This window comes from Cebidichthys violaceus, unplaced genomic scaffold, assembly GCF_023349555.1.
Source record: "Cebidichthys violaceus isolate CVI_PGR_0920_01 unplaced genomic scaffold, fCebVio1.0.p SCAF_13, whole genome shotgun sequence".
Taxonomy (NCBI): domain Eukaryota; kingdom Metazoa; phylum Chordata; class Actinopteri; order Perciformes; family Stichaeidae; genus Cebidichthys; species Cebidichthys violaceus.
In genome coordinates, this window is record NW_027176296.1 from 3,195,345 (window position 1) to 3,256,292 (window position 60,948).

The window sequence follows — 60,948 nt, forward strand, 5'->3', positions numbered from 1 at the left end:
GAGACTCTGTGTGTGTGTGTAGGGTTGTGTCATGCTCATGTCTAGACAGGAGCGTACACTTCTATGGAGGATCGCATCAGCTCTGATTCAGAAAACCATTTGCCCAGCAGCAGACAGCAACAAGGACCATGAACTTCCCACCACTTCTGAGGGGTGGAAGCTGTGTGTCATCGCCCTGGCATTTGGAGCTGGTCTGAGATTAGCAACAGTGGAAGTCGACCGGGTCTCAGGTTAATGTAAGGAGACGGTGCCAGCTTCCCAAGTGAGCTTCAAACGTCAAATGTCACTCTCTTGCTCACATGTAGGTAAAAAGTCCAATAGTGCTCAACCACAGCCTGGGTTAATTATTTGTACATACTAACTAACATGAAGTCACCGCTGTATGATTGCCACTGAAACTGCAAGTGTCCTGAAGTTGACCCTGACCATGCTGTTGAGGGACGGATGCAGAAAGACAATTTCCTTGCAGAAATATCTTTGTTGCAGTCACACATCTTATCGTACGCCTGCATGTTGAATGAAGTGTTTGTAAAGCTCAAGTTCTACTCTATTCATCTGTCGGAAGTCCAAGATAATCGTCAGCATAAAAGGAGATTGTTAAGTTTTTTTCTTCCACACAAAACATGTAAACAAATACCTGCAGTAATACTAATGAATAGATCAATTCATATCAAGGGGGTTTCCAACTCCTTTTAAGGAGCTTTGAATACAAATATGGGGGCTCTTCATACTACAAAATACAAACTGGTGCGATGGCAAATACTCGCCAGGCACATCAAACTCCTCAGAGACAAATATAGCACAGTCTGAATCAGCAAATTAGACTTTGTTCCCAGCTCTCCTGCTTTATCCGTCTCTTGGATTGTTCCCACGCGTAGTGCTCAACATCGTCGCAGCCAAAAGATGGATCTCATGGGAAAAGCTGCTCTGGAAATTCGTATGATTGTAGAGCGAATGACAAAGATTTTGAAAGTATATCGAGATCGAGGAATGTAAGAATGTAAAAGCACACTGAATATATTATCTGACTGCACTATTAAGTAAATCTTGAGTAAGTCACTCTCATCTAACAAGTGTGATGAAACCTAAAATTGACAAACATTTTGCCCAAAAATAACACTGCTCACAGAGGAGCTTTAAAAACCAAAGCGTGGCTGAAGACATCTGTAGAGTCAACCTGCTGGGCCTTGATCTACCTACAACTAAAACTAATATCAACAACATAGTATTCTGTGACATGTGTGTGATACACGGACGCAGACGCATGTTACATCACACTGCTGCAGGTTACTGCGGACAGGACTGAAAACTGAAATAAAGCTTAAGCTTGTATATTATTTAGAAAGAGTCTGACTGATATGATCAGCAGGCCACTATTATTGGACAGTATTGGCTTATCGATCAGTATATGGCATATGAATACATGGCAGATATGTGGCGCATTCACATTTTTTCTGCATTTTATTGTTTAACTCAATTATTTTTGCTTTAACGTGTACATATTGTTGTTCAACTGTAAAACACCCTGCTGAATAATAGCCAAATTATAGCTATTCTCCTGGAGTTGGCTTTTCATTGTTATTGCACAATATTTAACTCTTAAATATCAATATTGGGACCTGAAAATATATTTGTTTATATGGTTCAACTGCAGTGGAGTTGTAAATACCAAACAACAGGCCTATGTCTATGTCCCCTGTACTATGGTGGTTATATTTAAGGAGTGAGGTACTGGCACATGTGTACATGCCCAAATATTGAAAGTAGAAATACTAGTGGCTACACTACTGAATCCCTTCAGTTGTTTCCTACATGTGTGCAGCAGACCTCCCATCACTCTGCATCACGTTGCTGGGCAGCAGCAACAGCTGATGAAGATTGTAGCAGGTAAAGTGGAGCAAAGCAGCGAGATTAACAATTCCCCACTGAGTGCGCAGCAGTAGTGCTCCGTTGAGTCTGTTACTTCACATGCAGACCCCCTCCCCCCTTACCTTCTGATATGCCAGTTGAAGATAGTTGTAGGGGATCCTCCGATGGAAGTCCTGCACTACATCCTCGCTGACTTTATGCACGGACTGAGCACCAATTGTCTCCTCGATGCACGCGTTCATGCACGCCGCTCTTCGGAGCACCACGTCGGTGAAGCGCAGGTCCGAGAAGGTTTCATCAAAGGGATGCTGGTCCTGGCACCTCAACCGGCACCGGACTTTGGTGCGCCGGACTTCTTTGTAGCTGCTGAGCGCTCCCTCCATGTAGCGCACCACATTAGTATAGTCGCTGTTGTAAAACGCCTGCACCGCGCTGTCATATAACAGGTCGTACGGCTCCAGGAAGGCTGTTGAAGATGACAACGCGACAGTGAGGAGGACTACGGAGAAGATAGCAGCCGGTGAAAAGTTTCCATCCATCCTCTGCTTCGGTTCAGACGGTGAGGAGCGACAGGAGCAGACTGTCAGTCACAACTACGATCAGCTTAGACTCGTTTGTGAGTCCATTTAAAAGCTCCTCGCGGAGATAACGCAGGACGGCACCGGACCAGGGCGGAAATAATGTTGCTTTAGTCGGGGACACACATTTTGGTATGACCCCTCTCTGGCTCCTCTGACTCCTCCCCTCCAAGACGGGAATGGTCCGGAGCACAATCACGGCTTCCCTTTCAGGCTGCTGGAGCAGCCGAGCGGGGGACCCACGAGGGTCCTTCAGGGAGTCCCGTGAGTCGCCACAAACACGAACGCGAAATACTTTGATTCCACGTCATTTCAACACATCATTTTTTTTTGTACTTGTTGAAAAACACTTAAGTTGTTGTTTCCTAGACACACGTTCAGTCTCCAAAGTTTCCGCTGCAGATCTGAGGGAACTTTAAAAATAAAAAGTGCTTGATCAAGTGACTATAAAAATGCCTGAAAAAGAAAATGTCCTTTACTAAACAAACGGGCACCAAAAGCTTAAAACAGAGGTCACTATATAGACCAAGCAAACAGCAATACATACAATTAAATATGTGAATATTTAAAACGATTTAGATTAGATTTAGATTGAGATATTAATTATGAATATAGCTGTGCATTTGCAATGTGTTTTCCAAGAAAATGTCGCAATGATAATAAGTCAACTTTGTAATTAGTCTTATGTTCTTTTATGGGAATTAATTTACAACATCTGCCCAAACTAAGACTACTGATGAAAAATAGCCTCTTGTTTATTGACGTGCATTGTCCCTGTTAAATAAATAGCCTAATACAAGTAAGTTGTTTAAAAATGTCCCACTCGCAATCTTTTATAGTGAGATACGCATGTACAAATACTTGCTGCCTTGTGTTCTGGATATTTTGTTTGTTTAGGGGGTTCAGTGTGAGAGTCGAGACGCAGTCAGACACAATCCATTTAAAGGAGACTGTCTCCCTCTGGAGGTTATTCCAGCTACAAGCAGTTTAATCACTTTTAAAAACCAACCTCTCAACTCTTCATTGAGACAAACAGAAAGTGAATTTTTAATATATAAACAATACATGGGCAACTGTTAATCCATTACTTTTTGAAGACACTACAGAGGTGACAGGTATATAGTCAAGCCGGTTAAAGTACTCCAGGGAACCATAAAGGTATAAAAACTAATTGGACAATCCGTGTTTTTTTATGTTGTATGTTTCAGTGACCAGGTATGATTCAGTGGAAAAGGTGCAGCAGCGTATAATAGGCACAAATAAAACACATTAAAACAAAAGAAACCTCAATATGAGTGTCTCTGTGTCCAAAAGTCCAAGACACCTACAAGGAATGGAAAAAAATAACAGGAATGTCTTAATGCAATGCAATACAACAAGCACAACAGACTGTACCACAGGCGTTTCTGTTAATATGTCCACTCATGTAAGACTACAGAATAAACTGTTGCTGTAATGAAGTTACTACAAGAAACACAGTAATGTATTTTGGATGGAGAGTCTGATTTATAAATCTCAGTGTACTAACTCCGGCTAAGTATAAAAACTATAAAGCAGTGCAGTTTTATCAAAGAGCCACTTGAAAGGTAGATGTGTAGAAGATACAAAATGAAAACAAGTCAAAACTTCAACATATAAAATTATTTTTTTTGAGGTTCACTAAAATGGTGAAATGTCAATGTGTTTTATTGCAAAGAATGATAAATAACAGCAGGTATTTTGCATAGCTTCACTGCTACAAGACACCCATCAGGCAGCTTTCTATTTTCTACCATTTGACTCTCCCTCTGAGGCTTCAGGAAGAATCTGGGCAGCAGTTTGCCAGTCCCATGAGAGATTCCTGATTAGTTTACATCTGCGGAAGACACAACAGTCTCCTGCTGTTAGTTGTGTTTCTACTGAAAAAATGAGGTTGTTTGACCCTGTCCAGGATGACTTCCCCACATTTCAAATCATTCTGCAATTAATATTGTATAATCAAAGAGCCACTGACGCACAATGGGTTTCTGGTTTACACTGGGAAAACAATTAATTGTCCATACAGAATTACGTGTTTCTCACTATTTATTTAACAACAACAAAAACAAGTGAACACATGAGAGAACAAACAAACTCATCTCGCTGCCTCTCCTGCTCTGTTAAAAAAACCATAGGCCCACCCCGGTGCATGCTGGTCCTGTACCTGCCTACTTCTATAACCGCAGGTGCCTACAGTGTTACCCAATTCATTCAACAAACAAACAAACCAAAAAAACTAAGTATACTTAAACAACAACAACAAATAACTAAACAATACTGCATATGAATAAAATAACTAAATATTAACATCAAATAAATAGCTTCAACAAATATCTTTAGAGGAATTCACTTGAATTAAGTAATTCTGTCTAAATGTGACCCCAATTTGAGGTAAAACTCTTACACCAACTCTGCCAGTAAACACAGAATTTATGGGGTGAAACGACAGCAGATATGAGAGGAAGGAAACTGTTTCAGTGTCCGGAAAGCTCATTACTGGAGAACCGTCTGCCAGGCAACAGGATCCGCTTTGTCACAGCAAACAGCAACGTCTTCCTGAACTACACAATGTCAATGAACTAAATCAAATTTGATCAACAAAGTACATTTAACTAATTACGGTACTTATTCTACTATTCAATTTTAGGTACTTGTACTTCATTTTAGTATTTCCATTTATTGCTACTTTATAAATTTGAACTACATTTCAGAAAGATATTGTACTTTTTACTTGATGATATAGAAATTATATTGAATTATAGGTTATATATTATCTTTAAATGGGCCATTCTGCATAAAGAGTAGGCTACTTTTACTTTTTGTACTTTAAGTATATTTTCATGCTAATACTTAATACTGCAGTTTTATGTAAGTAACAGAGTATTTCTACAGTGTGGTACAGTAAATCTTCATCACTATAGTATAAAAAGTAATTTAAGTAAGAAAAAAAATCAACCTTAACACTGTATGCAATAAAATAGAACGTAACGTAAGCCAGAGTGAAGAACACAAAAATATTTTATTTTTATTTTTAAAACGTCTTTCAAACGGCCACAGAATGTGCTACATAACATAACAAAATTACATGAAAATACAGCAAGACAATATAAAAACTAACGAAAAACATTGCACAAACAAATCTATATTAACACCAGTGTGAATCTGAAGTGGAACGAAGTGTAAAAACTTTGGTTCTACACTGCAAACTATTGAAACAAGTGTTCTTCATCGGTGGTTGTGAAGAGGAACTTCGTGAATTTAAATGACACAAACAGACTGACGAAGTTCAGGAATATAGACCTGGAAGTTAGCGTCGCACTGGTTACCTCCACACAAAGCCAATGGGATTTTTCATGGTTTTAGGTCTCATTCCTGCAGCATATTGATTACTTCATATGATAATTGTATTTTTTCAATCAATTAAAAATGTAATCCTTACTTTTAATTCTTTCAATGGAAAAATAAAAAACTGCTGACAGCAGCAGAAACTACTGCAATGACTGACAACATCTAAGTGACAACCAAACAAGTGTTGTGCTGAAACAGAAGAATTCAAGCTACTGTATAAAATGGGATTCAGAGTCAGAACAAACAGCTTGATCCTGTTTGTAATCCTGACCCTGGTTACTAACTTGATGTTCAGCAGGTAGTATTTATAATCCTACAGTTTGTCGTCATCGTAACACAACCTGCTCCTGTTGGTAAATTCAGCGCTGACTGTATCAACGGCTGCTCTCCTCCACTAAACGTAGTTGGACTTCGGGTGGGTGGTGGAGAGGAGGTGGTTGGAGCTGATGGACACGGTGGACTGCGACCGCGAGCATCTCCGACAGCTCAGGAAAGCACCACCAGCCATAGTGAGGAGGCCGCCAGCCCAGCTGACAAACACAGCATTACCGAACTCAAAGCTGCAGAGAAAAACACACGCATTTAGATGCACAATTACTGTATGTACAGAATCAATGTGTGTGTGTGTGTGCGTGTGTGTGTGTGTGTGTGTACCTCTGCAGGAGATTAGATTCATTGAAGATCTGAACAATCATTTTGACGTACCAGGAGGTTATGATGAGGGTTAATAAACCTGAACAAAGAAAACACATCATATTGTTTATTAAAAAAGTTTTAAATGCTGCTAATCTTTTTTTTTTTAAGACTACTTTTACTAAGGTTTTTTTCTATTTTTAGGGACTGATTGAATATTTTTAATGGTGAAAAAACAACTGCAGACATCACAGATGTAAGATAGATGTAAGAGGATCTTCCTTTATGACTGCTCAATATGATCCACTATTTTCCTTTTACTCATATAATTTCATGGTTTGAATTATGAAAAGATGAAGGTAATATCTTTAGACTGACCTAATATATAAGCTCACTGCACTAATGTGCTGATGACATTTCTGTCCATATTGCTGCAGAAACTGGGTGTTCTCTCTGGTCTGGCTGGCGATGCTTAATCGTCTCATCATCGTTATTGTTTTGGACTGGTCTTATGGTTTCAAAAGGCCCTTGGGTTGTTTTTAAATAATCTTAGTTTGCATTACAGTTGTTTATGGGATGTAATCTTTTACATGATTGTATTAGAAATGTTATTCACAATTGTATAATCGCTTAACTGTTTAGTTCTTGTTTTGTGGGGTACGTTTTTGTGTTATCTTATTGTGTTGTTTGCCTGTAACTCTGTTACTGCTGCCTATTTTGGCCAAGAGAAAAACATTTTTAAATCTTAGTGAGGTATTCCTAGTTAAATAAAAGTTGAATAAAAAAAATGGGATGAATTGGAACATTATTAGCACATTATATTTGACAAATTATCCTGAGTGACTTTGAAAGCCTGTAAGGTTCTGCTGCCGCGGAACACACCTGCAACCATGAACATGATTCCTCCAACCATAGCTGTTGTGGATTTGCTCTCAGTTTTGCCGTCCATGAAGCGGGTGCACTTCATTCCCACTGTGGACACCAACAGCGCCACAGTGGAGAGGAAGATGCTGATTAGCATCACAGCTCTGGTAGCCTGGACCTCAGCTAGAGGAGCAGAAGTGGGAATGTAGGTACATTTAAACAGCAAACTTCTCATTGATACAGTCTGATCTCTGCTTTCTATAAGACATTGCATATTACTCATATTGCTTCTTTCTGTAAATAAATGTATTACAGTTGTACTAGGCATAACCTTTAGACTTTGTCAACAACACAAAAGAAAATAAAGCTAAAATAAAGAGAACAATTCCACAGTCCTAACCTCTTCCCTGTATGAATATCTGACATACCATGAAGTTAGATGAGGTCAATCCAAAGAGCTTGTACAACAAAGACGCACTTCTGTCTAATTATAGTAGCTTCTTGACAGTGGAAGGTATCTCAACAAGCAGCGTCTGGTTTTTAGAGGAGATGCAGATGCGATAAAATAACTTACTTGGCAGCTTCAGGAGGTACTGGTGAAATTCACAGGTTGTTCTCACGTTGCCACTGCAGCTCATCCACAAGCCCTCAAAGACGCGGTAAGTCTTGCCCTGGTACTGCTTCTTCCATTCGACCATCAAAGTAGCGCCGACAGTCGCGGCGAGACCGACCAGTGAGAGGAAGAAACCGAGGAGCTGCAGTCCCGAGCTGGCCATCGTATCCAGATAACAGCAGAGAAATTAATTTAAAAAGTCCGAGAACTTGGTTGGAAACTTAGCAGAGACAAAAATCTCTAAGCGATGAGAGGTCTCCAAAAGTTGATTTCCCTCCTGGTGCCTCCTCGCAGCCTTGCAGACCGTTATACGCGCGCTTCTCTGCAACCTCTATTTAAAGTCCAAGGCGCGTGACGCATGTGGGGTCTTTACTCCATCTGCAGTGGATGATGGGAAGAGTTTTTTTCTGCTTCTGTCTTATCAGACCAGTTAATAAATTACGGTAAATACTTATTTTTTAAAGAAGAAGGAAAACAAATCTGGTCTGTAAAATGAAGTTGCTTTACTTTATTTGTCACGATAAGAGATAGAACAGAGGACTCCAGGTCACACATTTGTCAACCATGACACAATTAATTCCAAGACTTATTTCCATTCTGGCCCCTGATGTAAATATAGCATTGATTCAGTCTCTACTACTATCAAATACATACAACACATACAAAATGTAAATTAAAATCACTCCAAATCAGGATTTTAAGGATATGCAAATATATGAATTGCGCACAAATTCACTAAATTGACGAGCTGACACTTCCAAAATTCCCATAAGACACGATTCAACTTCAGTTAAATACAGTTTACTGCAGCCAAGAAGCAACACTTGCGATGCAATGTAATGTTAATCCTCACAATTGTATCAATTGGAGTAAGCTTGGATTGCAAGGCTAGTGTGTGCATTTAAGTGCACAGTACGTTAAGTCAAATAACTCACTTCAGCTTCATGCAACAAGAGTTTATCATTACTTCTTGAGTTTAATGTACATGTCGGTAACAACAACAGAAAAAATGACACGTGACAAAAACATAAGTAAAAGAGCTTGTGTTTATGTCTTCATTTTACCCAAATTACCAAATTATTTGACCATATTTGGTTAAGGGGACGCCAGTTTGTAAACACTGTATTTGTCTGTTAGATTGGATCAGTTTCCACCCTTTCCTGAAAAAAAAAGCCTAAATCAAAACATTGCATACAGCAATTAAAGTCACAGCTCCCCTCTGAATTTACCAAAAGCAAGTCATAATGTAGCCCTCCTTACAGGCACTAGATTCTTTTTTTTTCTTTTGTTCACAGCCATTGTTTATTATCAATTTAAAGGGCCGCTTGGTTCAAACTTTATTTCCAGGGAATTTCTGCTGCATGTTTGAAGACCGCATGGCACAACCGTGACAATATCAGGAAAAGTGTACTAATTTCCCAGTGATATCCATCCATCAACAGTTAAAATTGCTATAATACACCATAAAAATAGTTATTAAACCACTTGGCCTCTGTCTGAGTAGAAATAGGCTTCCTTTTACAGTATGCTCGGCACCAGAGGACTATAGGTCAACTTCAATAAAATATGTGCCCGGCAATCTGTCCTCCTCCATGTGCTCATACAACAGGGTGTTTGTAAATCAGCCGTACCCTTCCCTGCATGTGTAATCACTGACTCACATTCCCGGAGGATTTTGTGATAGTACAATAATGATGGTGGAATGATTTGTAATTTGTATATGTGTAGCAGGTGCTGGTGTGTGCTGTAGTGTTCATTTAACTGAGAGATACTGAAAACAGCCTGTTCATAATATTCTGTCACCAGTCGGTTTCAGTTGAACTTTCTGTATAGTAGCAACAGCTACATATTTCCATGTTTATATAACTGATATCTTTACATTCACCATTTAGTCCAATCTGTGACCAAACAAATGTTAACAGGCATTTTTTCTCTACTCCACAAATATGTGTTGCAGTACTATCTGTAGGTATTATTGTTGTTTTGCTGATTGAGCTTATATTTAACCGACTAGCCATAGTAGCTGTCTAGTACAACCTCTCACTCTTTTTACGTTTACTCTTGGTGACTCTATTTATGTTTGTATCAGGGACGTGCGGTCAGGGGAGGCAGGTGAAGCAGAGCCTCGTCTGTCATCATGAAAAGTAAAAAACAAATAATGATAAAATAAAATAAAAATTAATATGAAAAAGCACAGAGAGGCAAACAGTACCTCTGCCTCACTGAAGGGGGCGTACGAGAGTCCACGGGTCGGGTTTATGCTTGTTCTGTCGTTGCTCTTCTTCTACACTTTTCTTCTTCTTATATTTTGCTTTGACCATAAAAATGTAAGATTCTATATCTAAGCTTAAAAATGTCTCAAAAAACAGGGAAAATTACCAAAATAAACAGTAATTCAACGTCGGACTGGTAAAGTCACCTTTTGTGTGTTTGTTGTTCTCTTTATACATCCGTGGTTGTTACACACATTATCGCGGAATCTCACGATTTTCGCGGGTGGTGCCCGCGAGCGCTCTGCTTCTGAAACGCTCAGGTCGGTGGGGCAGGTAGGTGGAATCAAATATGTACCTTACCTATGTGTGTGTAAAGAATGCTGATGTGAAATATGAAAAACAACCAGTAGTCAATGTGCAAGCTGCCAATTGAATGGTGATTTAAGCTTCTCTATTGGGTTCATATATTTGTAAATCTGACTTGAGTCAGTGCCTCACCAGCCACGAGCCTCACCAGCCACGAACCTCACCGCACGTCACTGGTTTATAACTAGTACTTCCTATCATGACTTTTCACTACTCTGTTTTTTTCCTGCCATAAAATGTAACTAATTTGACAGCTCAGTCTATGCCTTTATTTAGTTTTCTTTGTCAAAATAAAACAATAATCATAATTGTTTTTCATTTGGAATCTCAGCATTTTCTGTGTTTAAGGCCAATCCTTGACATTTGATCTAGTGTTCAAAACTGCTTTCATGTCTTCGCTACTGCTTCCTGTAAAAACGTTGAAGGCAGTGACTCACACTTTCTCAAAACACTTTCTTTTTACAGCCATAGAGTTCCTGCTGACCCCTCACTCACTACTAAGGGCTGCTAGTGATAACACAGCTTATACCAGCTCACATTGGGCAAAGGGTGCCGCCAAACCATCACAGGCCACAAACACTCACACCTACAGGCAATTTAGAGTCATGCCAGTTCACCAAACTTGTTTAGCCAGAAACTCACTTAGGCTCCGGAGGAACACGTAGAACTCAGTTAGGTGCACTAGATTTGAACACCTTCTGGTTACCAATGCACTACTGCTCATGACTGAATATCTTCTTCTTACATTCTGTATGCGTGCAATTATACCATTAATATATACCATGTAATGTCTTTTCTCTAAAATAACTTCATTTCTCCTCAAAGACCAATGTGTTTTCTAATATCTTATGTTGGATATGGCCAATAGTGTTAACTGACCTGTTGATGTGGCATGGGATTTCTGAATGCACTTGTTTGCTACTTGTTTGCTCATTCACACAACTCTGCTAATAGTTTCAGTGAACATGACCAGTTGATAACCGGCTTTGTGAGAACAGTCTCAGATAAATAAAAAAAACTCCTGCTTCGCATCATCTTGCTAGCATAGTCATTATGAACATGTTAGCATGCTGATGTTAGCATTTAGCTCAACGTACTGGTGTACAGCATCACATACTCTTGTTACACGCTCTACTCCCCAAACTGATGTAGGAGGAGAAACTTAAGCCAATGCAAAGAGCTAAGATGACATTATAAACACATTTAAGTGCTTACGTTTTTAAAAAAACAAAAACTGACTCAATGTCACTGAGGGGAAAATGAGAAAAATGTATCACACTTAAACAAAAACATTCCCTGAATTGTATTTAAAACAAAGAAAGAGGCAGTTATACCAGTCTTTATCAACATCAGCAGGCAGAGATTGTTTCCTCTAACAAATACATGTCTGGGCGTTTATGTGGGTATGAAATACGAAATGGCCAGAAGGTGCTAATGTGGTGCCTAAAAAGGCACATTGAGGTTATTTTTCTCAGGAAACTAAAGTCCTCTGAGATCAGTTATAAACTCTTAATGGTTTTCTATTCAAGCTATGTGGCCAGTGGCTGGTTTTATGCTGTGGTACTACCGTGTGTCGGGGGGGGGACGACAACATTATCAATAAGACAGGAGCAAGATTATTAAGCAGCAGACGTAAAACAAAATCTTTTAGGCTTTATTTTTATGCACTGAGCTGTGCAAGTTGTTGTTTACACACAAGTGACCAAACCAGTTATCCCTCTTGAGTTACATATTCTATCATCTTCTATCACATCTATCAGCATAACAGGAAGTAAAGACCACAGACAAAACACACACCTGACACACAGACACACTTGACCTTCTGGGAATTGCAGCATGACTTGTTGCACAGCTTAACTGTCAGTTATGTGTGATGTGCTCCTGTTAACAAATAAAAACAATTTGATTATTTACAGCATGCGAGAATGACTCTGGCCAAAACATAGATAAGCAATGCCCCTTTGAAGAGATCAGTGTAAAGTCAACACCAGTTCAGGAATAAGTCCTAAAACCCGGAAATAAATCAGCACTCTCAGCACAGTCAATGAGTTCTTTTATTAGGGTTTTGGTTAGATGTCAGAAATAAAGTCTGTGGTTAACACAAGCGAAACACAACATGTTAACCTTTTGTTCTACAATATAATATACTTCAGTAAATACCCCTCTTGTGAATTTTTAAGCTTTTAAATGTCTTACAAAAGGCAGTTGCTAACAAGTGGCTAACAAATTGCCATCATGCCAACTAGTCTGCCTTTACAGCCTCGTTGTGTATATGCACGCTCATGCTACCGGGGTGTGGTTAGTGGATAGCCTAATGTTAGATTTTTACTTCTGCTGATTGCATTCATGCTTCCAAAATCTTGAAAGTGGTGTTTATTCTTGAATGAATATCTTGCTGAACAAAACGTGTAAGTATCAGAAATTTGTGTTTACCACAGAGTTTATTTTCAGCAATAATCCAAAATCCAATGGAAAAATGCTTTTGGCTTTCTGTCAAGGGAACCAGTGTGATGATGACTTCAAGGGTTGGCCTACAAAAATATGTCATCCATGCAGCACTATGAGGTTATCGTCATAGTTCACTGTTAAAATGACTTTTCCCGTGACGGGGGTAAAGGTTGGAGATTCATTCCTTCTTACTGTCTGACTTTTTGGGGATTTCTGTTGACAGTAGCATGGCTTCCTGTAGGTGCTGGCTAATGCTCCGTATCACCACACAAAAGAAGGAAGCAGGCATTGAGGAGGAGTTACAGTATAATCTCAGTTCTGGGAATAGCAGTGAGCCACTGGAGTTAATTACACACAAATATGTATTATGTTGAGTTCCTAAGTCGAGAGTACAGAATCGAAAGTAGGGTAAAGTCATGTGCCTTCCTATAATGTTTAAAAGCTATTTCTCAAGGGGCCTACAGCCAAAAACTACTGATGCTACAACATTATAAGGAAATCAACAAGCTGATCGAACGCTGATAAAGCAAAGCCCATGAGTAGAGACATGCACTGTTTCCCAGCTTGCAAAGTGCTGGTGAAGAGGCATCATATACCGGGAAATATGTGAGGAAGATGCCATCTACTGGTCCCTCTGAGCACGAGAACCGCCAGGAGCAGGTGACACTGAGGACACCTGACACACCTGATACAGTCATGTTGCTGACTTCAGAGTCAATAGTAGCGTATAGTTTTGATCCGTCATTCCTGTACACCTATAAAATGCTTCACACAAATAATATATGCATGTAATATATGTGATATATTTGTAATACTGCAATACTAAACTGTTGTACAGACAAAGTCAATGAATCAGTGTTTAACCAAGTGAGTCAAACAAGAGGTCTTAGAGAGGCTTTGACTCATTCTTACTTCAGGATTTTGTATTCAAGTTGACTACAAAGGACACATATGTTGCTCATTTTCATTTCAACAGAATTGCATTGCTAAGCAATAACTTGGGTCCATGTTTACTTTCTATCAGCTGATGTCATTCACATGCACTGCAAGTGGAAATAGAATGGGACACATTTAGATTGTTTGCATTTAAAACTGTGAAATGGTCTTTATCTTGTATAGTTGTGACATCAGAACCGTACATCCTGAGGGCTAGTTTAAAAGGCCCAGTTTCTGAATACGGGCTGTGGGTATGTCTCTATGGATTGAGCATTTTGATACTTTCACAGTATTTATATGGCATATAAACCTGCTTAATAATGAGAAAAGACAGGAAAATCACACTTTTACAATATGGGAAGGTAAAATACTGTAGTTGCATTATATCATTCTCACTTGTCAAACACAGGTGTAACTAATGAGGATAATGGTGGCTGGAGTCCATTCTGTGTTTCAATGCCTAAGCTCTGGTACTGTATATACAGTACTGCAAAATCACATTGCCTGCTGTGAGGACGGTCTGTAAGAGTGTGTCTGGTTTGCACAAATACCAACCAGGTAAGTGGTGTTATTGTGCTTTTTGACATTCTGTGAGTAGTTTTGAGTTATATTTACTGTCTAGAAGAACTGCGCCCTTGTTAACTTAATCAGGGAGTGATTGTGACATGCAGAAAGCTAAACATAGTCATCAACTGAAGTTGGCCTTGCCTCATTCTCTCCATGTTTGTCCATGTGTCATTGACATTCTACTGTATATCTGTTGTTTATGCTTGTTGGTGAAGATTTTATTCAATCAGTGCAGGCATTCATACAATTTGAAACCAGAAGAATATTGAAAATACAAACTCACCAAAGGCTCGGCAATTTCCTCAGTGAAGTTCAACAGAAAAAGATGGTTTGAGGTGCATAAGGCTGAAGATGTTTTCCAAAAGTCTGAGCGCAACATGTAAAATCAAAGATGGTGCAGAATTTCTTCTTCTTCTCCCCCCAACTGGAGTGCTACTCGGCAGCAGTAGTGCACTAAGGGCCGCCTCTAGTGGATGGAAGATGTATAAGAGACAACGTGTATATAAACAGTGATATTGCTCCAGTAGAGCCGGACTCATTGGGGTCCTCTAAAATCAGGGAAGCAATGCCTTCGAACTCAAGAGAGATTTTTTATTTCACAGCACTTATTCCACCGAACAGGAGGGTTCGGGACTGAGGTCCTCATTTGGCACTCTATGAACAACATGCCATTTTTCAAATCCTTCTGAAAGTTATTTGTGTCAAACCTGTGAGGTACGTAAAAACTGCTCAGCCAGAACCCTGAAACATGCCGCCTATTGTAAAGTCATTCAGAAGATTAACAGGCTGATTCTTCCCAACAGGCCTTTTTCAGAGCAGACATTGTGACTTGACATAGTACGAAAAGCACAGGTGTTAATACAATGGCTCTGTCCTATTCAAGTGTTCCAGTAAGTCTTGACAGTGAGCCAACATGCACAATACCAGGATCCTGAAACTGAAGCAGCTTAATGGAATTCTTATTTTATTATTTAGACCTGTGCTTTTTCCTACTGTGACCATGTCCAAATGTCTTGTGAAAAAGGCCTACGTGCAATTTGTAGTCGACTGAAAGCCAAACAAACTGCTGTCCCCAAGCTGTCTGAAATACAGTTGTACACCTTTAATGTGATTAGAATTAAACGCTGTAATTAAAAGTCAATGTAACATGTATATGTCAGTGCTTTATCTAGAAGCAAAAACAAATATGTTCTATTGTATTTCTAATACTCAGTCTGTTAAGATTTTTCTAAGGGATTTTGCTCTTAAGCACAACTCTACAAGTGGATCAATATCTTAAAATAAATCCTGTCCTTTTGTGCAAGCTAAAACAAAGCACCGGAGAATTACCTTGGCATGCATTCAAGGGTGACTCCCTGCAAAGATGGGCCGTGGTGCTGCTCCAAACCAGTCCGGTGTCATTCCTGCATCGGGCACAGCACAGAGCGCCTCAGGCCCAACGGCCTGCCTAATTTTTTACACCCCACGATGAGAACGTGTGCTTTTGTTCACATGCCAGCATGCAGGAGATGTCATCTGCAGCTCCATTTTAACCTTTAAAATATGGCAGACTCTTCTCAAGGGCTGTGAGAGTACCATTCTTAAAATGGAAGTTTTTAGCCAGGGTGAATTAATTAAAGAAAACGTGAATAGATGAGATGACCTTATGCATATGGCCACATAGTCATATCTCACATTAGTTTGATACAGGGCTACCTCATATCAAGTGATCTGAATTAAATGCATTATGTACAGAGTCATGTTTGACTATGATCCAAGTGTATATTTGTGGATAGATGTATTTATTTAGGAGCAGTCTGGCTGAAGGTTTGGCACAACTCTTCTGTCTGTGTAGGATTAATACTTAAGAGTATTAGTGTATAAAGTGCAATGTGGTGTTTAAACTACTTAATGTCTTTTATTTTCTTTGATTTACATTTTGTATTTTTATCTATAACTGCTGTAATGATTCCCCTCCCATGAAAAAGACAGAGTTTAGCTTTTCTCTGTTGAGGGGTGGATCACTTGAGTGTCTGACAAACTACTTCTGTAACTCCCTCCACCGGTTTTTCCTGAAGGTGCGCCCTAAGGCCCTCAGGCTTCAAGAGACAGAGAGAAGAGAAAAAGAAACATGCAATGCTTTGGATTTAAATGACTGGCACTTTTTCCTTTTACAGAATCATATCAAAGAGTGTGGAGCACATGCTTTTAGTTTCCTCTCTGTGTAGGATTCCCATTTTGATACACACTGAACCTGGATGGACAGAAACATCCAGTAAGTAGAGAGTGATTGGGTCTCTCTCTCTCTCTCTCTCTCTCTCTATCTCTCTCTCTCTCTCTCTCTCTCTCTCTCTCTCTCTCTCAATATAAGTGGGCGTGTCTTCGTGTCTCAACACGGCGTGCGGCAGTTGATAGACAGCTGCAGTCAACTTTTTTACCTGCAAGGTGAGACACGGAAAACACATTCGGTCCTCAGAGTCAATTTCACTGACTCGGTGAATACCTGCAGCAGCAATCGATCATCCCTCTCGTGCCACTTGAATGAATGGAGGACAGGTGAGTTCAGTTATCTGTGAATACATAGGTTACTGTTCTGTTTTGCAGTTATGCAACACTGTTAACAAGCAGTGCTGTTCGTTCGGATGCGTGTTCTTTTGACACCTGTTGCGTCTGCTGACTGATACCGAGACACACTGGCAATGAGTCAAATTAATACACTACCATATCAAACGAGTTTGAGCTCATTAATCAATATTTGCTTGCAGTTGTGAGCTAAAGGATCGTTGTGTGTATTTGTAATGAGCACGCTCAAACGTATAAGGCCTACTAATGACGCACACCTACAGGCCCGTGTTGTTGACATACAAAACAATAACTTGTCGTTTCTCTTCACAGGACTGTTTTATTTTTATTTTTTTTGTACAGCTTTTCTGTTATCCGCACTGCTGGAAACTTTGCCTGCGAATTTATGTGCTCAAAAATTTCAGTCATTGTTTCTGGTCGTGTGTGTAATGTGCATCCAAGACCAAAGAGAGCCGCCTGCCACAATGGAGGTTTGGATGGATTTTTTATTTTTTTTGAAAGCGACTGTAGTTTTCAAGTTGAAGTGCAAAATTGATCTCTACTTAAAAGAAAAAAAAGAAATGTCATGCTTGTCTAAAAAAATAAATAAATAAATACTGCTGAGCTCAGCAGTTTGTCTAGAGTGTATAGCCCAAATCGGCATCATTAGAATTCGCCAATATAGTAAGTTTAATACATCAGATATCTCATTTGAAAAGCATTTTATTATATTATTCACCAGATAGGCCTCAGGAACGAAACAGATATTGTGTTATATTTCGAAACTTTTTAATCTTCCAACAGCAGCAGCAGCCACATTTCTGGTTATGGAGGTGTAGCTTCCAGTAGTTTAGTTGTGACATATCCCACTGAGGGCATGGCAGTGGTGTTACCACATGCAGACGAGGCATCAGTATGTCAGGTATGTTGGTGAACCAGATCCACTCAGCCGTTCTAAGATAAAGGGTGTAACTCTGTACTTTCCTTTAGAGTGGCATGATGTATTAAAAATACTGGCAATGAAAGACTACCTGACATATGTACAAGGAAATGATTGCACCGTGAATACACTGAGCACATGACAAAGAGATGAAAGAATGAATCCCAGATCAAAGCATGTTTTTTATATGTTTTAGAAATGACAAATGGTGAGAATGAGTCTGTTCCTTCAGAAATAAAGATGAGAAACAAATTAATTATTGTAGTTAATATTTGTATGAGCAAACCGCTGATGGAGGTCCACACAGATATCTTCAGATTGTGATTCGTTTGGTATTGGGGAGTGAGACATTATGTAACATTTAAATGACCCTGGGTGTCAGCCAACACGGGAACAATTTAAATAGTAAATGCCAAAAGTTTCAGCAGATCAGAGAGGGAGAGCATGCGGCTGAAGATGAACACTTAAATGTCTTTGGTTGCTATGGTCGGTTTGTCTTTCTTGGGAATCTAAAAACTGTACTACAGGTAAACGTGCCATCTTTGTGTTTGGGTCACTGTCTGGTGTGTGTGTGTATACAAATGACTCAAAGAAACCTTAAGATATTTCTGTCTCATTTGAGGCCTGATCTTTTACTGGTTCAGCTCACTGAGCAGCGTTGTGTGTTTGTGACCTAATGAAAGAGTCATGTTCATAAACAGTGGAACTGCTGATAGTTTATTACATTTGGAGATGCTATAAGTAAAAGCAACTTGTTAATTCGTTTTACTTAAAAAAAGTTCTGTTACAGCAAGTTTCAACACAATGTGTTGATTCACAATTGGCAGATTGCATACAAGCCCTGGAGTAAAGAAAATTAAAAACGTAGCACTCTGATGTAGACAACACTCTATCCCAAAGTAATGTCTGATGCACAACATCCACAAATACAGACACCTCCCAATCAGATCACTTGTCAACACGTCCACATGGTGGTGCTCTCACCAAAGAATAAATAAGGAGTCCCACCTTGGTGGTTGTGGTAGCTCTGCTACATCCACAATAACTTTTAAGCTTTTCCCATTTTAAAGTCCCTGGAAAAAATAAACATACGGCAAGAATCTCAATCTGTCTACAGCAATTAGCACAGAACTCAAACACCTGCATGTTTGTCCTCGGCAATGTAAACATCTCGCAATCCTCTGAACAGGGAGGGAATCATTTCGGAAGCCGATTTACAATTTCAGCAACATTTATTATGTGAGAACCTGGAAGCAGCACTAAATGTTCAAAGACTGAATCACTTTGTGGCCATCACAAACACCTCGGTTAACTCAAAGGCTGTACTGTGCTCTTCATTTACCTTATCCTTATTATTCAATATGAACAGAAAATAATGGATCCTGGAGTAGTTAAAACACAAAAATAGGTCCCTTTAAGCAGTAATATGTACTTCTGGAGACTGATTTCCCTCCATCCAGATGTACTTCTATTGTGGGAATGTTTGTCTTTACTGGAGACAGGAAGTAATGTCTGCCTTTGAGCTTGAGACAAAGAATAAAACCAAAAGTGAGCTAGAGGGAATGGAAATTAAGGGAACAATCTGAGGAAAGACCAACAAAATATTGTATAAAAAATAAAATATAAAGTTCCCTTTTCAGAACAAAGATAAGTAGAAGGACGCAAGATAATAGGAAACAAAATACAGAAGCACAAGTAAAAAAAAAAAAAAGGATATGTACATTTAAATAAAACAAGCAAATATTCAAGCGCACAACATCTGTGCTGTAAGCACAAGCATGAATTCAGGTTTGACACAGACAAGCAATGTACATGCATTTCGTTTTGGTACTGGTTCTTTTATGGGCCAGTTTTGGATTGTAAAAGGTGAGTCGATATGAAATAGTGGCAGAAAATAGATATATTGTACAGCAGTATATGAGCTAACAGTTTGTTCATTTACAAAGAGAAAAAGATTAATGTTTTTTTGTGGCTTTAGCCCTTTCAGACAAACAGGGAGCCAGATCATTTGATATAGAGCTGAAATGCATGTACACAGTTGTACACTTTCAGTAAGCATGCACATAGAAACAGTGAGCCATACACAGAATGTCATCCATCCACAGTTTTAAGGGTGATGGGGTTACAAAGTTCCCCTCACAAGCAGAAGAAGACGCAGCCTACAACCAATTAAATGTCCATGGATGATCACAAAGCTCCACCTCCTCTGCACTGGTACAAGGTGGTAAAACACGTCAAAGCCAAAACTACCAGCATCATGATAAAATACAGTCGTTTGAATACAGCAACAGAAGCGTATTCCTCAGGAGTCGTACGCTGTTTGGCACGTGGACCGGGCCCGCGTAGCCTCGGTGAACAGCATGACAAGAGAACAGGACCGCAGCACGGGGTGCAAAGCAGCTGCCATGTTGGTATCTTAAGACACTGTGGCAGCCGTGATTGACCAGACAGGCACGTCCCATGAAGAGTCATGAGGAATTTTGAGATTGCATGGTTATATCCAGAAGAGGCCTTGAGCCCTTGTGATGGAATGGTCCACAGATAGGATGAACATCAGCACACGATGACCATAAAAGGTCAGGTTCCTTTATTTCAACAGCTAAGAATCGGGGGGAGTTTATGTCACAAGGCTGCTATTTTGGCTTGTCTTGATGTTGAGTCAGTTAAAAGAAATAATAATCACAATTTTACAAATTTAAAAAATAATGTGTGGTTCCAGCACCCACAGACCCCACTTCCTTAACTCTGGGCCAACTTTGGAGGGTATTAAAGAAGAAATCCCATTGCCCACTCAATAGATTGTCCCAAGGCTTTTGATCAAAAGAGTGCGCATGGTTGAAAACAAAGATAAATACATGAAACAAAAATAATAAAACGAGGATGAAGGAGGACTGACAGCATGTCGGTAGAGAGCCTGAGTCACCGCCTGTGACAGGCACCTGGAAGAGATGGAGCAGACAGAGAGATCCATCAGCAGCTTGATACATCGCATCGATGGATAGTAGTTGTAGTGTTTTTGCACTGCACTTTCTAGACATCAGTCTTCTTTGAGATGTGGAATTTATTTCTGCTTGTTTCTGATTATGTTAACTATTTTGGTAATGTGAAACAAGCACTGTTTCTGCTTCAATGACATGCATTGTTTAAGCCAACATTTGCTGTTTTCAGCTTGTCAAATGAGAGGATTTGCTGCTTTTCTTTGTCACATATTATAGTAAGCTTGGGCGGCTGTATACGACTGTAGAGAAGACCAAACTCTCAGTTGCCATCTTTCTGAGCTCAGCTGTCTGTTACAGCATAGAGACTGACCTCTGGTGGCGAGTGCTGTGTACTACAATACAGCACATCAATACAGCATCATGTATTTATGACGATATTGAAAATCACACCGTCAAGATTTCTAAATTCCCTCGTATACCATAACACCACTAAAGTCTATGTGATAGTTTTGGGGAAGTTTTTCCTGTTCTGATGTGAGAATCCCGAGACTGAGGATGTTGCATGTGTACAGATTGTAAAGCCCCCTGAGCAAATTTGTGATCTGTTATTTTGGGCTGTACAAAATAAATTGAATTATATTGCATTGAATAGTCTAAAAAATATGTTTGGGTTTTTGGACTGATGGTCGCTGTCGGACAAAATGAGCAATTTTGGGCTCACTGAGCTCTTGGAAGATGTGATGGTCATTTTTCCCAATTTTATTGACTGATAAATTGATTTATTGAGAAAATATTCAGAATGAATATGAAAATCATAGTTTGTTGCACCCCTAATTTTTATGTATATCAAAGGAATGAGGATTTTCTTTTTAAAACCTACATCCTCAATGATGACATTATCTGAAAGCCACAACTTACTCATTGAGATAGTATAGTCAATTTATTTTGGGATTGATACATTCTAGGAGGGGAAGAGTACCAAGTGAAAGAATCTCAACCTATAAGCTGCTACATATGCCTCTGTCAACCAGTCAAGTTACCTCTTATATCCATATCTGTCGAAAATGTCATCACTTCATTATTTTATCTTAGACATTTTTGTGTCTAAAATAAAAGTAAGCGGTAATGTCTACCGTATGCAGTTTGTAGTGAAAATGCAATGATGAACACCAGTGCGGTCCTCAAACACAGAAACACGGTACCTTTGTAAGCAGCCTCAGGTCTGGTGGGAGCGCGAGGGGCAGCAGGGAGGTCCGAGTAGCCGTAGACAGAGTTCACATTCTCATAGTCGTGAGCATGAGGCTGAGAAGGCCTGAGACGGAAACAGAGACGGAGACAGAAAATGTATTAAATAACTGAGTTTCTACTTCTTGACTAACTGGAAGTATTTCGTCGTGTATAGTGCGTCATGTACCTGGCAGGCTTGTGGTTCCTCTGCCTCTGGTGTTCATACTCATCTCGTGTTCTGGGCCGAACTACTTCCTCAGAGTTTGGCTGCAAACCAACACAAATGATTATGGTTCTAGAACCGCAGTGGAAATACACTTTTATATAAAACAAAGTCAGACGCTGCAAAAACATTTCATCCCAAAGCACGCATTTAAAAGAGAGTATGGTTAAGGCAAATTACCCTGTAGTCTCCCTCTTGTCGCCTCCTTTCCATTGCCTTCTTCTCCCTCTCCCTCTCCTTCTCCTTCTCCCGCTCTCTCTCATTCTCCCGTTCTCGATTCTTCCTGTACTCCTTCTTCTCTTGTTCCATCAGCAGTCGGGCGATTTCCTGCCACAGCGAGACATCACAAACATCACAAGTCAACTGGATAATAAACAGAACCACAGACAAAGCTCCACATCCTACATGATGTTTGGAATATTCATTGTCATGTCACTACTGTATTTTACATACTGTATATATGAGATCTGTTTTCTGAAAACACCCTGCTCACAGCTATATATGTTTTTAAAAAGGGCATTAAATAATTTGTACAATAGTAGATTATTTCTTTTACATAATCTTGGGCCAGAAACAGTCTGGTTCAGACATGGCTTAATAAACTCAGGGTTATAAACTGATTCCATTGGCTCAGCTCAGGAAATTAAAGGATTTAAAAAGACAAGTTTCCAGACTTCATAGCCACTCACCTCATCCTGCGCCACTTGGGCTGTACGCACATGCATCTTGCTGGCCTGAAACCAGAGAACAATCAAGAAGTCACATTTTTTCCCTCTAAGTGGAACACATTGTTCCAGCGTTATATAACAAAGGAAATGACTGAGATTGAGGCCTTTCAGTATGTTATTTCAGGCTTCCAGTCATTTACAGAATAGAATATGTGGCTTTCATCACATCGTGCCATTCAAGTGCCTCTTTTATACAGCATTTGCTCCGGATATTGAAGCTGTTTGATGTTTATTCAAGCACGCCGAATGAGAACTAGACTTACGTATCATTTGAATAATCTAAACCAAAACCTCGTACATTATTTTAAATGATTTGCTCTTTAGTTGCTCTTTTTAGCCTTCAGTAATACCAAGTTTAAGTGCTTGAGGTTGGTTTTCATTTACAGTATTTAAGTATTAATATCTGCACTTTTAAAATACACAGTAAAAAATGTTGGGATCTTTCAGCAGAACATAGCAGCTTAACGGGGGAAGAGTGGATAAATAAACACTAACAAAATTAGATGTATAAACCTTATGAACAATCACATATCTTTAACATATTATCCAATTTCTCTGCATTTTAGGTTGTTTTATTTTACTCTCTCTTTATTTGCATAAATAAACTAAATCCAATTCCTCTCCCGTTTCCTTTCCTCACCTTGATTTCCTCCTCTTGCATTTTTCTGGCCACCTCCATGTCCTTCAGCTCCTGCTCACGGATATCCAGCTTTGTCAAACCCTTGGTGGCGTCGCTCACTCCGTACGCAGCTTCTGTTATTACTGCTCCACTCACTCGGTGCACAATACGACCTGTGGATGTCGGCACATTATATCAGATAATGATAACAGATTAGGCCTGCAACTATAGATTACTTTCCTTATCAAATCATTTGTTGATTTGCTTTTATTTATTCCGCAAGACATCAGAAAATTAGGACATAAAATGAAAAATCACAATTTATATGTCTTAAAATGTCTTGTTTTGCCTGATTGTTTAGGGCCTTTTTCTTGATAAATGACAAAATTAATGATTTTATTGAATTTTCTGAATGATTGATTCATCGTTTCAGCACTACAATAGATTCATTTGTAGGTGGCTTAAAGCTATAAGGCACCTAAAAGGGCTGCAGTGCATCTCTGCTGGTGTTTATCACTGTGTTTAGTCAAACGCCTTTAACAGCTTCGGAATAAGAAAACAACCAGCTAACCAGCCCTGAAACCATTTGTGAATACCAGATTATAGCTCACGAAAATCCATGAAGGTATTCCACTACAAAAATCAGTGTCATCTTTTCATGCTCAATGCAACAACCCAGCAGACAATACAAAAATGAGCATACCCCACAGCACAACAGCAACAAATCCAATCATTTCAAACAATCAAAATCTAAATCAGTCATCAGAAATTACTCTGGAATCGTCATCCTCATGAGAACGAGAAATGAGTGTGTTCATTAGTGATTGCAATGTTAGATCGACCCACCACCTGAGATTGCCAAAGCAGAAAAGAAACTCCAGCACACCACACAAACACCCCCCCCAGAGCACAGAAGGGGGCTCAGGGCGGTACCTGTCTCTCCGTTGGAGTGAGAATGACCCCCGCCCTGCAATTCCAGCTCGTCAAACACCTCATCGGGGCCGGAGTGGACACGTTGCCGGCCCAGGGCCTTCCCTTCCCTCTCGACATCACCCCCTCCCTCCTCCCAAGAAGCCCGGCCCTCCCTCGGACCGTCCCTGCTGCGCCCCGGCTCCTCTTCGAGTCCTCTGTCCCTGCTCCTGGTTCTCGCTCGTTGTCTGTCTTTGTCTCTCTGTTTCTGCCTGTCTCTCTCTCTCTGTCCGTCCCCACTCAGTCCTCTATCTCTGGGTCCTTCCCCGTCTCTTCCTCTCACCCCCCTGAGGTCCTGCTCCCTGTCTCTCCTCTGCTCTTTTTCCATATGCCTCTCCCACTCCAGGTCTCTGCCCCTGTCTCGGTCATGTTTTCTATCCCAGGCCTTGTCTCTCTCTGTGGGGCTCTGTGGTGGAGGTGGTCTCGCTGGTCTGTCCTTCCTCCTCACTGCTCTGTCTGTGTCCTCCCCCCCAGGACCCCTGGCTTTGCCGGTCTCTGTGGACTCATGATCTGGGTATCTGTCCCCATGCTTGCCTCTAGAGGGCAACAGGTGTTCTGGGTATGGATCTGCATGCCTGCTTCGCCCTCCATCTGCCACTAGGTGGTGCTCGGGATATCTGGAGCGGCTGTTTGGCGCAGCCGTGTCCTGCTTTGGGTACCTGCTCCTTTTGGGCTCTATCGAGTTATAATCTGGGGAGTAATCCCGATGTGGGCTCAGTGGAGCGTAAGCATTGTGTCGGCCTGGGGAGGTTGATTTGTGACGGGTGTGTTCGTCCAAGTCTAGGGGTCTTCTTGTGGCTGAACAGGGCAGAGAAGGAGGGAGGCCGGCATGAAGAGAATGATGATGATGATGATGATGATGGTTGATGAGAACATGGAAACGTGAACAAAAACAACACAGAGACAGGAATGATATAAGCTAAGATGGTTAGTAAGCACTGAGTTAGACGCAGTACCTGTGAGGGTCAAAAGACACATTGTGTGCTAAAGATGTAAAGAGCACCCAAAATGTCCAGAGTTGTCGACACTACCCTGGGATTATTTGGACAGTGGCAACAAGATGGTAATATTAATCTTTTGATGTGACATAGTAAACAAACAACAAACTATGTCAACAAAACAAAAGCTGTATTATACCCATTGCACGAAACAGAACTTGAGATTGAGAACAACATGTTCATCTCTTATGAAAACCATGCTGCTGGGAGTTGGCCTGTGACCAACAAAAGTTTCAACGAAAACAAATGAGTGGAAAAGCACAATGAGGGAGCACACAGCAGAGGCTCATTACTCAGTCATCTCAATGGAATTCAAGTCATCTAACCGGCTGTTTGACGTCTAATCGATGAGACTTTGTGTTCAAACATTTGAAAAGCAGGTTCAAAGACAGCCTGACGGGTACCTGCTCAGAGCGACTGGGCTAGTTGAAGTCTTTGCTCTTCTGTACCACCTAACTTTTATTCCAGTAGTGTATCTGTCAAGCGGAGATAGGTATTGCCGCCACACTGGTTTGTGTGTAACTGTGATCCATTAGGACAAACACAGGAGCAGCCAACTACACAGCCGGAGGAAAAGCACCATGATTTCACATACAGTAAGTGTGATATAAAAACTAGTAGGGTGGAGATTTAAAATGAAACAATCACGAGCACAAGATGGTGAAGTTGCTCAGAGATTGAGCACCTTTGTGCGTGCACAGTAACAATCTCCTAAACTGCATAAAACACTGTGACGTCAGGCCCTTTCAGCATTGATGCAGGGCAAAGAAAAGACCTCAATCTTTGTTTTACTGTGTGTACATTCACACAGCCATGGTAGTACACACACACACACACACACACACACACACACACACACACAAACACACAAACACACAAACACACACACACACACACACACACACACACACACACACACACACACACACACAACAGGTGAGTGGTTATATAACTTGCAAGGCAATACCACAAGCATAGTGAGCCTGGCAATGACTCAAACATTGTGGTCTAAATAGAGCAGGGCACAGTGGCACAGTCAGCAAGGACGTACTGTGGCTTCATTCTGACCACCTGCCAGGTGTGACATCTTGAGAAAGAGGTACAGCACCTGGACAGCTGGTGATCTCTACTGACACAACAGGACAGCTGAGGACATACGCTCAGTCCTGTTTCTGAGACTGGACTCTGTAAACCACGCCTCTCTGTTGACAACTGTCGTCCTCCCTCTGTATTGTTTTGCATCTCATGTTTGACCTAAACACACATCCTGAAACAGTGTTTCCCCACGGGATTTGTGAGGCAGTGGTGAGTGGACCTCAGACCCTTTAGGGGGGTCCGTTGACAAGTGTAAAAACGTTTTTGCTTCATTATAAAGAAGTGTCAGGCCTCCACAGTCTAGGCAATTTACGGGAAACACTGCCTGAAAGCCTTAGGAATGGAAAAACCTAAAATACCTCTTGTTAGCAGACAATAATAACCCTTGTGGTCAATACAACAGCGCCCTGACAGCGAAAGTAAATACCACTAGCTATTCATCTAATATCCGAGGTCAAATCTGCTATTGAAGCACATTTAAGATGCATTTTAAAACTGGAGCTCTATTAAACCCTTTTACAGCTGCGTTTGTTCTTAAACGGGAGCAAAACGACACATTATTTCTTTGTAGGAATACGTAAGCCTCCCTTCAAGGTTAATAATGTGCTTTTAAATGCATTCCAAAATCTTTGCCTCGAGTCAGCGACAATCTCCAGCGCCGTGCAGCATCAAAAGCACACCCTCACACATCCTGTCCCACAGAAGAGGTGCATCTCCTCTCCTGTCCTTACAGACAGGAGATACGCATTAACATGAGTCAGTGGTGCTCCCCCTACCTCCGTGATCCTCAAAGTACTCCTCCTCAAAGTTAGCTTCCAGCTGCTTCTGTCTCTTCTTCTCCTCTTTCATCTCCTTCTCCTGCAGCTTACGAGCTATGGCCTGTAAACAAACAAAACATGACGTCCCACATGAAATATGAAAATGTCGATCTGTAACAAATATGTCAATTAGTTTTGGGTTGATGTTTTTTTTTCTATTTTGCCAGTCAGTTTAGCTTCGAACTGGGGGGAGATGCATCGTTCCCTGATGTTTGTGCCATACCCGGGCAGAGTAGTCCATTTTTGGAGCAATGAGAGCCATCACTCCCTCAACTAACAGGCAAGAAATATACAGTGGCCTAAGACAATAAGTGTGAAACCTAAAACATCAAAATATAAACAGTGGCAGCTCATGATGGACGGACCACAACTGAACCGTAGCCCTTCATCTATTTCTATAGAAAATAGTGTGAGGGAAAACACGCCCATCTCAACAATATCTGACAAAAACACCCCGATACTGTAGCATCAGCATATACTTAAAACTTTGTGAAAAATAACAGGTCAGGTCACTATGGCCGTTATTACATTCATAAAATTGGGAGGCATAAACAAAGTGATGATTCACGTGGAATGACTCGCACCAGTACATTGAGACTACAAGTCAAGCCACCGACGGGTGGATGCAACAAACTTTGAGCTTGAATGGGCAGAAATCTCAGGATGTGTGTGTGTGTGAGAGTGTGTGTGTGTGTGTGTGTGTGTGTGTGTGTGTGTGTGTGTGTGTGTGTGTGTGTGCATTTCTTACCGCATCCTTCTCTTCCTGTTGCTGCTGTTGCTCTGCCTGTCGGACCAGTTGATCCTGAATCTCCTGTGCGATCTCATTGTCTTGACGCTCACTGAGGTTCCCGAGGGTTCATGTGCATATGAGGAGGGGTTTGGAGAACATTAAAACATATATTCAACCCTAACAAACATGTTTCTTTATCAGCAATATATGTAATAATACAAGTTAGGATGATGATAACAAGATGTTACCAAGAACTAGTGTTTAGACTTTTTATACAAATGCACATCATGTACAATTACATGCTTTAACTATACATACTTATTCTATATGTCTCTCCTCTGTATTGGTTTAGTTCCTCAATATCTCAAATTGAAATGAACAGAGAGCTGCACAACAGCAATCAAGTTACACCAGAGAAACACAGAGAAGTGAACACAGTACACAGTGAAGTTATCTAATATGATGTGAGAGGCACATCCTGCTCCTGCTTCAGGCAGGAGCAGGAATACCTTTTGCTCACTTGCTTTTTTTTTTTAAAAAAGATTTTGACAACACCACCATGTGCCTGGAGGGCAGTTTGTGTGTGTGTGTGTAGACAAACAGGAGTGCAATGCTTTACTTAAAAAGAACAGTTACAGCTTAACTACCTTGCACTGCATCTGTATTTGACCCTGGCAGCCGACAGCTCAGGAGAACTTCAATTTGCAAAAGCAAACAAAACTGTGGCATCTTAATATTCCTTTGTGGGTACGTACCAATAATAATAATAATAATGGATGTTGGCAAACGTCTGAGAGTGGGTGTGTATGAAGTGGCATTAGCATGTGCAGGTTGGATGGCAGTGTGAGCTCCTGCCTGCATCGATGGTGGAGCATCTGGCTTCTCCTTGGGGTGCCCACTAATATATGCCTGTGTGTGTTTGTGAAACAGTGATCTCACTATGCTGGGAGTCAGCAATAATATTTCAAACTGCAAAGCAGAAAGGGGGTCCAGACTGAAAGCAGAGGCAACAATCATCTTTGTGTGGAGGCTGCATAGCTTTGGACGTGCAGCTGGAGTTGACCCAAACCCCTTAGAGAATATAATTATACTTCAGGGATATAAAGAATGGACACCACAACAACTTTGAATGATCTACTTGGGTTGCAAAGCCTTTCTAAGCACAAACCTCCACACAGTTGGTCTTCATAACAGATAGAGTGTAAAAAAAAGTAGATTACATTGCATGGACGCTGAATGTATGACTCAGTAATCTCTAGCACAAACTAAATGATAGAGCCAAACACACTGATAGTGAATGCAAGACATCCCCTCCTAACGCACGACAGTTTGGAGTCATCTATGGTGGGAGTGATGGAGCACTTTGCTGGTGAATCATACATCTGTCTATGCACAGGGTTAGGGAGTAATTACACTAGATTACACTAATCTGAAACAAATGCTCTCAACCACAGCTTTTTCTGAAAAGCATTCTGATCACTTCTTGTTGAGGGTCATTTCACATCAGCAATTAAACCAATAAAGATACATAATTCTGCACTTACAAGGATGACATATATGAGTGTGTGTGTGTGTGTGTGTGTGTGTGAGAGACACCCACATGTCAATGTGCTGTTTCTGTTTCTGGCCCTTGGCCCTCTGATCCTCTTCCTCCTGCAGCTTCTTGGCCACCTGCAGGTCCTTCTGCACCAGACGGCTCTTGTTGACGTTGGATGCCAAGTGGCTTTCAACTGTTAAGACACAAACACACGAGCGTTGCTCTTAACACTTGTGTACACACACACACAAACCAGGAGTAGGTCAGCTGGCTGGACTGCCCGAGTGATGAGGAATTAAGAGGAGCGATGAGCAGCGGAGCACTGGGGAGTTTGTTTACAGATCCACACGTTCTTGATGTTTCCTCTGTGTTGTTTAGATGGTCTGAAGAGAACAAGATAACTGCGAGGACACAGATGCTTCGGTCTCTGGTAATAAACAAGGAGCGGCCTTAGTCACTGAGAAATTCATTTTCGCAGCTGAGGTGCCAAGGTTGTGTGACGGCACATTGCGGGCCATAACAGATGATAAATCCTGCTTGCTGACGCACTCTGAGAACACGGAGAGCATCACTCACTCACTCAGCTCTGTTTCACCTGGCTATCGACCTGCTCCCAGCCTTCATGTGAAAAGGACCAAATTACCTTTGGCAATTTCCCCGTGAGAGGCTCCATAAAGTTTCTGCTCTCTGACTGGTGGGATTGAAAGAGGAAACTGTGAGTCACCGCTGTGGGGACTTGATAAAAGTCAAGGGGTTGACATTGATTTTTTTTTTTTTTTTGGATGACACTGATTAATTGTTTACGTTCATGATACCTTACAAAAAATATATTTAGAGGTGAAAACTGATGTCACAACGATCATTTATCCACTGCCACATTTCTCAACAGGAAAATTGATCTTTCAAGGCAGCAAAAAAAAAAAAACCAACAAAAAAAACATGACCAGACATTGTGACATTTGTTCATTCAACAAACTCAACCTTGAAGAGGTCTCACATCACTCAGAACCAAAGGGGATTTAGGGTGAGAAAGTTGGACCGTTTAAACCTCAGACATAGCAGCGCAGAGCTGATAGAGGAAAAAAACATTCCAGAAAAGAAACTGCTGACACAGCCATAAAGAAATATTTTCCATGTGTAATGTGGATGCTTCATGCTCAACATTTTGCATTGAAATAAAAGCCAGCTTTAACTCTGAGTTGAACTTGTAGCGTTTGTGCTAAAAAGCCCCTTTTGGGATGGCCATCTGTTGATGCGATCGAGGGGCGGGGGGGGGGGGGGGGGGGGGCCGCATATTTAGAAGATCGTCGAGTTACGTCAGCCAGCATTCTCCTCAGTGACATCCAGGGTCAGAGGTGAAACAAAGATTTTCCAGCTGAAAGCAGATCAGTTAGTGTGTCAACAAAGGGATACAAGCCTTGCTCATCGGATCAATAAAGCTTTTAAAAGGGTTAGTGACAAACACAAGGCCAGCCAAAACCAAATTAATCACAGCTAAAACTGAGCCTAATCTGCACTTAGGGTATGGCTGGGTGACATCTGGCCTTCTTTCTTGCTGAGCTTGTTGCATAATTTATTCTTTTCAGGCAACATATGGAAACAGAAAAACGATAGATACGTAAAAGCACTCAAGTTTTCACTGTCTAAATGTATCCGTCCCTTCAAATCAAAAGCTCACCAAAGATATCTGAACAGTAGCCAACTCATTTCCTGCAGCCTCTTCCAATTAAGTCATGTTCTTTATAAATGAGTGCAGGTGAAGGACATGAGGAAGTGCAGCGGCCATTAGCCATCTGCAGGTATTCATGTGTGTGTGATAAAAGGAAGGCCTTGTTATGTCTGGGTCAGAAAATGGCCTTCCAACCGAACTCAGCAGGAGATAATGTTCAGTGAGCGGCCAGCAGCAAAGCAAGCCTTTGATAGAGACAAAAAGTTTTAAAGATATAATCATAATGAGACTTCAGCAATTCACCTTATTAATGCACATACTGAAGAAAAAAAAAAAAAAATCTGCCCCAAGGGAACAAACCCTCTTTGGTCAGTCTCCAAAGTGCCTTTATTAAATCATGTGAAAAAAGATGAGCTCACATAAAAGTACCAGCTAATCTAATGAGTCATGCGGGGACAAACACTTGCACAGCATGTACATATAAAATGATCCTTTATAGAAACACACCCAAAACAATGCTATCTCACGGTGTGTTCCAGATAAAAGCCCTCGCTAAGCCGACTGTGCCGTCTAACTTCAGATCCAGCTTCTCCCTGCAGCGGCACACAGACATTATTGTGATCCGAACACATCGCATGCACCCGTCCCCTGTAGTCGGCCCGGCCCGGCCCTGATACAGTATTGTTGTGGCATCCTGCACCATTCACGCAGCTAACCGTGTGGCTGAAGCAGGGTTTATGTTGGCTTAATCAGGCTGCAGCCACTGACTCTGCAGTTTGTTAGACGTGACAAATGTTTCCAGAAGGAAAAAAGAGGAGCATTGTGGACTGCATTCATTTTTCTTTCTGCTACGCTCTGAAAACATCTTTCACAGTTTGTTCTTTTGCAAAGAAAGCATTAAGTGACCTACAGGAGCAATGCAGCTCGACAAAAATAAGTCTTCAGTGACGCAACGGGGTCTGATGCAGAAAACATGACAGCAATAAATGACCTAAGTGTTTAAACAGACTGTCCAGAAAGAGGGAATGAACCTACAGTATCGGTATGAGTTCTCCAAATGTTTTCCGTCTTAAAAAAACAAAGCAGCCAAGCTTTTCACTGGCTGAAGTTGACCACAGATCAGTGATCAGAAGAAGTCCCCTGTTTGAAATGAGTCAAAGTTACCCGTCTCTTAAGGGGGAAACATGGGGGCTGGAAAAAAAACATGGCTAACTTGTAGTTTCTTACTTTCTTGCTCCTGGAGGTTGTAGGCCAGGCAGTGGTCCTCCAGCACAGCAAAGTCTTTGCACACTGAAAAAAAAGAAAGAAAGAGAGGAGACTGAAATTGAAAAAAGAATACTGAGAAAGGCAAAGTTTAAAATGACTTTCAACTACTGCATGCTTGTTCATTCAGACTGGAAGGTATGTAGCTGGTACGAGTCAAGCTTGAGGCGGTTGAGATGCTCAGATCTCTATCTAACATTCACAGTTTCAGGCGTTTCACATCCGGCTCATCTGCCAACACGCATTCTTAGGTAGAAAAATTACCTAATATCTAGATGGTCCAATCAGAACACACAAGCAGCGGATCACATTTTAATTAAATTGTTCATTTATTTTGTGTTCAGTGACTAATGCATGATACTGAATCCGAACATCTGTTCAGCATACACCGTTCCTCAGTCTGATCAAGTGTTGTGTGGTTTGGTTATCTTCTATTTGCAAAGACATGAAGTGAAACTGTGAATGAGGAACTTTCAGTTGCCCTCAGACTGTGAAAGTCTAAATAAAAACTGATGTTGAGGGAGCTTTTTTCTGCAAAGTTATTTAGAGGTGCATGGGGCCTTAAGAATGAAGGAGTAAGCTTACTTACTACTGACAAGCTGCCGGTTTAAATCCCTGAACTGTCTGATAAAATGTGTGTGTGTCCATCAGCACAGACGGAGATGAACGTATTTTAAATGAGGTGATGAATCCTAAATGTTATGCATGTACAATACATTAATCAGCCACAAAGAATGGGCCGTCCTGTTAAAGCTCTGACCTAAAATATTACAGACCGCATGAGATCTGAACAAACCATTCCACTAGTGATGTCACATCTACTGAAGCCCAGTTTTTGACAGCAGCATATGGTTTTTATTGGCTTATTCTCTCAGCTCTAGGACTTGAACGGCACATGTATAGCTAAAGTCATGATCTTAATTATCTGTATACAGAGTGCGAGATATTTTACTGCTAGTTTTTCCATCTCCACAACAAATCTAACCGGCACAGACTTTCCGTTCGTGGCATCAGTATTACACATACTGCCAAAATGCTGTGAACATTCATTCTGGAAACAATTGAGCGGACGGTTGGAGGAGGGGAGTCTTCCTCATAAAAACCCGATACCAACAGCACACATCCATCTGAAGTGTTCTGAAATGAGGCAGCTTTTCTCCCTTTGAGTACTGGGGGACCCACCAGTCTTCAAATACGGACAGTTTCCTGTGTAGGAAACAGTAGAATCTAAAGGGGGCATTTAAGACCTTTCTCACCGCCTCAGCTAATTATAGAGCTTATAGCATAGGGCGTTCTGTAGCTTAAAGCATCTGCATCTACGGTTCACTCAACATGGATGTAAAATAAACCTATGTTTAGCATATCCTAAAATACTGCAGTAAGAAACTTGTATTCAGCTGCAAAACTGTGCAACCACCACGGCGTCAAATATAGAAGAACAAAATGAAGCCATGATTTCATCGTGCCAGCAGCCTCACACCACGCTGCAGCTGCTGCTGGCAGTGGTTCTGCTCAGTGAAGACCAAACTAGAGAACAACTCAACTTACCCGGAGTATTTCTTTCATATGATGATAATTATTAATATCAGATATATACTCAGTCATATCAATGCTTTTTGTGTGACACTAATCTTGTATGTACAGCTCTCCTCCTCACCTTTAATAACCAAACACTGCCAGGCTCACAACCCATCATCTGCTCTCACAAAGATGACTTCATCCACATCAAAAAATAATAACCAGCAACAGTGTGTGACTATGTGTGAGCACGCGTTACTGACAAGCACAAAAAAGGCTTGAATTCCATCAAACCACAGATGAGTGGTCCAGATTGTCTGTTTGAATACGGTGGGAGGACACTTGGGTTCAAACAGATGCTGTGAAGAGGAGGGCAAGCCCCCCCACAAAGCCCCCCCCCCCCCGCCACTGACCAGTGTGGGATTTGATGAACACAACACAGACCATTTTTTTCAACCATATGCTTAATCTTCTTAGCCAGGAAATTAGATTTATTCTGGCTGGTATAGCTCTAAACACTGCTTTTGAGTACTATAAAAAAAATTGGGTTTGAGTGACAATTCCCTTAAAAGCCTGTGCAAGTTAACATTTTGGAAAAAAGCATTTCACAACGCAAAGCAACAAGTGACAGAAGTGTTTCAGCTGCTATGGTTAAAGTCTTCACAGCATCACTTTGTGCTGGAAACAGAAAATCAGCCCGACACCAAGACGCACAAAGACCACAAGACTTGAGTCTCTGTGCTTCGCATGCAGAGAGGAAATGGCAAATTAGAAGACCAGTTCATTTGTGAGTTACAGTACATCAGTACAACTAGAAGGCTCACAATATTTATTATCCTCCTGACACACGAGGGGTGAAATTGAAACTCTCCAGCAGCTTTTCTCAGTCTTTCCCTCGGCAGACCAGCCATGCAGTGAGAACGCACGTTCCTCCGCTTATCTGACCAGAATAACAAGCATCCTGCTGGGCAGCTGCTGCTCACTGCAACAGGACGGGTCCTTCCCACTATAGCACACCGTCCCATCCTAAACCTCCACTCTACCTGCTCTCCACCTTCACATCAGCAACAGGAGCAGACAAAGTTGTGGATGTTTATACAAAGTTATGAGGAATGGGGGTGATATTGGTTATTTATTACTGGCAATAAAGCCTCTCAAGATAATGTTTCAAAGCAGTAACTTTACAGCTAAAAGCTGAATTTAACCGGAAATTATCTGAAATTTAAAAAAAAGGAAGAGGCCAGTATCCATGCAGCTATCATCACATCCAACAAAGCATATTGTCATGCCTTACAACATGAAAACACCTCCATGTGATCAGTGCTAAGGCAATTAATGACCTGACTTTAATACTGCACTTACACACATTAGTGTCGTGCCAGATTGTGTATGCCCATTATAGTGGATGTGTCCATTTGCCCACAAACCATTTAACCATAATAGAACATTATGTGAAATAAGAGGTGGGGATACAATATGACAACCTGATTTCCTCCCTGCTAAAACAATGCTGACTGGAAACAGATTTTGACAGGGACATTAAATCTGGCACGACCCCGTTCTATCTCTAATCAGTGCTTGGCTACCTGAACCCGGCATTAAGTCCACTGATCTAGCATTTCACTAGCAAGCTGTGCTAACAACCACCACAACCATAACACCCATCACAAACAGCTGTGTTCACTCAGTTAACGTTAGCCTCGTGTCACCTATAGCTAGATACGTGTGATGCTACACAGCTAGCTTAATTCACAAAATGTGTTGTGGACGTTACCCTCTTTCACTCCAGGTAGTTTATTCTTGTCGATGCTAACGTCACATTCAGCCATGTTGTCACCGATAATAAGTCAAAAACACCGTTGACGTTGAATTATACTTCCGCGTTTCAAACGAAGGTTAACCGCAGGCTGATTGATCGCCTTTACTTATAAAATCGATTGGTGGTTGAGGTGCTGGACGGCCCTTTTGATTAGTTTCGGTGGCCACCCTCTCCCGATACGTCGCCTCTGTAATTGCCTAGCTGCTGCTCTGCTTGAAGCTAGCCTGTCAGGTTTTCTACGAGCGTCCCTCCCTCCGTGAACCTCTTCACAACAAAGCCCGAGAAGTTACGTTGATTTAACACGCGACTTCCGCTTAGGAATGTCAGAATAAAAGACTTGGACTGTATCGTTAAAGCCTCCTAAGACGTGGTTTCTGTTGTTTCTTTATAACATGAGAAATCCATCACCATAAGTGACAATGCGAGTAAAATAAACATACTAGGTGTTAGTTAGTTGTGTCAGAGCACATATAAACAAAAGTGTAACGTTACAATAATAATAATTAAATGCAGTCATACACTAACTGCAAGAAAATGTATTACACTAGATTCAAATCGGAGGCTACTAATTCAACTTGTTATAGAAGGGCCATGCTCTAATTTGAGATTCAATTTGGAAGATATATTATCACACTTCCGGTATAATTCCAGCTCCCGCTGTTTAACTTGACGCAGTTTCCTTCTCAAGGTTCAACGTCTACCTCTGCACGTACGAAGCCTATGAGCTAAAGGGAGAACACCTCCTTGGGCTATGTCTACGGCCCAACATGGATAAAAATGTCTGGAGGCGCTGCACGCCGCTTATGTGGAAAAAAAGAAGGATAAAGTAGAATGACTAAACACGTGTTTGTCTGAATGAAGATGACACACATAACGTCTACTATATGTGCTCCTCCTGTTCACTCTCTCTCTCTTTCTCTCTCTTTCCCTCTTAATGCCACGATCAAATACATACGCACGCACACACACACACACACACACACACACACACGTGATCTGACAGCAGCTGGTGTTATGATTGTGTTAATGTAATTGCTCCCTCTAGTGTTCAACTTCAACATTTCAAGTAGACGGTGTCCGCCACACCTGCACCAATTAATGTTCCTTACTGATCATCGTGTAGTGAATTGGTATTTGTGGTCCATTTACTGGCCAGTCAATAACACCATTAGTAGACACCACGTGACTGTGTCCATACTTAATGCTGAATTAGTTAGGTTAAGGTCTTGGTGCATGCAGCTGACATTTACTTGACATGAACAATAAGCTCCCCTGTTATTTGTTTCCCTTGCTAATAATGTCTAGTTCGTCTTTGTATTTGTAACATAACTGTTTCAGGTGCCCCATTAATCCATTTCATTTTACTGTGTATGACTAATACAACAAATTGGTGATTCAATCAAAGACTCTTTCGGGTTGTTCCTCATTGCTAGTTTTAGTTTTGATCAAGCCCTTGAGCTGCTGCCTCTTCAAAAGCTGAGTGACTCAAGTGATGGATTCATGAAAGGATCTTGGATGTGAGACACTTCACCAGGCTCCTGAGTCATTTCTGAAGAGGTACATGGCAGCTTTTATGAGACTTTACCAGCCAAATTTAAGAGGTGAATTTCAGCAAGTTAATTTTCCCAAATACTGTACAAGCACAATGTCTGTTCTGCTGGCCGAGGTATGAGATGTGATTTCCTTGACGCACAATATAGACTACAGTGACTTAGGAGGTGTTGGCCAGTTGGCTCGGCTGCAGTGATTGATGTGCCTTCAGCTCCAAATCAGTCCTGAAGACAAGAATAAGGAGCTCATATCTGGCTATGATCCACTTAGAGACTGAACCAATTTACTTGTTCCCCAGACCAACACACACTCATGTATCTATTTAAAGAAGCAATTCATGTAAGAGAAAAACACTTGCAAGTGCCAAAACCATGTGATTCTGGTCTCTCATAACCAACAGGCTGATTGATAACTTCTTCACTTGGTTTGATTTGCCCGTGTCAGAGTGATGTAGGGTTACTGGCCTCGCCTACGTCAGATCACAGTATTTCACTCAGACGCTCCATGGTCTATGTGAAAAGGTGGCCTGTTGACGAAACCAACAATGACTAGCAATTGATTTAGTACGTAAGGAGCTGACTGGCCCCTCCTCCTGGCCTCTGAGAGGATAAATATATTGATGTGATGGACTCAAGGCAGTGGATTGCTTGTCTTACTTGAGGCAGTGGTCATAGTGCAGCATAGTTTGGGACAATGAGCACTATGTATAGGGTTACAGTTATGAACTACTGCTTAGGACTCCTGGGTTTGTTACTACTGCAGGGAGTTCTGAATGCTGAGGGACGGAGCATATTCAACCAAGGTAAGAGTGAACAACTGTCATTGTTTCAGGTCTCTATATATACTGGAAGAAGTTGCTGAGGATGCAACTACTGCTCCCTTTACGTCGGTGCCATTGTTGGGTCAATGGTTCCGGTTAAGAGATGATGAAATGGGATGGATGTGACATTGTCTGTTTGTTTTGTGATATTCAGAGTGCTGAAAGTTGCATTTTTATTTGCTTTATATGTGCAGGAAACCATGTTTATAATCCAAAAGAAGACACAGATCCTCAGAGCAAGATTCTGGCACTGCTACTACACAAGAGCTTAGTTCCTGTTGAAAAGGATGATCCTCTAGGTGAGAGATAAAAGAAAATGTTGAATATAGATAACGCAAATGCATTCCTTGCTTTGATGATGACCGGTTTTCCTTTCGGCAGGTCTCGAGCTGGCCAATAAATTAGCTGAATTAGAGGAGGTAAGAAAATTCACAGATTCACCTTGAGGTAACTTTGGAAAAAAATGTGGCCTAGGCAGAAAGCCTTGAATAACCACAGTGTAAATAGATGTTTCCGTATTCTTATTTAAAAAAAAAAAAGTGTATTAATTCTAGACAAGAGGCTTTGAATGAACACCTGTACTACTTCCTTACTAAACGTTGTTGAATAGGAGTGTTGATACTGAGATGACATCTACCTGTCGTGGTGCGTTTAATCCCTCTGATCTCTGCTTGCAGCTGCGGGCGCTGAGGGAGGACCTGGAGATGGAGAGGGAGATCACAGCCAATTTGGCAGAAGGCAAATCCATATCTAGGAAGAGGGGCGAACGTGAGTTAAATTTAGTGCTTCTGGATTAAAATGCATCATGCAAACTGATTCATATTTGCAGTTTAATTCTAACCGTCGCAGTATTAATATTCTGCGTGCTTCTTTCGCCTGCAGCTTGCTTCTGGAAGTACTGTGTCTGACACAGATGCAAGAGGAGGAGGAACACTGTGAAATCTTGCTGCAAAGCCCAACATAGCCTTAAGACTGAAAACACCTGTAATATGATCACACTGTATTCATCCCAGCAATATAGAGTTGTACCATAATCAAAGTCATCAATAAACATTTCCGCCGCACTGAGGTGCTCTCATGGGAGATCGAAGGACTGCAGCTGTACATCTTTAATCTGTAAATAATCAGCTACACACTGGAAATACTTGAGGGTCAGATATGACAAAATGTACTTGACAGCAAAGACATACTAGTATTTTAGCGGGGATTTTATTTGCCTACTGCTTGTGTTTATGTTGCTCTCTTGTGGCCGAATTGGGCGAAACATTTTTTGTACCGCTGCCAAGACGTCAGTCACTGCTTTTAGAATGCACTCCTGTTCATTTTACAAAATAAATACAATTATAACGTGAATCTGCACTTTTTTTATCTTAAGAGAAAATGATTGACGGTGACTTGGTCACTGAATGGACTCTTTTTAGAGGTTTAAAAAGGAGACAATTATTTGCATAACTTTCCGATCAAAAAAAGGACATGTTATTGAACTCTGAATACATCTCTACTCATACCTACTTTTTATTCTTATTTACTTAAATCATCAAATATTTGAATCAGTGGAAATAAACGTGTAAGGAAAGGAATGTGGCACATGTTGCACATCGGCAGTGCGGGTGAAATACTACACAGTGAAGTTTGTCTTTTGGAGGAGGGTGACAAAGATGAGTCTCATGCTTTGTCTGAATAGTGCTGCTGCTGCTGCTGCTGCTGTTCACTCAGAGAATGATGTGATGCTGAATGTGATGCTCAGCTGCATCACAGCAGCATCAAAGAAAGTGTTGACTCTTGCTTTGAGCCAGTGAGTCTTTTGCAGTTATGAAAACATGGACACTATGGTATAACACATAAATAAATAGAAAATAAATCAAATAGAGGACTACATTTTAATTCTATCCCAGTTTTATTGCATTGGTTCAGCAGCCAACAGCAACACACACTCACTCATTGTTACTACCAGCTCTCTTTAAAGACTTTAAGTGACAGCCAACAGTGTGTGTTGCTGTTGGCTGCTGAACCAATGCAATAAAACTGGGATAGAGTTAAAATGTCGTACATAAATGAATTACAATAAATGTTTGAAAAATAGAAAAAGCAAAATAGAAAATATTATTATTACTATATATAACATACAACACTCTGTAAGGAACCACCATAGAGCAGTCTATTATTTTATGTTACGTTTATTAACAGTTAATAAACTTTTTTTAAATTTTTGCACATTGCTGACTTGATTGCCCCTAAATTCAAAGGGGTGTACGCTAACTGACTCAACATGCATCCACAACTTTTGGACAAACTCAGCTAACATGGGATGCTTTTGTAAACCTGTTGGTATCTTCATCATTACTGCCTGGCACTCACTTTAACTGTGACTGTCAGTGAGAGGTCTAACTACAAACACTAGCAGAAGAACTTCCTTTCTCTCCCTAAGGACACACGTGACATGTTGGGAGAAGACACACTGAAGAAGCGATACTGTTGTTGTCAAACATCCAAACTGACTCAATGCAGAAATGGGTGTTATCTGTTTCAGTTTGGTCCATTAACTGGAGCGCAGGCATCCTGTTGAGATAAGTCTACAGGAACTGAGAACTGAGTCAGCATCCTCTGTGTCACTCCACAACAGTAAATATAAGTATGTACCAAAGGCTTAACTGTTTCCGACAGCCCAAGACAAGAAATGAAAACTCCCCAAAAACGTACAATGAAAAAACGAAAGAAATCGTTGGAAAGGCAATTCAAAGAACTTCATCGTGGGGCGGCAGTGGAAACTGACAATTATATATATTATTATGCTGTAACAGTTAGTAAAAACACACATAAAATAAAAACAGAACAATTCAATATTATAAGTAAAGTGTTTAGTGAAAGTGCTTTCAAGCTACAGAGACATTTTAAACTACATAATTAAAACATTTGAAGATTTGAAAAACAGGATTAAGGATCACTTGAGCACTGAATTAACTTGTCCTGACATTGAATTACAATTCTCTGGTTGATATCATTTGCTGATTTGTTTAAAGTTTGTTGTCTCTTTTATCAGAATTATTTTAATGTTTTTGCTGTTTGTTTTCTAAGTCTGTTATTTGTTTGTATGTTGTGCTTGAGTGAAAATGTTACGCTGCCATGACGACCTTGTAAAGAATCAAAATCTAGGATAATCTTGGCTAAATAAAAGTATAAATAAAAATTAAAATACATTCAGTAAAATATGGGTCTATTGAAAGAAGCTTGATGAAATTAGTCATTGCATTCATCCAGTATTATCATATTATTCCAGGTCCACAGCAGGCAAGGTAGGGGGTTAAGGTTGGGCAGCATGACGGATGTGTAGTGTGATGGCTGACTTTTGGGCGGGCATTTTATTGGAGCAGAGGGCAGGGTAACTTTATAGACAGGGTGCTCAGCTCTTTAAGACAGCCCTGAAGAGAAGAGCAGCACAGATCCCAGCAACATAATCATAATATCAAACAGACAATGATGGATTCTCACTTCAGAGGTTGGTAGAATACTTGTTTTGGTTTTAACCCTAACTCAGGTTTGGTCTTTTTGTTATCATTTAAGAGAAAAAAATATCAAAATGTATTGTTATTCTTTTCTATATTCGATGTCAATAATTAAAGTCCAGTTTTGCATTAAAAACTGATACAAATTTAGTTGAAGAAATATGGTGTTGTTTTGGTTAAACATGAAAAGATCATTACTATGCTCTTCTATTTAGGGGGAGACACGTGAGACATACTTAATTTCAGATTTGATTTTGTGCGTCAAAATGTGTCTTTATTTCAACTTTGCAGGCACCTTGTGGGCGGCACTCATCCTCTTCACACTGCCACACCTCACCTGCAACATGCTCTGCCCTGGCAGCTGCCTGTGCATTTCAAATGAAGTCAAGTGTGTCGGCAACACCATCACAGATATACCAAAGCAGCTGCCTGTCCACACATACGTACTGCGGCTTGATCGAACAAACATGAACATCATAAATGAGCAGAGCTTGGCAAACAAGAAGCTCCTGTTGCGTTTCAGTCTGACTCGCAGCCAGCTACACACTATCCATCCCAGAGCCTTTCACGTTGCTCCACAGCTCAAGTCTGTCCAGCTGTCGTCCAATGATCTCTCTGCCCTCCCTGTTCGAGTCTTCAGTCCATTGACCACTCTGGAGGAGCTGCATTTAAATAAAAACCAGTTGGAGAGCATAGCTCCGGATATGTTTAAAGGACTTGAATGGTTGAAGCAACTGGACTTGAGCCATAACAGACTGAGCAGTCTTGCTTCACATGTTTTCTATGGATTGACAAACCTCACCTTCCTGAACCTGGGCTGGAACTCCATCAAGAAACTTCCACCAACCATTTTTCATGATTTGACTAATCTTCGCAACCTCATGATCTATAACAACGAACTAGAGGTGCTAGAAGCTGGGATTTTTGATGAACTTGTCAACCTTGTGGTGCTAAAAATCCATTATAACCAGATAAGCAGCCTCCCACCTCAGGTGTTCTGGTCACTGAGGAACCTGGAGAACCTGACCCTGTCCTCCAACCGACTTCAGGCGATCCCAGAAAAGAGTTTCTACAACATGCCCAAGCTGATCCAGCTTACCATTTACAATAATCCGCTTTTATCTCTACCAGACCAGCTAATGGGTCACATGCCTGACATGACGGTCTTTTATCTGTATAACACCAACCTCACCACTGTTCCTGGAAACTTGTTCGCCAACATGTCTGGACTCCAGAAGCTTAGCGTCCATCTTAATATCAAGCTGAGGGAGTTGCCCTCAGACCTCTTCTGCTGTGTTCCCAATCTTGAGCATCTCTCATTGAAATACAATGACCTCCATTATCTACATCCTCAGCTGTTCTCCAGACTTACCACACTGGGCATGCTGTTTCTTAATGATAATAAGCTGCAGAGCCTTTCAGATAACGTTTTTCAGGGCCTTGAACAGGTTTTGACGGTTCATTTGAAGAATAACACCCTCAAGAATCTTCCAGGAGATATTTTCTTGTCAAACACAGTTTTGAGTGATCTCACGCTGAGTGGCAACCCCTGGAACTGTGTTTGCAGTATCAGAGGTATTGCCAAATGGATAAGACATAATGAGCATGTGGTTCTTGACAAAGATGATGTGATATGTCATAGTCCAACGTACCAAATGCTCCGAACCGTTGGCTCCCTGCGTGATGAGGACTTCTTTTGCGATGGTACAACGTTCAGGACATATCTTTCTACACATGAGCCGATGAAACCATTTCACACCATTTCAACCAGCGGACAAACATCAGCTGTAGCTTCAACAACAGCAATGCCCACAACAAGATCAACCACCATTCAACTAGCTACCCAACAAGTCACCATCCAAACAAACACTCCAACTGCAAAACCTTCTGCCATACATACTACGATCCCACCAACAATTCTCCAATCTCCCACCACCACTCTGCCTAAAGAAGAGTTTCTTCTCATCACCGAGACTCCCATGTCACCTACTTTCCATGACACATTGGTGGTTGAACAGGGGCCCGAGTTTGTTCACCACAACCTTCTCAAGGGCTCGGTGTACGTGTGGTTTCTGCCCTCGGATGCAGCCTTGACCGGGCTCCTCACGTTCTGTCAAATCCTTCTTGTGGCCACAGGCTTCTTCGTCATTCTTGCTGCCATGTTTTGCATGTATCTCCTCAACAAGACAATGGATAAGCTGAAGGCTGAGTTTGAACATCCTCCAGGGTAACAAAACATGTTATCAGGCCTGGTGCACAAGAGACCATCCTGTCCTTTTTCAAAGGCTGCATTTTATAAAAGATCCCTCTTAGGTGTAGGTTTTCTAGATGTTGTGTTAAGTTGTATCTTCAAGTGTTACTTTAAAACAGTCAGACTTGAAATTTTAGATTTATGGGAGTTATTTTAAGATAGCAAAGAATTACGGTAACATAATACAGTATTTAATATCATATAATACAGTGCAGTACATAATACAGTATGTTAGCCTCTAACCAGCTATACCGATTTTACCACCTGTTTGTTCATAATTTTATATAATTTATATAGAGCTGTAATTTATATAGAGCTGAATCAGTCAATAAAAAGAAAAATAATCCGCAACTATTTTGAGAATTGATCAATTGGTTTCAGTCATTTCATTATTAACTTTTCAAATGTGATGATGTGCTGTTTTTCTTTGAAATAAATGTAAATCAAATAGCTTTGTGTTTGGGACTGTTGGTCTGACAAATAAAGCCAAATTAAAGGTAATTTATGGGGGTTGTCATGAGCCTTTTTTTTCTACTTTTTAATATTTTCTTCACCAAACAGTTAATGGATTAATCAGGAAAATATGTGGCATATTAATTCAATTGTTGGATTTAAAATAAACATAAAGTTAAACTTTCTTTCTATCATCTTGTCTTTGCTAAGGTGCCATGTGCATACGGGAGAAGTTTGCCTTCAAGGGTTTCTGCCAGAAATATCAAAATGTGATGCATACTAATGTGTAAGCTACCCACATTTAATGTATCTGTTTTTCTTATGTAGAGTGCAATGTTAAGCTTCATAAAGCAAACTCAAGCTTATGTGGTCAAAATTGATCACAAGTGGTTTGTTTCCCTCTAGCGGTGAAAGCTTCAAACTGCGTTAAGAGGCATCACAACTCAAACACATTGTTTGCTGTACTTTTGAGTAAACAGTCTGAATTAATTGCATTATGGTCAAATGTTTGACGCTTCTCAAATATTTTAAGTTCTTTCATAAACTTGTGCCAGGGCACCAGTCGTACTTGAGAGAGTTACTGGAACCATACCTCTTATCTGAGTTTCTCATCTTTTTGGAATGTGGGAGGAATGTGCATTTCCAAAATGAATCATGTCTTGAATACTGGGAAGTATAACACCATTATTTTCGTAACAACCTTCAAAACAGGAAGCTCTGATTACTCTTCCTATTGTAAGACAGCACACAAGCCTCCATTACGAAACAATATGCACACAGTTATGATTCCCTTTTTTTGGAGCAGTCCAAGATCACTAACAACATAAGATAACTTATATAGCCATAAAATGATTGAAAATAGTTATTTTTCATTTTATCCTTAAGTTTTCATACAATAGAAATAATACTTTTTAAAATGATTCTTTCGTGGGCAAAACAACAGAGACGTTTCAACTGCTGGTCAAAAAAGCTTTCAAATATTTTAAAACCGCAGAAAAAGACAGCGGATGCCACGAATTCCATGAGAAGTGATTGGACTTTAAAACAAACAGCAAACAAAAGAGGATGAATTGGTGAACAGCGCCCAAGTTCATTGCTATGGCAACGGGTGATTAGGCCTTTCCAGTACGCTGAGCTCACACAACAGTGGGCATACACACACACACACACACACACACACACACACACACACACACACACACACACACACACACAGACAGTGAGAGAGGTGGAGAGGAAATCATACTGCAGCGTTCACAGGAAATATCTGACCACAGTGGATAATAAGAGGATTTTTCTTTTAATCCAGCCTTTATTTGTCTGCGATGTATTTACTTTAACCTGGTATTCAGTGGGATTTTCCACAGCACATTTGTAACTCTGGTCATAGCAGACTCTCTACTGTAAAGTAGAGCGGTAATCCTCTTAAGTCCAATAATTAACTGTTAGAAAGAATTTTGACATCAACTAAATACAAATGGAGCAAAACATTTTGCCCAAGACAGCTTCAACATTATTTTAAGGGTTCTGTTTTATCATAAAATCAAGTTCTCTGAGTTCTTAATTCAACTATGGAATTATTCCTTTTGAAATATTTAGGGGAACAAATAAAGTCATTATATTACTACATAGGGTTGTTAATGGAAACCTCATTAACGAATCAATTTAGTGCCATTCCTACCGTGACTCTTGCTCAACTAGTTGCAACGCTCCTAAAGCTTTTTTCTTTCAGCTACTGAACAGCACCTCAAAATGTGAAAGGATGTTGAAAGAGAAGACTAGTGTCAAAGGGGAGAAATAAAGTAAAGTATACTGACATATTATAACTTTTCTTCATCTGTCTGCTCACTGCTGACCTTTTGACCTCACTCAGAGGGGAACATGAACTTCTGTAAGACTGTGAGACATTGCCTGGTTTCACTGGAAATGTACTAGCTTATAGTTCACAGGCTAATGTGGGCTGTGGTCAATGCAAAAACAACAAGAGAGACTCTCATATGATTGATTGACATACATCATGTGTCATAGCTGACTTGACTGGCAGGCTTGCCAACCTCTGAGCTGACAGCATGTTTACTGGAAATGAAGGTAGCAGCGCTTAAACAGTACTCTTTATCCTTAACTCTCGAAATAAACTATGTTAGAACAACTCATGACACAACAGTAACTCCTAACTTGTCACCCAGTCTGATACAGTATATGCCCAGTTTATGAGTACGAGCTGTTGCAGCAGTCTTCCAGTATCTTTACAGTAAACCAAAAAACTGTCTGTACGTTAACTCCACCCTCTTTATCTGATTCTTTTTTGTCATGTTATAACACAGATGGATTTACTTATGGCAACTCAGACGCAGCAGAACACTTGCTGCTCAGCCTTTTTTGTTTCATTGATTTATTGAAGAACATGTTGTTCCAAATTTTAGCACCAAAGCTAAATCCAATTTAATTTACATGAACAGCTTGGGGAAAAAGCAAACACACTATTTTCTGAACAGGGATAATTTTTAAAGGCAGTGTAATGTTTTTACTTTAAATTTTTTGGGGTACAATCCAGATATCCAGATATCCATGGTCTCATACACCCACATACTTGATATGCACACAAACAGAAGTCCTCCGTAACAGCAGGAAATCATTTTATCCAGAATTATACGATACACAAAGCATTTCATTCATTTTCCCAAACATGATTGCACAAGGGTTCATTATAGATTAATAATTTCTGCAACACAAGTCAGACTGAACAGACATTTGCAGGTTGTGTGGTTGTTTTTTGGATCAACTTGTAATCTGTAATTCCCTAACTGTTGGATTTCTGAATGTCCAAAACTGCCAAATGCCCAAACTCTCGGCTTACAAGTATACCGGGGACGTCATACCAAAGATATGTGCAGCTGGTACTTAAATGTGCGCACCCAAGGGGGCATGTACACACAAAACAATGTCATGAATAAAAACCTAAAAAACAACTTCATTGTTTTTAACTAAACCACATTCTCACCCTTGTTGTAACCCTAAGCTCCAACACAAAAATACTTTTTTCCTGGAGGGAAAAACATCTAGTTATATTATTGAAAACATATGGCTCCCCTAAGAGGAAGCACAGCTCACACATACCCAGCATTCAAACTAGCACAGACACTCTTACAGTAAACCCAAATCACCAGAGGGTGGGGCCTCCGCTTGCTAACTTGATCCCCCACACACATTGATCCCCCACCACATTTAGCAAAAAATGTGAGCTTGAGTGTGAGAGAGGAAAAGAGGGGGCAGGGGGTACAGCTGGGTCGCTGAACAGTGCCACTGAAGCCTCAGAAAGGACCTGCAGATTTCATGAGCTCAGGGCAAAACCAAAAAACTGGTTGGTGAGGGGAATCCAGTGATGACGAAGAGCATGAAAATGTGATGTGTGAGAGTTCAGATGGTGCTGGAAACTTTCATCAGAGGATTTGTGAGGTTGAGAAGGAAGGGAGGACGTACATAAAAGATAACCACACCAACCCTCTCTCTGTTCACTCAATCGTCAGCCACTGCGAGAGGTAAGTTCTGCAAAACGGCATGCTGTCTTGATAAACAGAGTGCTGATTGCACTTATACTTGGGACATACTTGTCAAGGATAATGATGCAGGAAGATGAAAATAATCTGAACCTAAATAAGATAAGAATAACAATCAATAAGCTATAACAGCAATATGTCTGTGTGTACTTCTGTGCATAATTCAACCCTTGATTTTGCAAAATAATGTATGTATTTATGTGTAAACTACAATACTGCCTATAGGTTTGCACTGAATTAAGTGAATCTTTTTATTTGAAAATGTGCTTTAGTTTGGATAACTTGAGTCCTAACACTATGTTAGAGAAAGTGGTAATCAAAAACCTTATATGTCAAACATGAATTAACTTGACTGGCTTGACTGATGGTCACTTTCCTAGAAGTGCTGATCCTTCAGCTATGGCAAGGGGTAAAAAAAACTATTATAATTAATGGTGAACTGGAAATGCTTTAGCCATAACACTGTACAGCAGAGCTCTCCAGGCTGTGCCAGTCAGGAGCAGACAGTGGTTTTGGTTGAATGTTGCATTATATATCAGAGAGGAAATGTGGTTTAGCTGTCAGGTTCTGCTGATTTTGTTTCTAGAAGCAGCGTTGCTAGAATGTGTCATGTGTCGGAAAGCTACTAAAGCTGCTTAAATCCATTGTTACAAACAGGATTTTTTCCACACATTCAAGGGAAGGGGAACTGTATACAGATGACACATTAAATAATGGACATCTGACTTTCTGGTAGTTGCGTAATCAAGTACACATACTTGACTTAAATGTGACCTTTGACTTTCTGCATTCACAGAAGTAAAGACGAGGGAATTGGTGATAGTGATGAGACTAATGGTAGTTGCCCCCCGAAAAACTAATTATTAATAGTAAGGAAAGAGTACTGGTAAAGTAGGAGTACCGGTAGGATGGGGAATACAGAAAAAAACATATTCAAAAATAGTTTAACTAACAATGAAAACATAATTTTCCATCTCACAGCAGGGACCCAGCACCCCACCTCTTGAATGAAAGCAGATAAGTAATAAATATATTGGAAATGGACACAACTTTGATGCACAATTTTATGACCCTCTATCTTTGATGTGAAAAAAACAAACAAAGAAAAGAATGAATGAAAGAAAGAAAGAAAAATAAATCTGGTTCTTCTGATGCAATTGAGGGACATTGGTCTCTTTAGAAAGTTACTTCCTCAGAAAGACTCTCTCTGCACCCTAATACATCTCAGCCACTGAGCAACAACTCATGCTTGCCAACCTTAAGTTGCAGAACTTTAAATGGATTTGTATGGAGAAGCAGGTCTTTATATTGGCACAGCTTTGCCGTTGGAGCCTCCTGAGCCATAACAAACAGCAAGCACAGCCTCCGCCACAGCCTCAAACATGTGCAGGCAGTCCGTCATGTTTAGATGCACTGTAGACACAACACAGAGATAATTGCAAACCAAACACTGTGTCCATATTCAATGAGAATATACTTTGAGGTTTGGGGATTTATTTCAAAAACATTCTGCAGCAAACTTTACATGTGAGCTCCAAACACACTGATGAATAAATAAATGGTTTTAATGCCAAAAGGTTGCTAAGCAAGCTTGTTTACCAGCCAACCCTGTTGGCAATGTTGATGAAGCCACAGGCAACAAAGTACAACACTGAATCAGATTATGCAAATGTCTCATTTTAAGTTTAAACAGGAATGCTGATGCTGCATGTAAGAACTGTTACTAATTAGAGTTGCCTTCAGTATAACTGCCTTATTATGGTGATGATTTAAATTGCAGAATATCTCCTTTGTGGCTGTTCTGTCGTTCCTCTTTTACTGCCCTGGAAACTAACAACTGAGGAACATCAAGTCTCAAAAAGTAGTGCGGTGAAAACAACAAATGCAAAAATGCTCCCTGTGGCTTAGGCTTAAGTTTAGAGTAAAGCAGTTCATGACCAAGAATAGACCCTATTATCGTTAAACACAGCCAACAACTTGAAATTTTAATTACTTTTCAGAGCTGCAAACATTTATCTTTTGTAGTAGATTTCAGTGCTTTATCTCTTTTGTTTTGTGTTCCAAGCATTTTTGGCGAATCCTACAATCAGTGAGCTTTCAGACAAAGATACTGGCATGCACATGTGCAAAGCTCAGCACATGTACTCCTCCACTTGAGTATTGCCCTTACATAATGTTGGGGGACTTAAAAAAGACAGATTTGTAAAAAGAATGAAAGCAGCAGAGGCCAACATGACTTTGACCTGACTTTTAGACGCTAGTTTGGGTCAAGCTCGAAAGACATGGTTAATGCATGGTCTGTCAAACACCACACTACCATTGTACTGGCGTTCTTTAAAAAAAATTGGAATGATGTAATTTGAGTATCTTTCTTAGACTTGACTCCGGTCCTCCAGTGCTACAAAGGGAATTGAAAAACTTTCACAGGAGTGAAATGCTCCCAGTGACGAGTTAATTGTGAAGTGCACCTTAGAGGACAAAATAAGGCGTATTTATTATGTGATGACCATGACACAAAGCCCTTTGCCATCCATGTAATTGTGATTCATCATAACTAACCTTGACTGTAACATAACCATTTCTTTTGTTCTAGGTTAAATAATGGACCTGCCCCTGACACTTCATGTGCTCCTACTTCTCTGTTCTATCAATGCTGTTGTTTGGGCGTGTCCGGATGAATGCGAATGTCAAGAAACCAAAATCCTCTGCCGTGGCCTCTCAGATTTCCCCACATCTGTGCCGTCATCTACCACAGCCCTCTACTTTTCCAATTGCACCATCTATTTCTTGAAACCAGAACACTTAACTGATTTTTCTAATGCCCTTAGCATCCTTGTGATTAAAGACACTGTTTTGAGGGAAGTGCACACTGGCACATTTAATTCCACTCCGAACATAGGTGCCATAGGGTTTATTACCACTGAACTGCAAGATCTTCCTGAGGCTGTGTTCCAAAATCTACAGAAACTTAAGACTTTGAATCTAAACGGCAACAAGCTCCTCGTACTTCGCCCTAGCTGGTTTTCCCGGTTGGCAGAGCTGAAAAACCTTGACCTCAGTAAGAATCTTTTCACTTCTGTACCTGTGGACACTTTTCACCCTCTTACTGAGCTGCAATACCTTTTTCTTTCGGGAAACAATATCAGTCAATTACCTAGAGAGACATTCAATGGGCTTTCTAAGCTGAAAGTCTTACGGGTTAATAAAAATTTGCTACAGGAACTCCCTCTTGGCAGTTTGGATGGCCTTGGCAACCTGGAGGAACTATCCCTACATGACAATTTTATCACTCATCTCCACCATGACCTGTTCTCCAAGACTTTCAAACTCCAGAAGCTGTTCCTCTCCAACAATAGGCTCACATCTCTTACACAAGGGATCTTCTTAAACCTGCCCCTTCTTTCCCAGATCTCCCTGTATGAAAACCAGCTGGAGAGTCTGGGACCAGGAGTGTTTGGCCCCATGGCCCTGCAAGAGTTGTGGCTGTATGACAACAAGCTGAGCCATGTGGAGGATGACACATTCAGGAACTTGACTCAGTTGCGTCTCCTGGTGCTCAGTCGCAACCAGATCAGGTCTGTATCCACCAGGGCCTTTGGAGGTTTGGAGCAGCTGGGAGAGATATCACTTCACACCAATCTGCTCACAACCCTGCAACCTGGGATTTTCCAAGGTTTGCCAAGTCTAGTCAATATTTCCCTCGAGCACAACGCCATCAGCTCCCTACCGTCGGGCTTTCTACAAGGCCTGAGCAACCTGGGACAGATAGACCTGCGAAATAACTCCCTTCCCAACCTGCCACAGAAGAATCTAGATGCCCTCACTGTAGCAAAGGAAGTTCTCTTGCAGCAGAACCCCTGGAGGTGTGACAAGGATATCCTGCCGCTAAGAGACTGGCTGAGAAAGCACCAATTCAAGGTCAACCAAACGCTTGTAGTCTGTGAAACACCTTTCAGTCTGAACGGTGAGATCATTGTTTTACTGGCAGATGAGAACTTCTTGCCTCTTAACTCTACAGAGGAGCCTGTGTTGACCTCGACAGAGTGGAAGAGGAAACCCCACACTCCTCCAACTAGACAAAGCACTTCCTCACCTGCGGTCAAGACCACCCCCACATCAGAGCATGAAGAGGTCACCAGTGGAGGCCAAGGAGAGACGGGAACAACTTCTAATGATACTTCAATCATCCTCATCCTCATTGCTGTAGTGGCCACTGTCATCATCAGCACTGTCATCATCAGCTGTGTGTGTTGGAGGAGGAATAAGAGAGGCAGCGGCAATATAGGCCGCAGTAATAAGAACTCTGTGCTGTAGCTTAGACCACCCAATGTTAGCAACCCAAGAACTTTTAAAGCCAAGGGAAAGTACTCACTGATTACTGTGGTTTACTTGGAAAATGTGAAGCCCTTAGAGTCTCTTCAGATGTACCAGCTAAAACAAACAGGTCAACTTTTGAATTTATTAGCTTTCCATTTTCAATGATCAAATGTACCAGCCAGCATCCCTCTTCATGTGTGCTGTAAAAATAGAACAGACATTGCATGTACTAATGGTAAAAACAGCTATGGTGCCATCTTGTGGGCAACCTGGATATTTTGGTGAATGTAAACTCAGATGCACTGAAAAAGTGTACTTCTTACAGTAGAATTAAGACTGCATGCAGTATTAGTATTCCATTTTTCAGAATTAGTAATTTTGCAGTTTGAAAATGTGTGTTTGTGCTAACAACTATACATTAAGGAGACAGTTTTACTTTTATGCAAAATGGCTATCCATGAAAAATCAAAACATGTCATTTTGACTCCACTGTAATACAATTCATCTAATGGTTTCGACACTTACAATGCAAAATGCTACTATACATTGAATAAATGCACTACTTTTAGTGAAAGCAATCTTACCTTGTGTTAATCATTTACTGAACTAAGCAGTACTACATGCAAGTTTGACCTCCTGAATCTGATGGCAAATCCACTGTTATCTACACATTATTCAGTGAGAAAAGGAAGATAAAATTCCCCTTAAATGAGGGTTAAGTTATATGAATAGGAAGTAGTATTATGCTGGCATACTGTATACATTGCATGAAAATGAAGAAAGACAATAACACATCTAAAAGTATTGAGATTATGTTTTTACACAGTATGTGGTCTACTTTTTGCAGTATGATGGTCTTATTGTGATCACTACATTGCCATTAGACAAACATTTAATCATTTACTGGCTTTGTTGATTGTACTTAGTTTGCCGGATGTCCAGAAGAACACAAGGAAGTTTAGACTGAGTAGACACAGCATTGCATTCACAGAATTCTGTATTTTTTTGTAATGGAGTGATGGTGTACATTTATCCCTGGTGATAACTACAGTCACTTATCTTACTTATGTCTATATTCCTCTCCATTGCATTAATCATAAACAAAAGACTGCCATCTAACTAAATGGATTCAGGAAAGTGTTTGAAACATTTAGATAAAATCCAAACATTCCACCCTTTGCTTTTCCTGCAATTACCGATGCCAGCCAAAACAACTGAGTCAGTCGCTGTAATGTATGTCTAATTATTGCCTGACAATAACAATGTTCTAAGAAGGAATTTAAAATAAAACACAATCAACAAACTGGATATAAAGGCTTGTGAAATGGAGGTTCCTGCTTTTCCTGATGTGGAAACAGATGCATATGTTAAAAATGACTAATGTTTGTATACCATAGAGTATGTTCAAGGGACAGTGTGTACGTTTTTAGAGGGATCTGATGGTTTGTGGCAGGTTGTAATTAACCAAATACCTCTCAGCTCAGCCCTTCTCTTTCCAAGCGTCTCAGAGAACTATGGTGGCCTAGGTAGGGAAAGGGTATCGTTACGATTTTAGTACAAGGGGCTAGCTACTCTTATCAATACTTGGCTCTACATGACCAAAAAATTGTTTTAAAAAAGATGTACAAGATTTTTAAAAACTTAAAGTTATTTATAATTTAGATATTGCTATGTATTGTTTCTAGAGCAGCAACAGTTTTAAACAGCAAAGTAACGACATAAAGTAATTAATGTGTCACTGGAAGTGTAAAATGTCAATAAAATAAATGACATTTCTGAGTGAAGTTTTTGAAGAATGAAGAACACAGACATCTGTCAATATCAATCATTCCTCCTGTCTTCTGTCCTTCTGGCTGCTATGTCTCAGCTAGCAGAGAAGTAAGTGAAAACATAGTGGTGGTGGCTGAATGAATTAGGTTTCACTTTCATTTTAATGTTCACAGATGTATTGATAACGTATTGGCTTTTCACTGGCAAATATTTTATTGCACGTACAGTAACAAGCATAGTTTCCGTCAATTCGAGTCTCCTTCACTTCACCACAGCGGCATGTCTGCACGTGCTTTGTGTGTTTGTCTATGTGTGTGTGTCGTTAAAGGAGCTCAGCCCAACAGAGAGCAGAGCAGATACACGCTGCTGCGTGATGATAAATTACATGATAACATTTAAAAGTACTAATGAAAAGAACCAGTAACGTTGGGGTTTATCAATACCACAGTCTTTGCTTATTTAGCACTAAGGCCCATTTAATACCGGGTTTCAGAATGCATCCCTACCTTCAGACAACTGAAAACAGAAAAGTCTCTCACTGGAGCCAGTGTCCGTTCTAGGCTGCAGTCGAAACATGGCGGTGCAAGATAGCAGACTCCTTGGAAGATGACCTGCTCCCTACGTAGATATAAATGGCTTTTTCTAAGCTAAGGAAAACATAACAATTCATTATACTCTGATTATATCACAGTCATGAATATTATATTCAATATCTGCCAATAAACACTGTCCCTTTAATGTTTAGAGTGTGTATGAATTATAAATACTTAAGCTTTTATCTGTAGTTTACGCTGCTATCCTAGGTGAATAACCTAACACATCAGATGATAGATACTGCACTAAAATCAGTGGTGAAAGCTTAATCATACATCAATTCCAAAACTATTGGAGCTTTGCTGCAGAGAAGGGAAGTACATTTTCATAAACCTTCCACTCTTCCTCTTATCTCGAGCAGCAGAAGTGTGTTACACCACGCCTCACATAGAAAGCTACACTCTCCAGTCCTGCTGGCCTTCATCGATACAGGAGAGAGCTAATGATATGTGGCTTGTTTGTGACTCCTCACTGCTCTAACAACCGGTTTCATGGGACAGAAAATAAAAAGGTAAGTTTTGGCATTTGACTGTGACAGCTCGTTGAGTTATTGATAACTTGGCATAGCAATGTTTTTTATGACATTAGTGATATTTGAGCACACATATGCTATCACAAGGAAGAGAAAATGAACACTTTCTTTCTAAACTGTACACAAGGTCCAGGTAAATCTACTCAATTCTAAAAGTTCTACATTTTTTCTTTTTCTTTCCTTTTTTTAGTGAATAACCATGTCAAGAGGAGAAATCATTGTTCTTTTTCTGTCTTTACTGTTTGAGCCTTCATTGTGCCAAAACAAATGTGAAAAGGAAACAGACTGCCCCAAAGAAAACCAGGATGTGTACAGTTCAACGACAACAGAAATCCCACGCTTGCTGAGACCAGCTGTGACGGAAGTTTTCTTCGTGGCTAGCCAGATTAAAACAATCCCTAAAGCAGCCTTTGTTGAAAACCAGCAGCTTGAAAAGGTGGAGTTCATGAACACCAACACGACATCTATTGAGCCTGGAGCTTTTGATGGTTTGTCAGACCTCAAGCATATCGAGATCTCCAGCACTCCATTAACGTCGATCCCAGTGGGAGTCTTTAAAGACCTCAGCAACCTGGAGAGGATAATACTAAAGCTAAACAAGCTTCGTAGTCTGGAGAAAGGCTTATTTGACGGTCTTGAAAAAGTGATAGAGTTGCAGTTACATGGGAACGAGATAGAATCGATTGAAGACGGGACTTTTGATAGTCTTGAGAACCTAATAATACTCCATTTAGCTAAAAACAATCTCTCTGCTGTATCTGCCAACTGGTTCTCAAACCTAAACAAACTGCAGACTCTACGGCTTTACGAGAATCAGCTGACCACTATTCCTGATGAGATTTTTCAGAATTTGACAAATTTGAAGGAAATTGGCCTGCAAGGAAACAAAATAGCAGACTTGTCACCTAATCTTTTTCCACATAAAGACAAACTAAGTAAACTGCTTTTGGATAGCAATCATCTGACTAGCTTACCTGAAGAATTCTTTGTTGGTTTCCCTCAAATTAAAACACTCACTCTACAGAAGAATAAACTGACAAGTCTACCACCTGTGCTTTTTGGAGAAATGCCTAAATTGACAGACTTAAGTCTCAGTCAAAATAATCTCAGCATTCTTCCTAAAGGAATATTCAGCTCTCTGAAGAAACTCAAGAAGTTAGATCTGTCTAAGAATACCTTGGTCACCGTGTATCCCGAGTACTTTGAAGGTCCTGAGAATCTCACAGAGCTAAATCTACAGAACAACAGGATACAATCGCTGGACACAGATGTGTTTGAAAAGCTACAATCAATTATCACACTCAAGCTAGCTCACAACAACCTCCAGACGCTTCCTGAGGATATTTTTGAGTCTTTAATTAAACTGAAAAACCTTTACCTCAATGACAATCCGTGGCACTGTGACTGCAATCTGATAAATCTTCACCGCTGGATGAAAGTCAACTCTGAGAAGATCATGTCTCCTGTTATCTGTGAGTATCCAGAAAATCTGAAAGGGCAGGAAATCAAATTATTACAAGAGGATCAATTTATTTGCCCCACTCTTCCCCCAACAACACCCACGACAACTACTACGGCACTCCCAACCACAGAACCAACAACCACCATCCTTACTACCACAACACCACTTCCTACAACACCAACCACAAGTACACCACCCACAACCACCACTACACTCCCAACCACAGAAACAACCACTACCCTAACCACTACAACATCAACAACCACTTTCCCTACTACAACAACCACCCCCGTCACACAGCCAGCCACAACCACCTTAACAATACTAACAGCTACTGTTCTGCCAACAACCATCACAATTGCATCCACCACCACTTTGACAACAATTCCACCCACAACCACCATAACTACTCCCACAACCATTTTGACCACAACTACACCCTCGACAACTACACCCACAACCACTATCGCCACAACTACCCCTTCAACAACTACACCCATAACCACTATGACCACAACTACACCTTCAACAATTACACCCATAACCACTATGACCACAACTACACCTTCAACAACCATGCCCACAACTACTAGAACCACAACAACACCTTCAACCACTAAGCCCACCACCACTATGACCACAACTACACCTTCAACAACCATGCCCACAACTACTAGAACCACAACAACACCTTCAACCACTAAGCCCACCACCACTATGACCACAACTACACCTTCAACAACCATGCCCACAACTACTAGAACCACAACAACACCTTCAACAACTATGCCCACAACCACTATGACCACAACCACCGCCCTCACGACGACCCAACCAACCACCACCCAAACAACGACCTCTCCTCCACAAACCACTTCAGAGATCTTCACCTGTCCTATGGAGCCGGTCACTCAAGAGCCATCGCCTTCCTTCACATATCAGTACAGAAAGAAAGTTGAGGGGTGCAAATCTCAGATGATGATCTATACAGCGCTGCTGCTGGTGATGATTGTTTGCACACTGGCCCTGGCTAAGTTCACCCTGTCTCTTTACTGCCTGCTGCAGCCCAGGGAGAGGACAAACCACAGGGTCAAACTCACCCGTTTCTCCCACAGGAGAGAGGTCATCTTCAGGCCTCTGCAAGAGGTAGAGACTGTAGGACTTTAAACAACTGAACTTTAGAGAAAGCTCACTTTGTTGCCATTGACAGTAAATGAGCACATTAGCAGCCATACGACTTCCCAAAGCATCTTTGGGTAAGATGTTGAACACGATAATAATGTAAGCTATAAATTTCCTAATAGTATATTTTTGCTGATTGCATTCTTTAGCAGGTTGTACATATCGTGTGGCAATTTCACATCTGGAATTTTTTGTGCTGTAAAGTATTTCTGAAAAAAAAGAGATATATTTGTAAGCATAATAATGTGTTATATGCATAATACCTTGTACAACTATTAAAAAACATCTTCCTGGAAATCTGTTTGTCATGTTATGGCTGAAATCCAGGCACAACAAACACTGTCTTGCAGCAGGGGGAGACAGAGATCCACAAGACTTCAAATTATCATTCACAAAAAACAAGAGGAGCTTAGGAAACTATCAATGCCATCTAGAATTGGTGAACAGTGTCTGCAATTTAGATGACATAGTAGGTTAAATAAAATGTATGGGCTTGTTTCTTCTGCTCAAGTTAAGCATTACAGCTTTATTTTTTCTTCATCACTGGTATTCTATAAAAGGTGCAATCTTATGATGTTACTTACTAAAAACTGAAATGATTGCATTCTTCTCAAAAAGTCAAAATGGATACTGCTAAACAAATAAATCACACAGGTGAATTCATAAAGAACACTGAGCATCGGTCTGGGATTTGTGTTTAGTAGGGTGGCCTGTCTGAAAAAAATTGGCCAGATTCATTAACCCAGTCTGTGTGAACATATGTGTGAGTTTGTGCGTGAGAGATAACAACATAATCAAAAACTAAAACTTATCCTAATAGAAACTGTTCACTTGCTGTTGTATGCCTTTAAAAGATGGTATAGCAGAATAATGACTGTGACAATGAACAGTAACTAAGAAGGGTCAGCTTTCATTTCAGGATTTTTACATATATGTTCAATAAACATTTTTCAAAAGCCCTTTTTATATAAACTAAAAGATACTTAAAAGGTTTAAGGGGCTATGAGTCTCTACAATGTCCAAACCCCAAACAGCCTTAAAACTCAAAGTCAACACTTTAACTTAGCTACTGAATAAAGTCTAAACAATGGAAAACCACATCACTCTACATTATATGACCGAAAAACTACAAACACTGCAAATTGAACTTAGTTCAAAATGCCACCTTTTCTAAGATCTCCATTAGCAATTTAGTTAATATATAACTATTCATATTTCAGTAATATTGTTATATATTGTATATAACACCTTTCCTTTCCTTTATTTTAGTATTTTATCCTCTTGATTTTATTGTATTGTTGTCTCTGTGTGGAGTTTGCATGTTCTCTCCGTGGCAGCATGGGTTCTCTTCGGGTTCTCCAGCTTCCTTCCGCAGTCTATAAACATGCCAACAAGCAACTTAGGTTAATTGATGACTCTAAATTGCTCGTAGGTGTTAATGTAAGCGTGAATGATAGTCTGTCACTATGTGTATGCCCTGCAATAGTCTGGCAACCTGTCCAGGGTGTACTCTGCCTTCGCCCACTGTCAGCTGATCAGCTCCAGCCGCCCCCCGCGACTACGGAAAATGGATGGATAGATGTTTATTTATATTGTAGCCAACTGTGTTATTAGCCTCTGTGGCCAAAGCAACTGGACAGTAATAGATTATATTTATATGTTCACCAAACATACAGACAATAACTCAAAGTCTAAACAATTTTGCTCACAAAACTGAAATAACAACAGATGAAATTTAGGAACAGTTGAAAAATTTCAAAAACAATAAAGCAGCAGGAACACACAAACGGATACGACTGTCCATGAATCTGGTGCCCTTGTGCATGTTGGGAGCCTTCCCTCTACATCTACCCTCCTGGGACGAGAGAAGATTAATTATGTAATTATTTTGCAAACAAAAATGTGTGAAAGAAACAGCCTAACCTTCACATTTATGTCCGTCATACAGCGAGCACATACAAGAACGTATCAACATCTGCTCTCAACATGTCTTTCACTATTTTGTTTTAATGGAACATTTTAAGTATTAACGATATCATGTGTTTGCCGACGGATCCATTAATAAACTGCCATGTTTTAATCTTCTGTGGACATTTAGTTTCTCTTTCTCAGATGTGCCTTTCACTCATTTTTGTTTTCTAACTTCTTTGTGCAAAGAAGAAACTCAGCAATGTGGAGATGCACAGATATGAATCTCTTCCACTAGATGGCATTTCTGAATTGGATAAAACAGCAACTTTCAAACATGAAGACTACAGAAAAATATTCATTTAACGGTTTCACTTCTTAAAATGCTCCCAGTGGTGTTTCTGCCCTCGGTGAAACTGTACTGCATTACAGAGTAGGTTTCAGTTGAAAACAAGTCATACAGACAACAGAATCTAGTTTCAAGTGAAATAAAATGTGTTCATATTTAATCAGATGGGATCCAATCTGAAACTACTCCAGACATGGCAATTTACATAAGTCCCTTTAGAGGAGTCTTTTGTGAAGGAAAAACATATGAAGTTGTGCCAGACAACATGGCTTGTGAATGAAGAGACTGAATGAGGGTAACATAACTTTGCTTTATCAGATTTACCTCGAGGCTATATGGAGAAACACACACACACACACACACACACACACACACACACACACACACACACACACACACACACACACACACACACACATCAGAGTGGGATAACTCAATTACATCAGATATGGGTGTTCTGATGTCAGTGGACAATTATTAATATGTTATTAGTATACAGAATGTAAACCAAAATTATTTGTTAATCATATGACAAGTCTTGACCAAGAGATGTCTTGCACAGATGAACACCAACATACTACATAACTCAACTGAAGAGTTATGTTGCTAAATA

The 60,948-nt window shown here is 40.5% G+C and overlaps 5 protein-coding genes across 6 annotated transcripts in view; 2 read left to right on the forward strand and 3 right to left on the reverse strand.

Moving 5' to 3' along the window:
• Positions 1-2,569, reverse strand: part of p3h2 (prolyl 3-hydroxylase 2) — a 59,456-nt gene extending 56,887 nt beyond the window's left edge. The window contains exon 1 of the mRNA XM_068707390.1: positions 1,992-2,569. Within this exon, the coding sequence (XP_068563491.1) occupies positions 1,992-2,408 (417 nt within the window). The 5' untranslated portion in view covers positions 2,409-2,569. The remainder of the gene's footprint in view (positions 1-1,991) is intronic.
• Positions 2,570-6,036: 3,467 nt separating this feature from the next.
• On the reverse strand, positions 6,037-8,234 carry LOC137870294 (claudin-19-like). The gene is made up of 4 exons (XM_068707395.1): positions 7,885-8,234; positions 7,329-7,493; positions 6,468-6,546; positions 6,037-6,373 (listed from the first exon to the last, which is right to left on the reverse strand). The coding sequence occupies exons 1-4, from the start codon at positions 8,084-8,086 to the stop codon at positions 6,208-6,210; spliced, it is 612 nt and encodes a 203-aa protein (XP_068563496.1). The 5' UTR covers positions 8,087-8,234; the 3' UTR covers positions 6,037-6,207.
• A 10,396-nt stretch (positions 8,235-18,630) lies between these two features.
• On the reverse strand, positions 18,631-36,345 carry ccdc50a (coiled-coil domain containing 50a). 2 transcript variants are annotated; one of them, XM_068707393.1, is made up of 12 exons: positions 36,042-36,345; positions 32,714-32,776; positions 29,881-30,010; positions 28,299-28,389; positions 27,509-27,611; positions 24,604-25,437; positions 23,692-23,843; positions 23,013-23,057; positions 22,504-22,650; positions 22,288-22,367; positions 22,076-22,185; positions 18,631-20,873 (listed from the first exon to the last, which is right to left on the reverse strand). In XM_068707393.1, exons 1-12 carry the CDS (start codon positions 36,094-36,096, stop codon positions 20,854-20,856), a joined length of 1,830 nt encoding a protein of 609 aa, XP_068563494.1. In that variant the 5' UTR covers positions 36,097-36,345; the 3' UTR covers positions 18,631-20,853. The 2 variants fall into 2 exon arrangements, with proteins under 2 accessions (XP_068563494.1, XP_068563495.1); XM_068707394.1 differs by lacking the exon at positions 24,604-25,437 and having other exon boundaries at positions 36,042-36,339.
• Positions 36,346-38,316: 1,971 nt separating this feature from the next.
• On the forward strand, positions 38,317-39,754 carry uts2d (urotensin 2 domain containing). Its single transcript, XM_068707123.1, has 5 exons — positions 38,317-38,439; positions 38,652-38,756; positions 38,839-38,876; positions 39,135-39,225; positions 39,340-39,754. The coding sequence occupies exons 1-5, from the start codon at positions 38,331-38,333 to the stop codon at positions 39,363-39,365; spliced, it is 369 nt and encodes a 122-aa protein (XP_068563224.1). The 5' UTR covers positions 38,317-38,330; the 3' UTR covers positions 39,366-39,754.
• Positions 39,755-41,864: 2,110 nt separating this feature from the next.
• LOC137870588 (uncharacterized) lies at positions 41,865-58,365 on the forward strand. Its single transcript, XM_068707992.1, has 4 exons — positions 41,865-41,953; positions 42,252-44,189; positions 50,821-52,534; positions 55,633-58,365. Exons 1-4 carry the CDS (start codon positions 41,932-41,934, stop codon positions 58,061-58,063), a joined length of 6,105 nt encoding a protein of 2,034 aa, XP_068564093.1. The 5' UTR covers positions 41,865-41,931; the 3' UTR covers positions 58,064-58,365.
• Positions 58,366-60,948: the final 2,583 nt, after the last annotated feature.

Coding starts and splice junctions, on each gene's coding strand:
- uts2d (XM_068707123.1), top strand. CDS start 38,331: ATGAGCACTATGTATAGGGTTACAGTTATGAACTACTGCTTAGGACTC. Junction 38,440..38,651: donor ACGGAGCATATTCAACCAAG/GTAAGAGTGAAC, acceptor TTATATGTGCAG/GAAACCATGTTTATAATCCA. Junction 38,757..38,838: donor TGAAAAGGATGATCCTCTAG/GTGAGAGATAAA, acceptor TCCTTTCGGCAG/GTCTCGAGCTGGCCAATAAA.
- LOC137870588 (XM_068707992.1), top strand. CDS start 41,932: ATGATGGATTCTCACTTCAGAG. Junction 44,190..50,820: donor GTTTGAACATCCTCCAGGGT/AACAAAACATGT, acceptor TTCTAGGTTAAA/TAATGGACCTGCCCCTGACA. Junction 52,535..55,632: donor AATAAGAACTCTGTGCTGTA/GCTTAGACCACC, acceptor TTAGTGAATAAC/CATGTCAAGAGGAGAAATCA.
- ccdc50a (XM_068707393.1), bottom strand. CDS start 36,096: ATGGCTGAATGTGACGTTAGCATCGACAAGAATAAACTACCTGGAGTG. Junction 25,438..27,508: donor GTACTTTGAGGATCACGGAG/GTAGGGGGAGCA, acceptor TGCCCTGTTCAG/CCACAAGAAGACCCCTAGAC. Junction 20,874..22,075: donor ACCTGAGGCTGCTTACAAAG/GTACCGTGTTTC, acceptor CATCTCTTCCAG/GTGCCTGTCACAGGCGGTGA.
- LOC137870294 (XM_068707395.1), bottom strand. CDS start 8,086: ATGGCCAGCTCGGGACTGCAGCTCCTCGGTTTCTTCCTCTCACTGGTC. Junction 7,494..7,884: donor GTACCTCCTGAAGCTGCCAA/GTAAGTTATTTT, acceptor CTGCTCCTCTAG/CTGAGGTCCAGGCTACCAGA. Junction 6,547..7,328: donor AATCATGTTCATGGTTGCAG/GTGTGTTCCGCG, acceptor TTCTTTGTTCAG/GTTTATTAACCCTCATCATA.